The sequence below is a fragment of the Macrobrachium rosenbergii genome, chromosome 30 (assembly GCF_040412425.1).
Source record: "Macrobrachium rosenbergii isolate ZJJX-2024 chromosome 30, ASM4041242v1, whole genome shotgun sequence".
NCBI lineage: Eukaryota > Metazoa > Arthropoda > Malacostraca > Decapoda > Palaemonidae > Macrobrachium > Macrobrachium rosenbergii.
The window spans coordinates 3,205,911-3,277,999 of NC_089770.1; the positions used below are offsets into that span (position 1 = coordinate 3,205,911).

The 72,089-nt window shown below is 37.2% G+C and overlaps 3 protein-coding genes across 15 annotated transcripts in view; 1 reads left to right on the forward strand and 2 right to left on the reverse strand.

Annotated features, from left to right (window-relative positions):
• The first annotated feature begins 1,739 nt into the window (after window positions 1–1,739).
• On the forward strand, window positions 1,740–27,686 carry LOC136854932 (condensin-2 complex subunit G2-like). Of its 4 annotated transcripts, none has more exons than XM_067131468.1 (25): window positions 1,740–1,897; window positions 3,438–3,525; window positions 4,407–4,721; window positions 5,143–5,257; window positions 5,565–5,725; window positions 6,541–6,825; window positions 7,229–7,411; window positions 8,167–8,340; window positions 8,591–8,722; window positions 9,124–9,275; window positions 10,170–10,293; window positions 10,752–10,932; window positions 11,074–11,211; window positions 15,202–15,261; window positions 19,023–19,228; window positions 19,854–19,970; window positions 20,484–20,612; window positions 21,652–21,825; window positions 22,310–22,533; window positions 22,933–23,129; window positions 23,479–23,660; window positions 24,064–24,195; window positions 25,145–25,288; window positions 25,567–25,754; window positions 26,626–27,686. In XM_067131468.1, the coding sequence occupies exons 2-25, from the start codon at window positions 3,451–3,453 to the stop codon at window positions 26,687–26,689; spliced, it is 3,852 nt and encodes a 1,283-aa protein (XP_066987569.1). In that variant the 5' UTR covers window positions 1,740–1,897; window positions 3,438–3,450; the 3' UTR covers window positions 26,690–27,686. The 4 variants fall into 4 exon arrangements, with proteins under 4 accessions (XP_066987569.1, XP_066987571.1, XP_066987568.1 ...); XM_067131467.1 differs by lacking the exon at window positions 1,740–1,897 and adding an exon at window positions 3,202–3,337; XM_067131470.1 differs by lacking the exon at window positions 15,202–15,261.
• A 10,034-nt stretch (window positions 27,687–37,720) lies between these two features.
• On the reverse strand, window positions 37,721–60,570 carry cert (ceramide transfer protein). 2 transcript variants are annotated; one of them, XM_067131471.1, is made up of 13 exons: window positions 60,196–60,542; window positions 56,883–57,032; window positions 54,305–54,421; window positions 52,807–52,860; window positions 51,260–51,356; window positions 50,395–50,523; window positions 49,796–49,995; window positions 42,699–42,902; window positions 42,211–42,369; window positions 41,523–41,748; window positions 39,965–40,173; window positions 39,536–39,668; window positions 37,721–38,885 (listed from the first exon to the last, which is right to left on the reverse strand). In XM_067131471.1, exons 1-13 carry the CDS (start codon window positions 60,304–60,306, stop codon window positions 38,716–38,718), a joined length of 1,959 nt encoding a protein of 652 aa, XP_066987572.1. In that variant the 5' UTR covers window positions 60,307–60,542; the 3' UTR covers window positions 37,721–38,715. The 2 variants fall into 2 exon arrangements, with proteins under 2 accessions (XP_066987572.1, XP_066987573.1); XM_067131472.1 differs by lacking the exon at window positions 52,807–52,860 and having other exon boundaries at window positions 38,530–38,885; window positions 60,196–60,570.
• Window positions 60,571–61,880: 1,310 nt separating this feature from the next.
• LOC136854935 (uncharacterized) overlaps window positions 61,881–72,089 on the reverse strand; it is a 29,936-nt gene continuing 19,727 nt past the window's right edge. For 8 of the 9 annotated variants that reach the window (XM_067131477.1, XM_067131480.1, XM_067131474.1 and 5 more), the window contains exons 4-11: window positions 70,922–71,116; window positions 70,422–70,772; window positions 70,035–70,199; window positions 68,836–69,024; window positions 68,257–68,388; window positions 67,184–67,246; window positions 66,302–66,458; window positions 61,881–62,752 (exon numbers count right to left, since the gene is read on the reverse strand). In XM_067131477.1, coding sequence (XP_066987578.1) covers window positions 62,593–62,752; window positions 66,302–66,458; window positions 67,184–67,246; window positions 68,257–68,388; window positions 68,836–69,024; window positions 70,035–70,199; window positions 70,422–70,772; window positions 70,922–71,116 — 1,412 coding nt within the window. In that variant the 3' untranslated portion in view covers window positions 61,881–62,592. Of the gene's footprint in view, window positions 62,753–66,261; window positions 66,459–67,183; window positions 67,247–68,256; window positions 68,389–68,835; window positions 69,025–70,034; window positions 70,200–70,421; window positions 70,773–70,921; window positions 71,117–72,089 lie in introns of all 9 variants that reach the window. The other variant, XM_067131482.1, reaches the window with a different exon arrangement.

The following is a 72,089-nucleotide window of genomic DNA, read 5'->3' on the forward strand; positions in this document are numbered from 1 at the left end:
AATATTGAGGAAGAAGTTGTATACCCTGGAGAGCTGCTGAAGAAAAACTGACGGAGTTTAGTCAAGTTTTTCATCATGACACCAGTATCAATGATTTTCGGGACTACGTGGAAAATGTCTTGCAAAATTCTAGCACCTGCAAAGGCCGAGGTTCCTCAAAGTATACAGAAAGCTAAAAATATTATCAGTGCTATTGCTGTCGGTTCTGCTGAGGCAGAAAGGGGGTTTTCAGAATTGAATATTATATATTCAGATAAAAGGAGTCGTCTTACAGTTGAAAATGTAGCTCATCTTATGATAATTATTCTGATTGGCCTTCCGTTTAGATCATGGAATGCCACTGCTTCGGTCAAGACGTGGCTTAGATAAGACACCACTGTTCTGATGACAATAGGGTAAAGAAAAAAAAAAGATAAAGACAATGGTGACAATCAAGTCGCTGTTTAGAAATACTTAAAGTAAAATATCACAGAATTTATGTTAAAAGATTCCAGTAAAGATTTGGTATATTATTTGTTTCTCTTATAAAGATTTGGTTTATTATTATTTTTCTTTTATAGAATAGCAGTATTTATGCCAATACAGTAAACTCTATAGTAAAGTGTTTTCATTTTCATCTTCCGAAGAATACACATAATCATAAAATCTATAAACAGCAATATACATATGATGTATAAGAATAATGATGATTGAAAAAAAGCACAACATTCAAATATGTGTCTACTGGTACATAAATATATCGTTATATGATATTAAGTTCATTACCTATATGGTCTAGTAATATAGACACTCTTCAGTATCACTATAATGATGCTTAACAATTATATAAACATTTTATTTGGGAAATCGTTGTAATTGATGATTTTATTTGCTAGAATCCAAGATTAACGTTTGAACCTGAGTGGAACATATTTGATGCTTTTGGTGATAGAACCGGCTGACAAAATATTTGAATCCACCAATGAATGAATCCCCATGCATCAAAACCAAATTAATCCCTACAAAATGTATGTTTTACTAGTATACGTGCATACATACAAACAATTATACATTACTTGCGGAAGCGCAGCGTATACGAGTAGCGTATTGTTTGAGTTTTGGCGGTGGGAGTGAGACGCAAAAAAGAAGTGTTATATAACACATAATGACCACGCATGAGAGTCGTGAGTCCTATTCAGGCTTTCATTCCTATTTCTACCCTTTTACTAATAGCTCTACATATAAATGCGATGCTTTAAACATATTCCCCAGGTTTGGCAATGCAAATTTCAATTTCTCCTGCCAGCTTTGTTTAGCACAGTCCAGTTGGTCCTTCGTCGTGACGTCATAATCCAAACGCATTCCTTGAAACGCATTAACTTCAGTTTAAAAGTCCGGTCGTTTTCGTTAGTTCTTAACGAGACGTCAGACTTATATAAAGACTTTGAATCTTTTTAATGATACGGCTGTTTATAGACAAAGCTTTATTATATCATTACGGCCGTCTATTGTTTACTTTTAAAATATGGAGTAAACAAGTTGATACCCAGCCGATTTCAAGCCAGCATACAGTCTACAGTGCAAATGAATCCGTCGGAAGTTCCTGCCTGATAGACGATTTAAGCTTAAATTTCAATAATGAGACCTGTTTATACTTATATTATTTATTATAATGCGAATTTTAGTCATAATTAAAAGAAAATACGAGTAAAAGAGGGGTTTAAGATGATTATCATCAGGGTTATGCGCCTTTGGTGTTCGCTAAAAACGTTGCGCCAACTTGAAGTTGGATTTCAAAAAGTTCCGCAGGAACAAAGTTTTGTTGTTGTTTGTGTCCGAAGTTTTGACAGGCGAGGGAGGCGTTCTGTGACTGCCACAGCGGCGTCTGAATAAACCCGAGACTTCGCAGATGTGGTTTGTAAGTCTTGAGGTCGTTGTCGATCGGAGGTACCGTTAAATAGTAGACTTTTTCTCTGTAGACGGTTCGACTCCGATGGAGGTTAGACTCGACTCGCCGAATTTAGACTTCGACTTTCATGGCTGACAGGTCGTTTATATTACTCTAGACTTTCCTTAGGTCCTTTCTGTGTAATTACAAAGGCTTTTTTATATATATTAGGCTGAATATATGACGTTCTACACTAGCCTTACGGTATACGCTCGACATACCCAAGGCTTACGCTGTGCCCGATACCCTAGGCGAGTCGACTCAGCTTAGGGTAAGAATACGTTGACAAAAAGGAGGCCTACTGCAGGCTAAAACGTTTATAATATCGGAAAGTAAGTTCTAAACTGTCCAATTAATCTAAAGGATACATCATGACCCAGGGTAGGCCTGTGGCGTCGACTAGCCCTAAGCCGCAGCAAAGAAGGGGCGGCGTTAATTGGGACCCTAGAGGTTACTGCTACTCTCCCAACTCCTTAAGCATATTGTAAAACTGAGGATTACTGTCGTTCCCTGGTGGTTCGATAACTACCAGTTTAAGTGCGAAGTGGACATTGCGTTCAATACCAGCCCCTCGGGGATGAACGTAAAAGCATGGATAAAAGACCGTAATTGTCAAAAAAAATTAAAAAAGACTTTAAATATTGTTAACACAATCAAAAGGCATAAACATAAACAAAAACACAAGCAGAAGGCAGTAAATATGATGGTCGCTGACTGGCGGGAACCAGGCTGCGGTAGTAGTCTTCAGTTTCACCAAGCAGACTCAACTTAAACTCCTGAACTAATTCAGACCTTTTTCAGACTTTAGCGAAGACAGAATGAGCATAGGCGTACACAAAAGCACCATACAGACCTTGCTGAGGCTAAGGCTTGGGGCCTTCCTTTGGCAAAGCCTTTAGGCACTAGAAAGTCTTGTATGTAGCCTAAAAGGAGAGTATAGGGCTCAAATTTTATATAAAACGGAAATCAGTAAGATATGAGTGTACTTTGTTTTGCTTCATTGATTTAGTTTGTTTTCCATCTTCCAAACCTATTTACACAGAAAAAGTTAGGCTATATGAGCAGAGGTAGTTGATTTTTGCACATTTTGACTAATGTCCTGCATTTTTTTTGGGAGGGTGGGGTGGGTGGCTTTCTGATGGTCCTTCCAGCTTCTTCATGGCAACATTGTAAATCATCAGACTCATTAAAGTTCCATTCAAAATGTAAAGATGAATGATATAGCTGAGACCTCTACGATAAATAAATGAAATGGGATACGTGGTTGTCATTGAGCTGCTGCCATGAGTGATGAATTTACTATGTCGATAAAATGCTCTGACACAGGCCTATGCAGAGCTTATCATTGTCAAATGGAAGAATTAACGGCAGTGGTAGATGAAGTTTCGAAAGAGCGATGACAGGAGACAGGTAACGGTCCATGCATTTAGGTTTTTATTGTTTGTGATTTTATTGAAATCAGATCATTTACAATATTAATCCATTTTTTTGTGTGCGCGTGTGTGTACAGGAATGCCCCAAGGATGGCAAAACAACTACTACTCACAGCAATCGATGAGGGCAATCACTCTGCCTTCTTGGATCTTCTTAGTCAGCATGTGAGTGTTTTTCATTTTTTTTATTATGTATTACAGTTGTTTACAGTTTGTGACCCCAAAGATATGTCATATAAAGCAGTTCTACCTGTTGAAGTTTTGTTTCCTTTTAATTTAGTGTTTTAAAATTATTGGGATTGTAGTTTGTTTTTATCTTAAAATTTAAAAGAAGTATTGTGTTTGCCTGTATTGTTTTGTTTTTGGTGTATGTATTCAGTAACACCAGAATGGTTATGCCCTCAGGCTGTCGGAGGTCTGGGAAATCTATCCTATACAAGCTGAATGCCCTCTATAGATACTGCACTATACAATGTTGCTTCATGGGAATGTTTGAATTCTTATGGGAATTTTAAAAGTCCTTGTCATTACTGTCATTAGAGTGTATTTTAGTGCATTATACTTGGCTCCATTGTATAGAATTGGTTTTATATTTAACTTGAAATTTCTTGGGTATCTTTTATGCTATTTTCTAGTTTTATGATTGAGTTTTAAAGTGCTTGTAGGTTGTACTCACAGAGCAAGTATTAGAATTCTCACTGTTTGTTTGCTTGTACATTTTCAAAATAAATATTAATTTGTGTTAAGAAACAAAATGGCATAATATACCTTGAACAGATGTACAGTGATGTACCTTTAATTTCCAATGGGGTATATGGAGATTAGGCATTAAGATATTGGATATACCGTAGATTAATGCATGTATGATTTTAAATTTCTGACGAAGTATGTTTTAGATAGATTTGCTAATGGGAGAAGTGCAGGATAAAGCAAAATTTAAACAGTTTACCCTTTTACGCCACAGTTTTTCAAAGCCTCAGAAAGTAAGACTTACCACAGTATTATCTAAACATCCTGACATTTGTCTTATTTTTTTTCCCCTCCAGAATGATAAACGCAGTATGGTTGATTTAGGAGAAGTCTTGACTGAGCTGAGTCAAAGCCAGTTAGACAAAGTTTGGACTGAACTTCATTCGTGGGCCACCGACCAGTTGAATAAACTCGTAGGTGGTGGTGAAAATGAAGAAGTAAATAATTTCGCAAAAGAACCTTCAGAAAGCCGTCAGTCAAAGGAACCTACACAGGTTCAGGAAGAACTAAACCAGATGGAGGTTGTGGAGAGTGAAGGCATTAAAGATCAAACTGGTAACACGGAGCAGCCGTCTGGGCATAGTGGAGAGCAAGGTGTTCAGCCCAATGAGGTAATTATAGTATATCCTCATTTAAAGAACTTTGTTCTACCTTCAACTATTGACGTTACGTGTCATAGAGGTTCCCTCTTCATTCACTGTGTGTGGACATTAAAGAAGTAAAATTTCCATATTCCATTAATAATAACCTCTTGTTTTGGGATTAACTACCTTTTTCCTCTTGTTCCCTGTGATTAATTGATTCTGCATTTGCCTGAATTTAACTTGAGAGGCTCTTGCTTATTGATGACTCAGTCCCTGGCTAACCCTGCTTCATGGTGGATAATAATGTGTAAGTTAAGTAAAGTGTTTGTATTTATACAGGATGAGATTTTCAAATTATTTCTTGTGTTTATTATTATTAGGTAATGAGTAGATGAGAATGTTGCTAATCGAGTATTGTTCTCTTAATACAATTTTATCCTATTCTTAGGGAGAGCTCTACAATGAGAGTATCTTGTTGGGAGTTGTACAGTTTGCAACTTTACATATCAGCACTATCAAAGGATTTGGCACTTTTATACCAGAGAAACTTTTAGAACTTGCTGGTAAGTAGAAACATTTGTTTGTATTTTGAAATATTTTGTAATGTCATCCATTTTGTAATCTGTTCTCTCTCTCTCTTTCTATGTATATATGCAATGAAGATTTTCCTGTGGCAGAATATTTACAACATACAGTAATAGTCTTCACAAACAGAATAATTTGGTCTATACCGCTTTCCTTCACAGGATTTTTCCACTTTGGAATATCTTTGAAAAAGCATATAATGGTGCTTTTGTCGCCTGTTTAGCCATTATATGATGATGGCATTGCACGATTGAGCTTGGATATTTATTTTGTCTGTTTTTCCAGTTCTGTTACACGGAATGGTGAGCGTTTTAGAGGGACGGCTACAGGAGGAAATTGTGACACTGTGTGAAACGTGGTGGCATCGAGAACTCGATGAAAGGGACTGCCTCATCTCCAATGTACTTCCCATTTTGATCCAGATGGCCATAGGAAAATCAGGAAGGGTTAGTGCTGTCATTCATTACGGAATCTGTTGTTCTTTCTGTTGAATAAGTATGAAATACCTTAATCTGAATTTTGGAGATGGTCGGGTTATAAGCTTACAGTGGCCGCGAACACGTTTTCCGTTGTCGCAGAAGATTATCGTAGAATGACTCGTGGGTCCCAGTGCTTGGCCTTTGGCCTAAACTCTGTATTCTATTCTAAAGTAGGAATGAAAACTAGAAAATAGTTTCTGTAGGAAATTGGAATTTCATTTTGTATTTCATTATCATTTTTACTCATTATCAGGTGAGCAGACAAACAGTAGTTAGTGAGTTGAATGAAAGTAAATAAAAAAGGTAATATTTTCTCTCTCTCTCTCTCTCTCTCTCTCTGTTGATGTGCATTGTATAAAGATATACCATTGTCACATGGATGTTTGATGTCCTGCTTATTGCTGTGATTAACTTTGTAAAACATTTAAACTATTTTTAATGTTTTTATGAATAATGAGTATTATTCTAGATGCAGTAGGGATTTTCATTTGGTGCACAATGAATCAGCAGGTTTTGGGGTTGGGATGGGATTCCCCATCTTGTACGCTTTGAATTCCATTAGTGTTGCCGCTATTTCATTTCAGTAACAGTATCATTCAGTCTAGTAATGTCTTACTCACCTGAGATGCAGTGAAAGAAAGCATAAGAGAAAAAAATCATGTTTGGAACAATTTTAATGTTTTTAAAAAAAATTTTTACTTTCACTGGGTGATAAATAATTTTGCGAACTATTACACAGAGAAAGAATGTCGTAGTAAATGAATTTCCAAATTATTACACAGAGGAAAAATGTCATAGCCGTCTGCAGTGTTCGAGGAGCTCTTGACGTAGTGGAGTTCGACGAGTCCCTGGTGGACCTGCTTGCTGCTTGTGTTGCCAGCCCCCGTTTCATCAGCGTCGAGGAAGGGTGCCGGTGGCTCTGCGAGCTCTTCACGAGGCAGATGCTCGTAATGCGCCTGCACCGCAGCATCAAAGCGGTGCTTCCCGAGTGCACCAGAGATCAGAGCGCAAAGTACGGGGAAATTTACTTCCGGGCTTGGAAGAAGAGCACTGGAGATGTGCAGCAGGTGAGATTATGGAGCTAGAGTGCAAAATTAGTTTTGTAGCTGGAGTGTATATTTTGTTTTCTCTGCATGTTATGTTCTTTGTCGGTGAGTGATACTCCAACGTAATGGATTTATGTACTTATCAGCTACATTAAGATTATTTCCTGCTTTGCTACCATTTCAGATGTGATCCACTTCTAAATAAATCATTTAAACTGATGTAAGTGTAAAGTACACGTTAGTTTAGCTTAAGAACTGTATGAAATTGCCATTAGCTGTAAGGTATTTTAGATAATATTCAGGCGTAGGTTTCAATATAGGATCTTTATTTGATGGACCCCAGAAGCATCCATGAAGTTGAGGTGTTACTGTACTGTATTTTTAGATGTCACGTCCCCTTTAATGCAAGAAAGTTTATTTTCAGATGATTGAAGAGTCTTGCATCCAGGACCTCATGTACGCAGGAGTTCACGTGGATCCCTTAGCCGGGAAGCTGTCTACTAATCTTCATCACCTTCTCCATCAGATTCATCGTAACAAGCAGCACCATTTGGTCCAGAGGATGATTCTTAAACTGTATAACCCTTTCCTCTGGCGGTCCCTGAAGGTAAACAAAATGCTTTTGTTTTTTTATCTTAGAACCCAAATATATAGCTATTTTGACATGTGATAATTTCCTATTTGGCTCATGTATATGGCTGTATTTTATTCAGTTCTTTATAGTTTCCACATTTTTATTTCCAAAAACTTTTCTTTTGCTGACTTACACCAGCAGACTTGCTTAATTTCAGCTATTCTGTTGCCAGCATTAATTAATTATGTAGTTAGTCAATGAGACTATTTCATTTTGATTTTTATCAGATAAGTGATTCTGGAATATTTAAAAAAATGTAAATTATTAATTTCAGGCTTTATTTAGAGCACATAGTTTATTCACCAAGAAACAATTTATATTCCTTGTGAATTTTATTTATCGCCATGATATATGACAGGCATTTCATTGTGCTATACAGTTGTCAATAATCTATTGACGTCTCTTGAAAAGTAAACAGTTGAATATTCCTTTTCATGTTTTATATGTAGCGTCAAATCATCTTCAGTGAATCATTCATTTCTGATATTGAACATTCTTGTAGTTTCCTTTTAATTAGTTTTTAGTCTGCACATTTTAAGACCATTGATATCTATTCTCAGTGCCATATTTTCCATGAATTTATTCAAAGAATTAGCACAGCTATGCTCATTTTAAATTGATAAGTCCAAGCATTGCAGATTTGTCATGGTTTGCCATTAGGGAATTTGATGTATGTTCCTACCTAGTTAAAATTAGGACATTTGATGAACCGATTCATCGTTTTGCAGGTTGCAAACGGATATGTCAGAATGAATGCCACTGGGTTACTCTGCGACGCATTCCCACTCTCTGACAGCACTTGCACTTTAGAGGAGAGACAAGAACTCTCAGAAAGACAGTACCAGACAATTATCTCCTTGCTGACCGATCCTTGCCACCTGGTGCGCATTACAGCCATCAAAGTAAGTGGTTTTGTGGTTTTATCTCTATTTTTTTAACGGCTGGTTCGTGGTGGTGCTTTTGTGTGTTGGAAGTACGCTTGCTTCTTGGGATACAAAAGGCTTTCGTGTCTCATATTTCAATAGAAACTAAGTACGGTAGTCATTTTATCATTACCTGATACATTATAATAGTTCGTGTTTTGGAAGGATGATTTGGGAAAGTGTAAAAAATCGAAACTTCCACAAATCGTAACTCATCTCTATGTCGCAGGGCACCTGTGAGATCCTCAAGAATTACTGGCTTGTGATTCCATCCCAGGTCATTAAGACAATCTTCCAAAAGTTTCTCACTGAACTGCTGCGTGATAGTTCCTCCGCAGAAGTCAGAATTCAGGTGGTCAAGGTAGGTATCAGTTTTGTAGCCTTTGTATTACAGCATTTTTGAGTTTACAAGTAATCCTTGTAGTCTGAAGAGGTAAGCAAGATGCCAAAAAAATCAGTAAATAAATAAGAGGAGGTTGGTGAGTTTTTAAACTTAGCTCATGGTATATATCGATTTTATAGTTAAGAGGAATTGCTTACTGTCCGAGTAAACTGAGGTGATGCAAGTTCCTACAGTACAATGTTTTCAATGTACTTTCAAAATTTTATTTGAAATGTACTTTTAAAACATCACACTTTTACGGAACCGGATTTGAATGAGTAATACCAGCAACTCTGGTGAAGAGAAATTCAAGACAACTTAAATATTCCTGCCTGTTGCATTGCTGTAGTGTCGGCAATTATATCCTTTATATTTTACAGGGACTGACTCTTATACTGGACAACAATGATGCCGTCCCATTTATGAAGGAAGTTCTTCCCCGTATCTCAGATTCATTTGATGATATCAGCGTCAGTGTTCGAGTAGCGTTTGTTCACCTTCTGTTGAAAGTGAAATTATTGAAGATCATCAAGTAGGTATTTGTAGTCACAATCATTTCTCTAGTTTTTGTTGTTGAACTACTATCAGTCCAAATCATATTGGGGTATTCATGTTTTATAAGTCAAAATTATTTCTTTATATGTATCTGTAAATGCTGTACCTCCTTTAGTTGAAATGTGAGCACATTCATGAATAACAAAGTGGAATGTTTTTTCCCCATGTATGTAAATGTATGCAGAAGTATAATATTTTGTATTTTGAGATTTTCTTTTTAGAAATGTAACCGTGAAAAATTGACATATTGTAATACATGGATTTAACTCATTAGAACTGGAAAGTGGGTCAAATAAATATAAGTACTTTCCAGAGCTTATTGAGTTGTTCCATTGAATGAAAAGGGCTGAATGAAAAATAAATCTAATTAACTTTATGAACAACCAGTGCAAAAGAAACTAGATAAGAAATCAACTTTTTTATGTGTTTGTCTATAACGCATGGGAAACAAATGTAAAGATTTGCAATTAACTCAGCCCTGAAAACTAGGTGCACCTCATGAAGACTTAAAGTCTGTACTACAGCATTCAAATTGTCTCCAATAAATCTTCACAGACTGAAAATGGTGACCCATCCATACTCTTTCTCCCTGGATGGTGCATAAAATCCAAACATACAGATTATGTACCCATGTTCGTTATGGAAACATGGGATTTAATTTAGTAATGGCTTCATCATGCATTAGCCTTTATTGTTTTGTCGATTATGGGTTTATAAACATTTAACATTTATTAGGTTGATTTATCAGGTACAGTATTGACATTCCTCGTAAGTAGCACCACGATGTATTTGCAAAAATGAATTTTAGTAATTCTCCATGCAAATTTTTTTTATTTTTCTTTTGTTTTCAAAGAACTTTAATTTTCAACAGGTACTGGACAATCGTACCAATAAACCACCTTCTTCATGGTTTAGAGGATGATGTTCCAGCTGTCTGTAAACTTCTGACACAGCTTCTCCTCAATTCTTTCCATCCAACACAAATGGCAGACCATGTAAGTGTCTCTTTTGTCATATTTTTTTATTGTTTATTTAGAAATAAATGTCAATTATCATAATGTAAAAATGGAAACACATTGTTGCAGATTATTTGAGTAATCGACCCCTTACTGTATAGTGTCTTCATGAATAGTATAATAGGTTTGTTGTGAAAGAGTACAAATTTAAGTCATTTTTGTTCTTTCATCAAAAACAAACCTTCCTCCCAGTGATATCAGTTGAACATTTTATAGCTTCAGGTCCCCAAGGCTTAGGAACAATATTTGATGTGGATGTAAGGGAATTATGTCTGGAATTAGAATAAGTTTGGTTTTATAAAACAAAATTATTTTGGGTTTTGTACATTTTACATATACAGATGCCTTTGAGTTTTCATAGGTTTATCAGACAAAATGATAAAACATTTTGGAAATGGGCCCCTTTCATTTATTTTTATGTTTCCATTTTTGTTCAGGAGCTTCTTCAAAGATGCCTGGTACTTTTAAAAGAAAACCGAGCGGCAGCGAGAAGATTCTACCAATATGCTTCTCGCACATTGGACCTCCAAAGCACTGTGGACTTCATACTGTTGATTTGTCTTTGCGTCAGAAACTACATACATTCTCAGGAGTTGCAACATGCCAGATTAAATGAAGGTATGTTGAGGCACAGTGTATATCTTCAGCTGTGACTGGAAGTTGTTCAAAGTAAATTCTTATTCTCTCAATTGTATGAAGTTTTTATGGATAGATTACATATTTTCCTCTTTTCATATAGATTGTCCACACTGTATTTAGATCGCGAGGAGTGTGGAAATTCGAATGCAGATCAACCGGCCTCAAGCAGACAGTCTGGACGAAAAGGAAGTAGTTCTGGCAGAAATGCCAAGGGTAAAAAAGGATCAAGAGTACAAAATGAAAACAAGGAAAATAAAAGTAAGTTTTTATTCTGGTATTTCCGTTATCATTATGCTATTATTTTTATCAAAACTCAGAGGCAGAGCTGATGCTACTGAGTCCAACTCTTCATGCAAACTTTATAGATGTGGTTTTAGGCAATGGTTAACTTGTATGAAGTGGCTTGGTAGGAATACACTTGTTCATCATTTGGTACCTTGTAACCCTGCTTTGGATTGTATATGACAAATAATTTAGGAGGTGCTAAATGCATGAGTTAAATGTGGGAAGCCCTATTAATCAAGGCAAAATTTCTTAGACAAAAATGCAGGGACAGAAAAAAGAATGATATAACATTTTTCAGCAAAGCAATTTATTAATTTATTAATCTGTTAAAATAAAAACAAGGATACACATTTATAAAAATAGTAAGATATGTGCATTGTACCTTACCTAGACACACCAGGCCATGCATAAGTAGATTTAGTTATTCATGCCCAAATGTAATATTTGCATTTAACAGTAACCACATTTATTCTCATTAACTGTGATATTAGTGGAAAGATTCTCACAGTTCATTCCCTGGTGAGTCTGTACGACATACAGTCCTTTATAGTTTTCTGTTAAAGAAAACTATTGAGACGGCAGTTTGTCTTTTCTGTCCCACTTTTTCTGTCCGCCCTCAGATCTTAAAAACTACTGAGGCTAGAGGGTTGCAAAATGGTATGTTGATCATCCACCCCCCAATCATCAAACATACCAAATTGCAGTCCTCTAGCCTCAGTAGTTTTTATTTTATTGAAGGTTAAAGTTACCATGATCGTGCATCTGGCACCACAATAACACAGGCCACCATGGCTGGCTGAGAGTTTCATGGGCCATGGCTAACAGTTTCATACAGCATCATGCACTGTACAGAGAAGCTCAGTTGCGCCGAAGAAACTTCAGCGCATTTTTTACTTATTTTATGTATCTGATGATGCTTGGTGTGCTGATTTGTTGAGAGTTTACACATTCACCAAAGGAAAGAAGTTTCTCATTATTCTCTTGGTTGACTGACCCCTCCACTAGCAGGAGCCTTAATTTCAGATTTTGTCCAATGCTTGATTTGGTTGTATGTTTGTTGTGGTTGTTATTTTTGTCATAGCTCTTCATCTTCTTTTCTGTGTAAGGTCACATTGTGGTCTCATTGATTTGATGTATAGATATTTATTAGGACATTGTCATTTTTATATTACTTTAGGACCCATAGTTAGCAGCAACAGGAGGAACCCCTCTTTTAAGTGTTTGAGTTTGAAAATCCTATGTGAGGCAACCTCAGAATGTATAGAATGCAGTATAATCTTTAGGGAATGGAAGAAAATCTGACAAACTATTGCATGATGGAGTATGCAGAAGCAACGCCATTGAACCAAAGTATAGGCATGTTCTTGGTAAAACTATCTTTCCTTTTTGGGATCTGGATGAAAATACAGTCACAGTTTCTTCAAAATGCATGTTAACATAGTGGGACTGGCAGCATTATTTCATATTTCCTTATCAACAGGTTTTATGAGGATAATTACAAATTTTTAGTAGAGTTATAATTCTTTTCTTCAACTTTTGCAGTGTTGTACTCCTTTTCTTTGATTGAAAACATTAACTGCAAACGTACATATCAGATCGGTGTTTTAGAAATCATTTAGTGCTATTGAAATAATAATAAATAGTTTTAAACTTTTTACTCTTATATATCTGATATGCGTTGGACAGGCCAGTGACATTTAAACTCACTTTTACAATCACTCTGAATATGATCATATATCTGATATGCATTGGACAGGCCAGTGACATTTAAACTCACTTGACAGTACTACAATCACTGGCTGGGTGAATATGATCCTGAAAACCTCAGGAACCAATTACATCCCTTCTTAAAAACAACCATTTTCAGTGTATGAAACGGCTTTTCTCGTCACGTGAAAATAATTCAGTTACAAACCCATTATTTAAAGTGCCCATTACTTGCTCACTGTTGTGTGGGTCTGCAGGTATTGCAAAGTCATTACTGTAATGTGGATAAAATTGAAATTCACTATAGATAACTATTGCTTTGCTTTTTCTAACTAGCAAGTCAGGCTGTAGATTTGCTTTCCTCTTACTTGGTAACTGTACCTGGTTTTGTATTCAATTCTCAGTTAATTTGGTGCACAATTAATCACAGGGAAACAGTAGTTTTCCCATACACACTGATTTTCAATGACGTTAGTCTGATTTTTTGGGAGGGGGAATGTGGTAGAATTTGAGATTTGATGCCTATGTTCCACACTGATGAAAACCCTCTCCAGATGACATTTTAAAAGTCAGGAATGCCTGAGCTATTGCTCACAACCAACATCCTAAAACCAAGTCCTTCAGGCGAGCCCTCGGAATGTTTATTGGTGGTTGTATTAAACTAATTTAAAGTAATGATAAAGTTTAACAAGACCAGTGAGTCATTTTTAGAATCATGAGCTCATACCAAAGGTAAAGAAGCAATTAATTTGGAATAGATAGACCAAATAAAGGGTAGAAAGCAATGCAGCTGGGAGTTTAATACAGTGTTTCAAAGATCGTTGAATTGGTTGCATAAGGTCCATCACTGTAAGGGATGTCTTATGTTTAAAAGAAAAAATAAGAAAGTAAAGAAAAAGGGGAATGTTATGGATTACAAAGAGAAGCGGTATTTTGCTAAAATCATTTCTTTGAAAATTTTTTCCTAATAGTTCAGTATATGATTATCATAGTAAATTATTATTTAACTTGCAAGAGTAGAGTAGGTAAGAAAATATATGAAAATGAGTAGGACACCATGCAGTTCATGTTTTTAATATGGAGTGCACTGCTTTTTGTTTAGTACAAGACATCATGTGGTATAAGCTTATTGTATGTCAGAAGATAACCTCTGCAATATATTCTGTGTTTACTGTGTCAATTGAGCTTTTTAGCAGTTTATAAAACAGCCTGTCGGAAAAGTAGGTCTCCCAGATTTTCTATGAGAATAATTATGCCATTCTTAGGAGAAAAAGTTTGTAAGCCACAATTGAGGATATTACTGCAGTGAGCAATATTTTTTTAAGTACCATTTAATTTTTTGTTGTATAATGCATGTTAATAGGAGCTGAATAACTACATATAAAAGTTGTATCCCATTTCTGTGTAACATTTTCTCCATTTTTATATCTATGGGAATAAATTCTTCCTTTTCATTTATATGCAATAATTTTCATGTGAGTTCATGCTGCTTATTGTTTATGAACATTTTACCAACATGTTGGGATTGTGAGTATGGAGTTTGTACTTACTGTTCAACAATAGCGTGTCTTGGAGTGATAGCTAAAGTTCTGTTATATTTATTATCCAGAAGTTTTGGCCTATCTTCTGATCATGAGTATTGCTAGAATTTTATTTTTAGTGCGGTATGGTTTTACCTCAAAAAGCTTATCGCAGCTTTCATGAAGTGTATAGCACATTTTTGTTAGTGCCTAGGTTTCTATTCCCATTCAGAATCATGGCACAAGATACTCTTAAAAATTATCATGATTTATATCACTCTTGAAGGCAAGTCAAGCAGGTACTGTGGTTACTGATCAATTTCTGGTTTCCATCCCATGAGATGCAGTAACTTACTTGGCGTTATGTGACCCCTCTGGAATGAAAAGGACATTACTTGGTACGAGAGCACTATTATACTCTTTATCATGCACATGGCGCTTGTATTAATGATTGTCAAGGGAAGCTGTGAATTTGGTATAACTTTGTGTGTGGGGCTTAAGCTGCTAAGCTTCTGTAGTGGTGGATTTTCAGTCAGCTCGTCCAGTCTTGCTCCCATCCTCAACGTTCCCCAGCACATTAAGTTCTGCTTTCGCTTCACTGGTTCATTACGGTTGTCGAGCTCATCATGCCATATTGCTTTCTAGTGAAGTGCATGGGAAATGGCTTAGGTATACCCTGATATAATATTCATCTCCAAAGCAGTAGCTTGAGCGTACTAACACGAGTATGTTGCAGCTCCGGGACGGAGGACCTTGCTTGCCACTTCCCAACAAGATAGTAGTGTATACCGAAAAGGTTAGTATGACTCGGTGTCTTGTTAATATGAATTTCTGTAAAATATGAATTTCTGTAAAACTTTTTTTTTTTTCCAGAATATTTTTGAGCAACACTAAAAATTGTAGATCAAAATGATGAAGTTGATTGAAGTTCTGAAATCAAGTAAATGAGGTATAGCTTGTCTTGTAGTTATGTAAGGATGGAAAAAATTTATGATTGACCCCCACCTTAGGGTAGCCTGACGTGGCCAGTTTGTAATTTGGCCTGCAAAAATGCCCAAAATACAACCACCTGACTATTTTATAGTGTTGTAGTGCTGTACTACATTTTATGTCAATAGCTTGCCTCATTCAGTAACACAGTACAGTTTGTAAATGCATTCACATTTGTTGTTTCAAGATTACAGATGTTACCAGATATTTTATTTAGGTACATACTATTTTATGTTGGTTAACATTATTTTTGTAGACTCTCACATACGCACGTATTTGTAAAGTGAATTGACTTGAATATTCGATCCTAATTGAGATTTTGTGTGTGTGTGTGTGTATTGGTGGCAATGTAAGAAAATAGTGTTTGCTATTTGTAAGTAAAAAAAACGACAGACCTATGCTTGAGTTATCCTGATGAACGTACTTGTTGCATTGTAAAATAGTGAAGATATCAGGCAGAATTAACAAGGTTCTACTTAATGTAGATCTATATCGTAAATGTAATAATAGTGTGTTATTTGTATGGGGAGTTCAGAAAACAATAAATATTTCTATAGGTTCGTTGCTTGAAGATTATAGATACATAAAAATTAATTTAATTTTAACTTTATTTTAGCTGCTTTTTATGTTACTATGTTTTGCATAAACTTGGGCAACTCGAAGAAGGTATGATGTTATCTAAATTTTTAATGATGAGATTGCTGTATAAGTGTATTTGAAAAGTCAGTTTGTGTTTCATCATTATCGTACAGTGGGATTGCTTGGGCATCAGAACTTTTGCTTAGTCCAAAAGGAAGGATTTACAAGTTGTAAAGAATATCTGCAAATGCTTTTGTGTTAGTTAGTTACGGGTACAGTAGAATTATAAGTTCAAGTGAATTAATTGGGCTCGTTTTTTGCCTGTTATTCTCATCATCTTCAAATATGTTGCATGTAATACTTTGCAATGAAAACTCTGTTCTATGTAGCATGCTGTTGATTGCTTTGACCTGTCATACGAGTTATTTTTATCCTTCAAGAACCCTGTTATTTAAAATAATATTTCTCTTGAATGCCTTGCAAAAATGGTTCATGTTACTGTATATTTTTAAACATTATCGTTTAAGAGAATTTCGTCCGTAAATTATGCTGCAGTTTTCATATATGAGCAGTTATATGAATGTATAAGATTCATTTTGAACTTGTGTGACCCAACAAATTTATCTTCAATGGGAACTGGCAACTGAACTTTTGTGAGGTATTTCAAGTTCATGTGCTCTCACACTAATGTTTTAATTTGGCAGATGGCAGTCAATTACCTGAGTCCTACTTAAAAGTTCTCTTTAGACAGACCTCTTTTCTCTAAATGTAGTTCATTTGGGGAGTTGTGGGGTAGGGTTGGTTATGCCACAACTGTTTGTAATATGGTTTACGTTGTAGATGGGAAAATATATTTATGAAAACCTACTGTAAAACAAACTGCTTTTTCACTTAGATGATATGTATCCATGAGATGACTTCTTTGCATCTGCTAGCTGTACAAGTTAATATTTTTCATATGGTTACAGGTAGTCCCCGGTCATCGGCTGGGTTCCGTTCTGAGGGTGCGATGATAACCGAAAATTGGTGATTTTTGGGGCTTATCAGCGCCGATTTTCGGTTATCGCCGCCAGTACTCAATTATCAGTGCTGATAAGCGGAACTCAGCGATTTTCAGTGCCGAAAATTGCTGATTTTCGTTGCTAAACAAGTGCCGTAAAACCGGATCGCCGTTGACCGGGGACTGCCTGTATTTGGTTATACTGTATTGGGTGTTATGACTTCGCTGCATGGAAAAGTGTATAGTGCTGGTGTTTAGTTGGATAGTGCAGAGCCTTTAACATTACTAAGCTAGGATATTTAAATGTAAGTATAATTAAAATGTGATGGAAAAGAGAAAAGTAACTTGAAATATTTTGTTTTTGGATTTAAAATATGCTTGAAATAATTCATTATCATTCAGTGCTGGGCTTTGTTGAAGGCTCTGATTACCCCAAATAAATTGCAAGTCTTGTTTGCTTATGTCTGCACAGTCATGAATAGAAAGATATTTCATCCAAAATGCAAACTCACTGTAGTTCCTTGCAAGGCAGGATTTGTTATTTTCACTGGTACAAAGTTGCCTTGTACATTTGTTTTGGAATGTTTAAATAGATTTACTTATGTCTGATTTTTAACTTTTAAAATGTAACAGGGTGAACATTAAATACTGTTGTATGTTAGGTACCTTGGTTTTTGGGTATGTGTATTACTTGTATGCCAGTTGATTCCATGTTTCTATTATAGTTTATTCAATAACCATTGTACAGTATTGGGTTAGATGAATTGCAGAAAGTGTGTACAAAAAGTTCCTCTTTTGCTTGTTGATCAGTCATGTTTATTTTCTACAAGTCATAAGGGCTTATTGATGGAAGAAAAATTATAGCTTGGGATGCAAGTGTTGTCTTAAGGCAGAGGAGCTTTTAGTAAAGAGTTTTAAACCCTGTGGTTGGGAAAATGCTCGTAATTGGTAGATGAGCATCCTTTCCAATTAGGTGTGTTTCATTAAACCTCTCAAGGATAAGTGGTAAATAAGGTGCCTGTACCTGTCAAACAGATGAGTAGGTTGTTGAATATAATAGTGGGGAGAGGAGTGGCTAGTTACCTGGATGTAGCAAAGGGTTAATGGATACTTTTAGTTGGAGAGGAGGAGTCATTGTAGCTGTAGAAATAATGAAGTGGTTGAAAAAGGGCTAAAGTTTATAAAGTGTGCACAATTTGAGAATGAGGACGACTCTCCAGTATGTCATAGTTTCTCGTCATTCTCATTTGCAGTTAACCACATCAATTCTTCCATTGTTTGTTGTGTTTCTTTGATTATGCACTGAATAATCTTTCAAAATATTTACTCTTAATGTGAGACTTCAGTCTTGCCTACAGTAAAAAAAAATTTTCAGTGCTTTTTGTCATTAACCTTTCTTTATTATTGAAAATAACTTTTTCTTTTCTTTATTCTTGAAAAGAACTTTTTCTTCTAGGTATGCATGCAAAATTTTTCTCTTGCATTTTTTCCTCATTTTTAAAAATTAATTTACCATTTATTGCTCATTATTTGTCACCAAGACATGTTAGTATGGACATGGAAAATGATACATTTTGATGATTATTTGGAAAAGTCACTAAATAGTATGCTGTCATTAAAACTTGTGTATTTACTCCTCTTAAACTTGTGAAAAAATTGCATCCCTTAAAAGTAAATTATAATATGAAAGACACAAATTGGTTACTGCTTGTATTTTGTATGCACAGATAGGTTCAAATCTAGTTGGTTGTCAAAGTGGTTAGTGACTTCATTTGGCTTCCAGATGAATCAGTAATTGCTGTATTTATCACCAAGTGTCATAGTTGTAAAATCACTTTAATGTAATGATGATTAGTGAAATAAAAGTAATACTGTATATGATCTGAATGAAAGAATAGAATTTCACCAATGAAAATTTATGTTGCCGTAGGTAATGCATCAAAATTAGCATGAGGGAAGAAAATTCTAATGCAAATTATCCCCCATAGATTCTGGTGCAAAAGATGCTAACGACAACGAGGAGGATTCGTCGCCTCTGGACAATCCCACAGTCATAGGAGGTCTCTTTGACACCATTGTAATCCTGTGGTCGGCTAATGCTCACAGATTGGCTCAGTCCCAGAACTCAAAGTATTTGGAAGCGCTCAGGTTGAAAGTGTCAAAGAATATGCCCATCTTCTTTAAATTTTTCAAGGTGGGTGTAGACAAAAAGCTCCGTTTAGTTTTAGTCTTGAGTGAAATAGATGTAGGGTTGAGCTAACCCTTAGGTGAAGCCTTCATGGAAACAGAGTTGTTTTGTCATTTTAAAAGTTATTGCACTCCAAACAAAAACCTGTGGTTAAGCACAGTGACTAGATTGCCATGATTTAAATATTGTGACCCTGTATTGCTCTGCTGTAGAAAATTCATGAATTTTACAAATGAGGAAGTTGTGATTTTATGCCTTTTTATGTTTATCTTGTATCTTTAGCAACTGTTCCTTTTTTTCAAAGTCAAAGAAAAAAAATTACATAACAGTGAATGTTATGTACATGGTCTCTTGAGCTATTTTGGTTTCTGGAAATAAAATTTTTTTGGGGTACAAAGTTAGTCAGCTTCTAAGAAGCAGTAGTTGGATGCAGATGCATACCCGGATGATAATTTTAATAAAAGTGATTTCACCCTTGGCATTAATAGTTAAATAATATGAATAATATTGTTTTTACCACTTCTCCTTACCAGTACCACTAATAATTTCGATACATTGTTAATGGTTGAAAGTACATCATAAAAATTGTCATTGAATGTTAGAAAAGTAATGAACATGTGTTTTGTTGCAGGAGAATAAGGATGTGTCTCAAACGTTATTGTACCTGGCAAGCTTTTTACCAAAAACCCTTGTTCCCACATTAGTTGGACACTGCCTGTCGCGACTGCGTTCCTTGCAACAGGATCAGGTAAAGTTTTACATAGAACATCTTTCAGTCCTGTTTGTATCTTTTGTTCCCATTGATTGTTTCTGCTGTTTCCTGTGATGATTTTTTGGAAATTATGAAACTAGTATCTTTAAAAATGGTTTTCGATCATTTGTTTTGTTTCAAAACTATTTGCATCATCGTAGATGTGTCTTAGTACGTATGTAGGAGAAAAACTCCATGTTTATATCCATTGGGAAACCTGTCAAGCTGTTTTATTTAAAATAAAAATACTCTGTACATAGGTTTTGTAGTTTAATCAACTCATGGTGAAACATTAATCAGTTCATGATGAGGAAGATTGATGTATTTTTCCAAAATAAAAGTTTCTTTTGTATATGAAACTTGAGATTGATATTTGCAGTACTGCAAGTGACATCATTAGAATTTCAGAGTTAAGTAGTCTGATTTAACATATGAACAAGTCACAATTTACAAGGGAATGGATTTGAGATACAACAAATTGAATTCCTTAATTCTAAATTTATTTTGCAGGATCATGAAGATTCATATGTTACATATATAAATGCCCTCTGTAACTGGAATAGAGTCGATGATGTCTTAGAATTGGCGACGGATTGGCTTATGGAAGGCTTTCACTCTGCAACTGTAACCAGTCCAAAGGTAGATATTATTGACTGTGGTTTTTCAGTTTTACGACTGCTGAAATTTGATTCTTCTTACCTGTATTTTATTTTGAAGTATTTTATTTTGCTAGGTTTGATATCTCATAGCTCTATGAACTTAATCAGATACTTTAGGGAGTTCATGAAATTGACCCCCCCCCTACGTCCTCCAACCTAAATCTTCGGAAAGCTTTTTGTTTTTCCTAAATGGAATTTGGCCTTCTGGTAAAGTATAAAAATCTGACAAGTCAGATTTTCTATAGAATAGCTTCCACTAACATTTTCAAGATATCTACATTATTTCTAGCCTAAACTAGACTACTTACACTCACATTTAATTTGAGATCACTACTGAAATGGTAGCTTAGCAAAAATTGACCATCATAGTAACTGGTAACAGAGATGCTACTTGCTGTACTATATTAAGTGGGATTTAGATATTTGTTTCATAACTTAGCCATAATCTTTAAAGGTAGAGAGAGATCGTCAGTTTTGGTGGCTTTTTAACTCCCAGCTCTCATTGTTAGATTTTGAATTTTTCCCCTTCACAATTCACTGTTCATAAATAACACTTATGTATTGAGTGATAATATCAACAACACTTGTAGATTCCAAACTTACTTTTTTGATGCCAGAAAGCTATGCATTGTTTGTTTAGCTTCCTTTATGTATGGAGAGATTGTAATGTTATCAAGACCTTTATCTTGATAAACTTTCCATACCGGTATTGATTACAATGTAAATCCTCCCTTAAAACGATCAAAGAAAATGGGTGGAAAATATTTAAAAAATCCAAAGCAGTGCAGCTGGAGGCTACAGGGACACTGTAAAGATAATTTACACTCTTCTTAAATTTGCCCCACAAGGCATGCATCAGCCAGTAAACCCCTGCTGGAAATTAGTAGTTGTAATGTATGAATTTTTAGTAATACATATTCTTAATGAAAGATGAAAACTTTCATTATTACTTCATCTGATGCAGAGTAAAATTGTATTATCTTGACCAAGTTAGTATTTAATTTTTTTTTTTTCTTCAGGAACGCCGTTTGAGCCGCAGAGGTGTACATTTTCATCAGACTCATTCTGCCCAGCCATCTCTTGCCTTACGTCTCATTCGGCACATCTTGCAACATCCACTCAACAAACTTGCTGCTTTGAGTAAAAACCGATCCCTTGTGGAGGATTTAACTGAAACACTGAAGGTTTCAAGGGTAATGTATTGTGTGTCATGTTTAATTATAAGTAATTGTATTTATGAAGTGTTTCAACCAGACCACTGAGTTCATATTCTTAACTTATGGGGCTGGTCGGATAAAAATTTCATCATTTATTTTTGGGGTTCCTCAGTAGGTCCACTTGGTGCCTCAGAAAATTGTGGTTATTCAAATAGGAAAGATTAAAATCCCAGCATAAATTTCATTGTATACAAAAATTGGAGGAAAAGGTTATGCTGTAGCTCTGCATCTTGATATAGACTCCTTACATCTGTATTGATCAGGCTAAATTACCTCAGGTAATATAGAATTAACTGCATGAAAGTTACGCACCCCAACATTCTTTCACCTTTTCTGTAAAGTATAGCTGCTTTTGTTTTCAAAGCATATTTCAAAGACAAGCAGTTGAAAAGTGAACCCCTCTTGTATTTTAAATTGTTCATTAAATGTTCACAATTCTAATTACATCATGTCAATTCAGGACCTCTTGGAAGAGCGACTCAACCACAGCGAAGCGTTGTCTGATCTCTGCACCGATAAATTTCTGTGTGGAGCCTGGTCTGAGTACTTGAGTTTGGTGGCCGTGTTGCACAACCCAGCTCCTGAAAAACCAGCTGTAAATGAAGGCGAAGAGGAGGAAGAAGAGGGGAACGCTGGATTTAATAGCATTGACCATCTTCATCACAGTCTAGAGTGGGCAACCAGGTAAGCATGACTCGGCCCTGTGCATTGGTTAAGAAAGGAATATGTGCCGTAGATAACTGCACATTTGTAATGAATATGCAGCAAATATAAAATCTAAATTTGTATTGTGCTGGATCTGCCAACTGAAAAGTGGAGCCTTACGAACTGTAAGTCATTTTCATCACCATAAATTTACTACTATTCTCTACTTTTCCTCCATTGTGCTGTATCATCCCTATACTGTTGAGTTGCCATGATCTGTTTTTAATTGCTATCTGACCCTTTATATTTAAGATACATCACAGTGCTTAGAGATTTGTAGGTGTTTTCAAATACTTAAATGGCAATCTTTTTAGTAATTATAAGTTTTTAAGGTCCTTGTAAAAACTATCATCTGAACGGTAAGTTTTTTCTCTGCAGGGTTTTGCTACCTGTCTTGAGTAGCGAAGAAGTAGGAGAGAAGAGGAAGTTGCGAGCTGGCGACGATGCTCGTAGAATTTCAACAGAAGCCCTTGTCCTCCTTGTCAAGACTTGCAATAACCTAATTATCATCGGTGCTGCCGATTCCGAATTTGTGTTAAATGTTTCTGGTTTTACAGACATTCTCCTGAAATCTGGTAGGTTCCCCTTATTCTAGTATGTACTGGTCAGGCTCAAAAGATAACCATGATGTATGAACTTGTTATAATGTTGTATATACAGTACCATGAGGAATTTAAATTTTCCTGTTTTGAACTACAAATTAAAAACTAAACTGAATTACAGTATCAAGAAATAGCCACAACTAAAAAGAAAAATTGATTTAGTATATTTTATACAAGTCACATGTAAATTAAGGTCAGCATTTTTCTAACAACATTTAGCCTCATGATTCTTAAGGAAATCTGTACCTTTAAATAGATTTGAGATTTGTGAAGGTGGGGACTTTAGCTTTGTACATGATCTTTTGTAATTTTTGTCTTTCAGATGCTTGTGAATGCTTCTGGGAAGTTAGTTTGCTGGTAACATTGGAGGCATATCAATATATGAAAGTATATGGAAAGCCTTACGGCGAAGCAGCAGAAGGAGTCACAATGCCGACCGATCTTCTCAAGTCTTGTATAACGTCTATTGCTGACTACTTAAGTGAAGACAGAGCATTACCCAAGGTAAAAGAATGGATTCCGTTTTAATGTAAAATTCCAGTTTGGGTAAGAAATTTTGGTTTGTAGTGGAACTTTGTGGAATTGATATTCATAAAAAGATGTCCTGATAGATTGGGTGGCATCACCTTAGTTTTTCTCATCATTTCTGAAAATGGTGTTGAATTCTTTCCTCATCTTATGCTAAATCCCAACAAAAGATTTCTGTTATCCTTGATGGAGTTTGAGTGGCATGAAGTTTTTTGCAGTAGCTTAACAGTCCAACTTGCTACTTGATAAGTTTTTCAAGTTTACAAGCAAATTTATGCAGTCAAAGTTATATGAAAAGCACATTGAGTTTGAAAACACAGGCCTTCATGAAGCCACAGAAACCAGAGAAATCTGTTGATGTAGATTTTGACTCTTGCAGGAAGCTGAAAAATTAGGCAAGACTTTGGGGATGGTGTTGGCTACACTCTGCCAGACAAGAGCAATCCAGAATGAAGTTTTCCAACACTTAACTGCTATGATATTGGACTGTCTTTGCACTAAAGTAGAGAAGGTGAGATGTTTTCTGTACAGAGTGAGTCCTCTTTATAAGTTATTTGGTAAAGAATAAAAAAAAAATTTTTTTATTTGGTCTTACAAGTGTTTTTTAAAATTAAATAGTATGAGGATTAGTGATCTTTAAGTCGGTTGGACATAGGGATGTGAATTTGAGTATTACTGATGTGACTTTCATCCCTATTAACACATTCTATAAGTAAGAGGTGGGGTTTATGGGTTGTGATGTTGGGATTGACATATTAATCATTCATTTTTGAATTTATAATGTTATATTATTAGTTTAATCAGACAGTTAGTCCTCAAATACCTGACTCGTAGTGCTGTCTTGAAGGGGTTGTCTTTAATAACAGAATTTAAATTTTGCAGTACTCTATAAATTTGATAACTGGATAAATTGAAATTGATGATTTTGACAAAATTTTGCTGTATGGCCTTATTATTTATTTTTAAAACTTCATTCGCCCTAGGGTGAAGTTGTTGGAACATTCAAATTAGTGTTGACCTGCATTCTCTGTATGCATGGATTAGGTCATGTGGATTATTCATTTAGGACCCATGGGTCAATCAAAATACATTATTGTAAGTATTTACACATGGAAATAATTTTATTATTAAATTCACTTGAGTCACGTGCAGCTCTTCTGCTTCTTCTTGGGGTATTTGAGAGTTCTACATTGTTTACTATGTAAAACTTATTGTACTTTTTAATATATGTCAGATCACATAGCTGTTCAGTTTGTTCATGTGAGGAATTCAATCTGGTCCCCCATATTTTGACTGTAGTCAGAAATAGCCACAACTAAAAAGAAAAATTGACTTAGTATATTTTATACAAGTCACAAGTGAATGAAGGTCAATATTTTTCTAATAACATTTAGCCTCATGATTCTTAAGGAAATCTATACCTTCAAATGGATTTAGGCTCATCGTTCTGCTCTTTTCAGATGCAGGGAGTTGATTCTGCAGTCAAGACCGTTGAAGACATGGGAAGCTGTGTGAGGATATTAGTTGGTGTCTGCCAGTCAAGCTTAAAGCTTTCTGCCTATCTTATGGAGGCTCTTACCAGCTTTATTAAGGATTCAGCTATAGTAAGGAATCGATTTCAGATCTGCTAGTACTTTTAATAACAAAAAGTTGTTACTTGAGATTGGTATGTCTTTGACAAAGCTGAAATTTATTATTTATTTTTTTTTTTTCCATGTATAAAATTTCTAACCAGGTTGTACCAAGAATTTTTCAGTGATCAGTTCTGAAGTTTGTGAATTTCTCTGGTTGATCTTTTATTCATTTTACTTATAAGAATGGTACATTACTTCAAACACAGATTCGTTTTCCCTGGGGCTTAATAGCTTGACTTTCATTTCAGGACATCACAGTGATAGTTGCCATAAGTCAGTTGTTGAAAGTATTGTCTCAAGATAGTGGCAAAGTGTCAAGATATTCTATTAAGCAGAGTGTTGGAGCCATCGATAGCCTTTTGGCCAGCATCCTATTTCCAGTGCCCATTGACACCTGTGGGGAAACTGAAACGCCCCTTCCTTCAACAATATACGAGTGAGTGTTGTTTGTTTCTGAAACTGTGTATGATTAAGGAATATTTCCTGACAACAAAATCTCATGTATTTGATCATAGAGGGAAGCCATGTTAGGTTCTCAGAAAATACTTTTAAACCTAAAATCCTTGTGTTTTTTATAATGGTAGTGACTTGCATAGGATGAATAGTATTCTCCTTTTATAATGGTTGTGACTTGCATAGGATGAATAGTATTATCCTGTCAGTGGTGGTATGCTTAATGCAGTTATGGAATCTTTGCCTCTTTTAGATGTTTATAAAAGAGGAGCAAATTCATCCCAAGCTCTCTGTTGACATCTGAATTCAGGAGTATCTATCCACATCATTTGTGTGTGTGTGTGTGTGTCAGGAAGTCCCCAATATTACTGTCCGTTGTCAGTGCCCAGTGTGTGGCTTTATATAACCTTCAGATTGTTCACAAGTCATCAATGCAGGAGCTGTTTTCTACTATGTCCTCTGTTTTGTCTCCTTTTAAAAAGTATGGTATATGTTTGTATCATCTCGATATTGCTTTGACGACTAAGGGAAAACAAAAGTCCAAAGACACTGGGGAACAGTTGATGTGTGAAGATTACTTTCATGTGCTTGATGTATATGAAAACACTATGATTATATTGGGTAAATGGCCATAATTGCTTAGGAAGTTATAGAACTTAGGTTTTTCCAGTAGTTGCCTTGATAATCAAATGTCAAAAGTAGCTATCCTATTACGTAAAGAATACCCATGTTATCAGTAGCTATCCTATTATGTAATGACTACTCATGTTTTTCTGTCATTTCATACATTAAAATTACTTTATATTTCAGTGTAATCTTCAGAAACCTGACTGATGCTTATATTTGGTTTTCAGGGAATACGCCAAGACTGCGAGAGAAATGGTCGATGACTTGAAGAGCACTCTGGGCATTGTTTAGCGTCTCATCACCAGTAGTCTGGGATTTTTGTATTTTTATATTTTCCACTAGAGGGTACGAATGTAAATACAAATATTTTTTACAGTTAGGAACTGTTAAATGTTTTTACATGGGATATTTCAGTGGGGTTAGCAAGTGCCCTTCGTGTTGAAAAAAAAAAAAAAAAAAAAAAAAAAAGACTCAACTTATGAATGTACAACATTGTCTAAATTGGACTTGTAAATATATATATTTGTACAGTTATTTACTTTATGGAACTATTTTTTTAAGTTTTTATGATAGAGATGAAGGAATTCAGCATATTCCCATCGAAAGTGATCCAGAAGTATCACGTTTATTAATTTCATCCTTTTATTAATTAATTTTAATTTCTTAACTTTCTATTTCAGCTTTTGTCTTATGTATATGTGTAGTAATGTACATTTTATTTTGTTTTATTTCAAGTACTTTCAAATTTCCAAGAGAACACTTAATTTCATTCTAGAGCTAACAAGAGTCATTGTAAATATTAGATTGTTTTGTAGATTCTTTTATGTCTTGTCTGACCAAATTCTTTTTTCCTTTTATGAAAAGGAAAAGTGTGACATAATATAAGTCAGGAAATTTAACATGAAATGTTAGGTTGTCGGCAATTTACCAAGAGATCTCTGCAGATATATACGACATATAAAACTGACCAGGTAATGTAGTTCATTTGGGCTAAAACGTTGTTAACTAGATTATACAGCTGGTTGGAAAGAGCCTAGATTCATATATTTTATAGACATTGTATCATTATTACTGTTTATAAGAAGATTACTGTTTATAAGAAAAAATTTTTTGTTGGTAATGTATACATTTCATAATGGATGTTCACATTTCTTATTCCTGTAAGGAATTATTTCCTATTTGCTCATAAACTGACAACTGCCATTAGTAAAAAAATTTTGCAATTGCCAATAAGAAATGGATAAGTACAGCATATATTTTTTTATGAATACAGATAACACCTATGTTACAGTACTTTCCATTAACCCTTGGATATAATACCTTCACAGCAACTGTCACAAGATGGTTAGAATAGTAATTCGTACTTTTCTTAGGTGTACAAACCAGAGCGTGGAATCTCGTTGAACCTTGATAGCAAGGTAATTTTAACTACTGGCTGACAAAGGAGAGTTGGGAACAAAAGGTCCTGGTTTGTATGCTTTCAAAAAATAGAAATTGCTTTGAGATTTATTTGCCCGTGGAAATAGAAACCATCGTCTGAAAGCACGTGGGAAAAAGATACTGCCTAACCTGAAGGCCTCCACTAACGTTCAGTTATACCTGTGCAGGCAAAACTGAACCCACTTATCTTCAGTTTCCCTGCACAGGCATAACCGAACGTTCAGTTTTGCAGCCTCGTGGGCTTCGTGAATATTACAATAAAAATACCGCATAAAACCACAAAGGAGAAATAAGCGTTGAATATCAATTCTCATCTTGTATTGATTCATCCATAAACAACGTCGTGCCGACATGAGTATCACCCTTTAATAAAAGATCATGTAAGCATAGAATTACAGATAAATGTGCAGCACCAAAAACATTCAAACACATAACACATTAAAATGGAACTACAAAAAAATTGACAAAATATAAAGTCCGGGAAAGTGACTTTGCCAGAATCTGAGGAATGAGCATGTAAAGATAGGCAAACGTACAATACTATTATTAAACCTATATACATACCGTATACTGCGCCATACAGTATACTGAAACACAAAGTATTATCAATAAAATCAAATCAATCAATAATGTGTTTGGAATGGAGCAAACTCAAATCTCTTAAAAACCAGACACTATCTGAAAATGAAAATACAGAGAGACATCCTAGATCATGAGCAATCATACTGAAAATTACATATTTTATTTTCCAAAGTGCTTTTTTGGGGGGGTTTCAAAATAACCATAATCATTATTCATCAGGAACGAAAGTTCTCATTAATGGGAAAACCAATTCCTTTTCAAATGCACAATGTCCTTATTTAAGAGGTCACATTCTCTTCAGTTAGCGGAATAAATAGAAAAAGATGAAAATCATGTTATTACCTACAAGTGCATTTACCACTGCCAACCATCAAGTTTCTCGACACTTAAAACCTAATCTGCAAGCACTTACACTTCCCTCAGTACTGTAAAAGCATTTTATTAAAGGATAATTTAAGTCGCCAAATTCTTCTTGCGATAATATCGGGCTGGTATCATAGCTATTTGGAAGCCTGACATTGCCTGCGCAAACAAAACCAGGACTTTCAATTTAAGACATTTAGGCTGTAAACAATATGACGGAGCTCTTCCTTTAAAAGACCTTTTACCTCCATACATTTAAGAACATGTGGTTGAATATATGAACCTAATACTTCATTTTTATTGAAGCAAACGATAAAGACGCCACTTTACTAACAGCCATAGCATCTGCCCCCTTGAATATCTAGCAAAAATTCCTTTGTACGCTTACTTCCCAAGAACCGTCAGCTCAGCATATGGTATGAGTTGAAATATCTATTTTCTCTACAGATATAAAATTTATTACAGAAGCAAAGCACAAGTAGAATATTTGAAAGAAACTTCAGTACAGGTATATTATACACTATTACACCTGATTTGCGTTTATTTGCTGTATGAACATGAATAACTTATCATGAAGCTTTAATGTCGAAGCTTCATGTTCTGTAGAAGAGAGCTTCAGAAGAGTTTCAAATTTTGATAAACATGTACCTATTAGTGTTAATGCCACAGCAAAATGGAACCAGCTAAAAATCGGTTTAAATTTGTCCACCCCTCAAAACCACAGTTACGCATATCAAAGTAATTGCTCTTTTTCCATACACTGCAATATTTACTGTACTGTCAATGTTAAACGCATGACATCCTATGTCCGAACCTCACTCAGGTGTTGACCCATTTCAACTGAATTCTTTAGCGACAAGAAAAAACAATGGAACAGAACACACAATAAAAAAAAAAAGGTGGGCTACAGTTTTAGTAAGTCGAGGAGCACTACAGAAAGAGTGCACAGGGCTGGACGAGAAATTAAGCAAGCAATGTAAGGACACCGAAAGTGTTGCAGACAAACATGACACAAGGAAACGAGAGAAGAATAAATCCTGAACGTTAAAAAGCCTAATTATTCCAAGACAATGATGCTATTATGTCAGGAAAAGCATTTTTTAATAATCCAGAAAAGTAGCAGGTCATGAAGAGTTCTCAATAAAAATGAAACCAAGCTAAAAAATTACAAACCCAACTTAGCAAACTACCAAGTATCAACTAAAGCCGATTTTAACAGGTCTTAACATCTCTCCAACTAATTCCTTAATGTTGAGTTTTTTATTCACAAAAATTTGGGATTGCGACCCTACTTACACAATGCACCTAACTCTAGTTAAAGCTACAAGGAACTTTTGGAAAATATTAGTTCTGCAGTTTCCCTTGAAACTGTCGAAGCTTATATTACGAGAATGTGACTTATCAAATAGGGGAATTTGGTTAAAATTTGAAATACACGCTTCATTTTCAGCTTTTACAAATACAAAGCATCTCAAATACAGTAATTAAAAAACACAAAAACTAGAATAAAACGTGTCGCATACAAACCAATTCACTACAAAAAGGAGCACTTTGAAAATAGGACACAAGTAGAACCCAAAGGGTTATAAAAATAAGAAACCTTTCCAGTAGGGTGCTAAGAAAATGGAAAATGTGAATCATATCAATAAGTGTCAAGACAATGTAAAACCTCTTCGATAAAGACATAACCATCATTTACCAAGTGACAAAACATAAGATTGTACAGTAATCAAAGAATAATTTCGTAAGTAGAACACTTTTCATATAAAAAAAAACTCTTGCACAGTACAAATACAAGTTCCAATATACAGTATATATCTAACTTGTGTGAAATTAATGACACACAGCAAATGCTAGTATTCAATTTATTGCTTAAAAAAAAGCTTCCATGAAGAATATGGCAGAAACATTTCTAAAAGTAATGAGGCACACCAAATATACACGTACTGCATCAGAACTTCCTAAAACAACTAATAATCTTCAGAGTACTGAAAAAGATATAAAACATTTTCCCCAAAAAACAAACTTAAAAAAGGCGAAGTCATCTCCCCACCCCCAATGAATTTGGGGTAAATAAAAACAGTAGACATTTTGAGCATCAAAAACCTACTCCTTGACCCTATAATCATTAGTGTCTAAATCAGATTTTCACCTTATTTACCTCGCACCAGACATCATTCCTACGTAAGTACACACAGCATTGAATTTCACAAACAAGTCCACACCATATTTATCAAACTGTAATCACACTCAGACACTTTCTTTGTATTTTTCACCCGGTGCCAACATCAATTTCAAATGCCTTTTAATTTCTCCCAAAGTAATTCACCCTTGTCCAATAGTAAAATCATGCAATCGAGTATAAATTAAACAGACTGCTAGCGTAAGTTTATAAATGCAACAATGAAAAGATTAATAAACAGTATATTTTGTGCTAATCAAAAATGATAAAGCAGCTTCATGACAGAATACAATTCTGACCACAGGAAAAGATTATACTTCTGTACAGCCAGAGCATTCTAATCCACGTGGGATGAATGCAGAATCCGAAAGTGAAGTGCAATAAAATCTGTTCATGGTAGACCACTTAATACCCATGCGATAGCTTCACATTTACTCATGGAGCAGATGACTATGGCTTCAAACACCAGAATATTCAATACATCTTTTTTTCCAGCTACGGGCTCTAACGAAACACTGATCATTTTAAAAGAATTAAGGCTGTTTCATACTTAGCAAACTTCTGATTAACTCTTACACTGCTCTTTGTGGATTAAATCCATCTTCTCTTTTCACTATATTTTATTTTATAATGTCTTATAACAAAGTTATTTCTTTCACGTATTATTTAGAATGACTCTCTTAGTCAAAGCTTCACTTCCGAGGAATTCACCATAACTCGTGAAGGCTCATTCCATGTATTATATGAATAATGATGCCACCAACATTTAACTGTTTACTGAAACCAAAAGTGCTATCAAATTTGGAGCTATGAAAATAGAATGACATTTTCAACAAGTTCTAAAAGCAGAGTACCTACAACTACAAGTTCTTAACAGGCTGAAGTACTGTTCAGCCTTCACTGGTTGGTCATCAGCTCAGCCAGTCATTCAATATGAATGAAAAACCACAGAGCAACAGCTCTTCTGCAAAAAAGGGGAGGCAAGATTTCATACATACAAGACTCCTTACATAGAAAATACCTATTAGAACACATTACATTTTGCTCAATAAACTTTTGCTTGTATTATTCAAAACAATATCCTTCTACATTTTGGCAACTGAAAATTTCTGGTCAACGAAACTGTTAAGTCAACTACATACGTGATGAAACTGTCCTGCTTGCAACTTTCATGTTTGTGCTAAAAACCTTGCCTGTAAAAGTTCATCAATGAATAACATGCCTATGCTCTTATGGGCAGGTTTTTTTTTACAACCAACATTACACAATGATTTTATTACCATGTATGGCTTAAGTATTTGGCATACCTAACGCACTCCTATGCTGAACTACATTTTAGAGTTGAATGATGGTTTTACCATCAAAGAATGAGGAAGAAATCTGAAATCTAAAATCCGTAATCTTCACAAGCAGTAAGTTCTTGGCACATGTTAGGCTTCTTAATACAGTATGCGAATTCCTAGTAACTTCACAATCAGCTTCCAATTCTGGACACCTTTAAAAACACATCTGTGCATCATCGCCGACACTTTTGGTCCTAAAACTAACTTCTGAGTCTATTGACTAAGTTATGAGCTTAAGCAGTGCATAATCCTCATGCTTCTGGTGTCCACGCAAACTTGAAAACCTCAAGCTTTCGCTTGTGACAGGTGAACCTCGACCTCGTAGATCATTTAGCTTTTATGGGAAAGATTACAAATCAGTTCAGAAAAATGCTTAAGCATCGCTACTTACAGAATGATGAATTTCTACGAATGCTCAAGCATAGACATAAATAATTTGAAGTGTGTTGTAATATAATGCTGTAAGAGCATAACTACAAAAGCTTACAACTCAAAATAGGACTGTATTTACAATCTTGTATTTTATGATAGTTAAATAACATGATATACCCAGCAGAGTAAACACTGTATAATGAATGCTAATGGCACCTATAAGGCTCTTAATCTTAATAGTCCATAAGCCAGATTTATAAATATGTAATGATTTTCCCAAGAAGGCCTGCCTAAATGCTCCCAGTTAAGTCATAAATCATTAACACTGCAACAGGGCCCTTCTTTAAAGCTATGTTAATATTTCTACCCTAAGACGAGGCCGATGCTGCCACATGCATGACCTGCTAACTCTTGAATTTTAGTATCACAGACAAATCAGAACCTGATGAAAACTAGAAGTGTTTAAGGTTCAATAAAAAAAAAAGAGGGGGAGTCTTGTTCTAAATTACTAAATGTTCTCAAAAACTGCAAACTTTTGTGCCTACATGCCACTAGAAATTTAGGTCAGAGATTTGCTTAATTATGCAGCCTCAAGTGCATATAATAGTACACTTTAACTCGGTTGATGAGGGACAGTATAAACCAGAACAGTTTTGTAAAAACTGTTTGACAGAGTGCCATCACGATGGAAAATAGCGTCTGCAAAACTTGAAATGTGAAGAGAAAAAGGTGTACACAAAGCTGTTGTTCTGCAGACTCAAAGACAGCTGTTAGATGTGTGCAGAAAAGATGGTAAAAAGGATAGTGTAAAAATAAAGCTTTCATTTCTAAGACTAGCGTGACACCACAAAACGAAATCACGTCTGGGAAAAAGTTTCTGATAAGACCAACTTTATCAGATGACAGGAATGGCCAATCAAATTATAAAAGCATGTACAAATGTAAAAGTATTTCTTGACACCTTAACACCTAAATATGCCATTCTTGCACCCTCTCTGGATGCATAGTGTCCATGGAATAAAGAATTATGGGAGGGAGAGAGAAAAAAAACTTGAAAATTAACATATACTGACACATCTGGGGGGAAAGAATGACATATCACGTTCAGGAACTTTCCTTAACAGCTGTTGACGTGATATGAACTTTTAACTTTTAGATGAAATACAGCACTTTCGTCACCTATTTTAATACGGAAAAACCACCAAATCTGTATATTATATTAAATGACCAAGTCTTTTTTACTGGACTATAACTGAAAATAAAAGTACCGTAACACAAACTGGGATATCCTGAGAAGATGCACAACAAGAAATGCAAGGATTCTAGACATATTTAGGTGGAAAGCACCCTAGTGTTTTTCATCAAATTTTCCCAGTAAATACCAATAATTATTGATCAAGAATTTCAGACAGATAACAACAAACTTATGGTCCACTACTTACCAGTGAATAACCAACTGGTCACAAGTACTTTCACAAAGGACAACAAATTTGAATTCCAAACAAAACCGACTTCCTCTCTCCCACAAGGTTTTGTGAACAAAGCATTTATACAATGACTCAGCTTATGCAGACATGGTACGTTTTCTGGACAACACAACAAAGCATGAACCCGGTACATGCAGTGGAAACGCATTGGTCACCAGTAAATCATAAATTGTGCCTGTAATGCATTTGGGAAATTTTGCATATATTCAGCTAGTCACAGTGGCCCCATCTCCATAAAGCCATTAATGTTTAAGGCAAACCTACCTATACTTTTAAAGGGGTTTTCTCATATAAAAATATACTGGATTGCAATATTAGCTAACAAGAGGATATTGTAGAGGACAAGTTCAATAGTATACGACATCTAATTTCATAAACTGCAGACTGTCGATTTAATCAAGTTAGGGAAAATAATGTTGTCACTTGCCATACTGAGTGCTTAACTGATTCGATGATGGCATGCCGAATGCTCAACAGTTCCATATCTCCTAACTGCTATATAACACAAATGAGACTAAGTGTTACATACCACATGAAAAAAAATAAGCAATTATGTGAAGCTACTGATAACAATCAGAAGTAAAAGTCACAGTGATTGTACACAACTCAAAAATCAGGAAAATACTGCAAACACAACTTGCAAACTCAGACAGATAACTGTTAACAGGACATATGATAAAACGCAATTACTTCTCAGTGAAAAAATTCTCGTGTTAAGTAACAAACAAAAGTCAAACTGAGCAGAAGCAGAACTAATAAAATCTAAACGTAAGACCACCACTGTTAAGCTACGGTGTTTTCTCCAGGTAAAAGGAACAACTGTAAAATATGAATGATTCAAGTCTGAAACTTGCCCTTACAGGAAACAAATAAAAAGAGAGAGCACATGCAACTTGATGGAACTACTTTGTGCTCTAACAAATGGGCGATATGAGCCTAGCCTATCATGAAGCATCTTCAGCATGTGACAATTTGCACAAATGAAAAATCAGCCTTTAAATGACAATTTATAACCAGCACAATGGCTAAAGCAACCGTGTCGTCAAGCGGCGTTAATCGCAGAAGGAAGGTCCTTGCAGAGAACAGCACTTTGGTCTGGATGAAAAAAAGAAAAAGTACACTTCCTTTACGACTAGGATAAACAAGAGCAGATCTCCAGAGCCGGATCATCAACTTCAAATATTTTCCAACTTATTTTACAGATTCAACAGGTACAAGGTACAATTACATGGTATGTTAGTCACATTGCATACACTACTGGAACAAAAATAATGGCTTTTGGGGTAAGATGAGAGAACACATCAGAAAGGGGAGCTGAGAGAAACGGAACTGACTTCGGGGAAAAAGGAAATGAATATCTACTGTATTACAAAAACAAAACTGGCAGAGAAAAATAAAGCATATACAAATGAAGGGGGGAGGGGGTATTCTAAGCTCTTAAATCTGCTCAAAGGGGTTGTGTAAATAGATTGCACTGTAACAACAAGCCTCAGTTATGCATAAAAAAGTATTTAACTGTCAATTCAACGAGAATCTGTTGCTAAATATATTCATATAGTGTGTATATAACTTTACCTACAGGCTTATATACAAATATCACAATTATATGCAGTGATGTAAGAGAATTTCCCAAATCCTGATATTAAGTATGCATATGTATATTATCGAGAATCGGGCACACAAGCAAACACACAAGACAAACACGCACAAACGTACCACCACACAGACTTCTTTCAGCTTCAAACAGACATTCACAAGTATCCACTTTCTCACAACTTTACACTATAAAACTAGAACATGAACAATGCACAGGCATTAGTATGTTTGAGGCAGAGGAAGAATTGCATTACAAGTCTTCATAAAATCTTTGCTTCTTCAACTGAAATAGACACTGTGATACAATCATTACCCAATTTCAGGTAACATCACATGAAAACCAGGTCTATCTGACCCACAGTACATTCTCACCAGCATAGCCGAGGCAGAGAATGGCAAGGCAGACTGCAGGTGGTGCGGCACGCTTCGATCGCAAAAGTTTACGAGCCTGACGCTTTTCCCTCATCCCTTGGTATTTTTAAAATGCCTTTTTCTTTGATAGAAGGCATATGCACTTTGATCCTTGTAGAAAAAAAAAATCAATTCAGCCATGCGAGTGTTCAGTGTCCAAAACCAAGTGTGAAGTATCGAAAAACTAGTTAATGGTATACAAACTCAAGTTTGGAATCTAAGTGAAGTCAGCATAAACACCTTTAGTATTATTACTTATCCCTATATTTGGTTACGATAGAAATGTTGTAAGGTTTCAGCATTCATAATCAAGGTCCATGCCCCACAAACAATGCTTATCTCCTAAAAACTGAAATGTCACTTGAAATTCACATTAATCAAAACCACACACTAAATCATATTGATATTCCAAATCAGGCAAGGAAAGGCAGAACTAGAAAAGTATGATCATGAAACAAAGGCAGCAATCACTGCGTTACTTCAATGCTATTCTTTTCCAATGTGTTCAGGTAAGCTTACAATGGATAAGTGCTAACCTTTCACCTCTGACAAAGGGTGGTGAAACGTCCAACAAACGAGTGCAAAGATAAGATCTGAGGAGGGAAATTTCCAAGAGTGAAATATACAAACACCTCTACCCTTCAGAGGAACAGAAGTCACTATCATAAAGGGAAAAGATAGTTGGTAAATTGCCACGGAAAGAACAGATGACATCTTCCACACAGGAGAAAGGTAATGGAAAATATCCACGAAGTGGAGTGTGACAAAGCACAATGTTATGGGACTTCTCAAGAACTCAAAAATGTCACATTTTAGCAATGAATATACAATTCACTTGCAACATTTTTAGTGTCACAGCTTTAGAACATGTTACAATCTTTCAAGACTTTGCAGATGAAAACCTTTAGTGCACAAACTACTGTACCACCACACCACTATAATTCTTAGCAGTCCTTCAAAGAAAAATCATAATTTACTAGTTAAGGAAGGTTTACTTATAAAGCTTTTGTTCCAAGGAAACTAATGTGAAGTTCATTATACCCTCTCTTTGCAAAGTTTCTTCTTCCACTTCATTTAACCCATGAAAACACCAGAAAATACGCCAGACTAATACTTTCACCAAGTCACTACCTCTCTCTCCCTCTCTTTTACGGGTAATAGGACAAATATATATATAATATATATACTGTATGTAAATAATAAGGAATTTTGAGTAAGAGTTAGATGTTCAGTTAACAAAGTATGACATTTAAAACTTAGAAATATCTAATTTAAAACCTTAAACAAAGATGCCTAGCAGAAATAAGGATCTATGATTACTAAATGGAGATGAAACTAAATATATTTGCTGATTATTTTACAATTACTAAACTAACTTTTACTTGCAATATTATACAAACATTTTTTTTTAAGAACCGGTAACAGCAAAATGGAAAATTCCAGAAAGCGTAAACAATATTTCTACAAGCAATTCTGGAATCCAACTACATCAAACTTGGAATGTGAGTAATTGCAGGTGTCCATCAAATTTACCTGAATGTGATCCAGAGAGAGAGAGAGAGAGAGAGAGAGAGAGAGAGAGAGAGAGAGAGAGAGAGAGAGAGAGAGAGAGAGCTGTGGCGTAAGTCCGTTCCATCTGATAATGAAATTTCTAAACTTCAATATAAAAAAAAGGCAAGACCTCGGGTAACCTTCAAAGAGGCAGCGTTGGGCAAATTAATTTTCAATTTGAATAAAATATAAAATCTAAAATCCTGAAATTTCATAGACTGTATTGCCTTATCCAACAGAGTAAATACATGCAACTATAATGATACCTACAGAACTTTCAAGTTATAAATCTTTTAACTGGTAAACTCAAAATAAAACTATCAACTTGACCAAGATTTCAGTCCTACATGTGCCTGCCCATTGCTTTAGAAATTGGAGCATTACAAAAGAAAAATTTACTAATGAAAACAAACAGTTCAAAATTAGTTTCCTCTAATCTTACAGGCAGGTTGGTACGTACAAAAGTACAGGTTGATTTACCTGCCTTTGACATGCAACTTGAGATATCACATTAAGTGTCAAGTAAGGGGTACACGTTACTCTCGCATGGCTTATTGTTGATTTTCCAAGGCATTGTAATGCTTCAGGAGCAAACACTTTCGTGGCCGCAATAAATACATAATGGTATTATTCACTCCAGTGTCTTCAAGAGGTTTAGGAAATGACAGTGACTGAAATTCTTCCATATACCCAGTATTCAAGTAAAAGTAATATAAAAACTAAAAACTCTTTGGTGCATATAATACCTTATCATTTATTCAATTATTAAAATATATGTATATTATATATATTTATATATATATATTCATATAGAAAACCTCTGGTCTTAATACCAATTCTCAACACTCTTGATATGGCAAGCGCAGATGGCAAATTGGCACTGCACGAAACGAGGCTTCATCCAGGCCAAGATAGCCTTCTCTACTTCGATATCAAAATACTTCTGGCAGCTCGTCTCTGGATTCTTAACAGTATACCTTACGGCAAGCATCAACCTCTCCAGTGCTTGTTCTGGTCTTTTATTTTGAGCCCTGAGAAAGCTATAGGCCGATCAGCAGATTTGTCGACGACATACTGCGTGAATCTCTTGAGGAACTTTGGGTACTCGCGCTTGTAAACGGTTCTCAAGACGGAAGCAGGCGCCCATCCGCCGGGATTGACTGGAAAAGGAAGGACAGTGTCAGTCTACTTGAATTGACTGGAATCCTTAAAGGCTGACAGGAGATAACGGTAAAAGATGCAACCTAAGTCGCAATTTCCTCTTTAAAAGAAGATTCGCTGCAGTCAGGAAATATGTAAACAGAGAGTAGATTTCAGAGCTTACCAACATTTTCCTGGGAGACTGCAGTTGCAAGTACTTACCCCTGGTCTTGCAGGAAAGCCTGGTCTCAAATAACAGACCTTGTGAAACTCAATATTCCATCAGAATTTTCATATACAGAACAGTTAGCGTAAGCTTTCACGGAGTTTCTCCAACTCTGCCTAAGTCTGCCACAGGAAACATGAGCAGTTTCACAACTTTCAAGCACAACAGACCAAACTAAAACATTATTAACATGCTTTAAAGAAAACTTAAAATTGTTTACAAAAAAATAAAAGTAATCATTTTTGGATCTGCATGAACTCAATAAAGCTACATTTTTCTAGCAGATCTAAAATTACTTCCTATTTTAAAGTGACTCACACCAAAAGATGTGTCCTGAAGCATACTGTGCCATACAGCATACAAATTAATCTACTATTGTGTAATGACTTGTAACTTACAACAGGCTAAAACTGTCCACCTTATACAAACAACAAATACACTCACCAACAGAGCAGTAAATAATCTTTGTCAAAAGATTGTCTCTGGTGATAGGTTCTCCTTCAGCTGGTGGTGGGTCGATGAACGTCTGACAGACAAAACATATTTCCAGGTCCACACGAACACACTTTCCATCATTCTGAAAGGAGGGAACTTAGAAAGCACATCACAAACGTTTTTTGTGTTTCTTACATAAGAGAGCAAATCCAGTTAGGTTATCCAGTACGCTGCTATCTAATAAAAACATCTGTAATATTGTTTCCCTGTCAACTTTTCCTTATGTGTCATTCGATGTGATACGAGTCTTCTCCACCCTCTTCAGTCAGACTTGACGAGCAGAGGGAAACAAAATGAGAGCATTCACAAACAATTCTTCAAGAATATTAAATCGTTGCAAACTTACACAAACGAATTTCACAGATAAATCTTACTCACAGGAGCGTCAGGATGTTCTGTCGACTTGTTGCAAACGATCCAGGTGTCGTGCGCATTACCATTGGCTGGATCCGTTTTGGAGATCTCCCTAATGTGTGACCAAAACAGTGCATCACGCTGGGCGGTTGGCCAAACTCGCTTGTGCAGTTGCAAGAAGAGTAGGGTGTCTTCTGATATTCTGTCTATAACTGTGACTTGCTCTAATGTAGCTGAAAGAAATCAATTGTCATAAGCGAATTACAAAAACAGCTGCCCCTTTCATCTCTCAACAATAACTGACATAAAATACATCTGAATGACATGGTAACAGCAACAATACATCACTTGCAAACTTCCAATTTATTTAACTTATCCCAACTATGAAACCCAGATATGCTATAATTACCATACACACTTACATATCACATGAATCCTCAAATTTTGTCTTCCAGTAGGTTTCATCATATATCCCGTGTATTGTGTGAGTTCCATTTTTGGTAGGTTAGACTGTGCTAGGCTTACCAAAATTGTACCTAAATACATACAAGACTCACGGTGATCTCAATGTCACCAGTTCCTTGAGATTGAGCCCAGGATCTAAAACAAAGAACCCAGAGCTTATTCAGTTTCGGCACCCACATAAACTGAGTCCTGATAATCTGATTTCAGTGCTTTTTCCCTGATGTTCTATCCAGAACAGGTGGCTAGGAACCTGATCAAATGTGCAGTCGTATATACGGCCCCATAACAAGGCAAGTCATTTTTTTTTCTTTATACAATTATTACATCACCCCACAAAGTGTGACCCCTCTCAAATGAATGGCTTGTGATGTGTACTGATGAAAAATTAAAGATTTATCACTAGTTACATTAAACTTTTATTTATTTATTTAATGAAACCATGCAAACCAATTTAACAAAACCAAGCAAATCACATCGATGAGATGATAAATTTAGCAATAATAATAAAGATCAGTGAGGCATCGTACATTCATCGTAAATACTCCTATTTACAAATGAATGGCCTTGGCAGAAACATGCTCTTTACTGCAATGAAGTAGACATTAAAATCAGAGAAAGGCATTTCAAATGCTGTTCCCAAGGCCAAGTTCGAACAGCTGGAAAATCCAAGACTGAAATCATTGAAGCAAAATCTTCTGGTATTCCTTGAAGGGGTTTAACAAAGCCACTGTATACAATATTCCCCAAAAAGGGACAAATTTCACTGAAATATGACTGATTACCACTGATTATGGTTATATTAACCATTTAAAACTGAGCATGCTCTGATAAAAGAGCATCATGTAAGCACATACTCTGGCAAGCCTAGCCAATGTTAAACAGATAGAATAAAATAAAATATAATTTAGGCCAAGCACTGGGACCTATGTGGTCATCCAGCGCTGAAACGGAAATTGCCAGTGAAAAGGTTTGAAAGTGTAACAGCTGACAGGAGAGGGTGGAAAGTAAAATGGCAGAAAGAGAACATGAACGGAGGTGCAGTAAAAGGAATGCAAGGGGTTGAAGCTAAGGGCCGAAGGGACACTATGTTGAACAGATGCAAGATGAGGCAACTTACTTTCCCATTCAAATCTGACATCTGGAGACCAAAAGTGGTGTGCCATTTCGTGAGCTGTGGCACCTCGTATCTGGTGCACAGCCTTCAGGGGGTCCACCACAAGACCATCCTCTTCCAACTCACGGCGGTACATCTTCATCTCACCCTCTTCCGCAAACAACTGCCAGACGCCGCCGTCGACATCTTGCTGAGCGTACGACAACTGCTCTTTGGTTACTTTGTCAATCTGGTGATACAAAGGAAGAGTGCTGTTATAATACTGAATTGTTTCAGGTCCTCCAAAAACTCATTGTCATCTAAAAGTATACAACCAGCTTACATCTACGCACAGTGATGTCAAATAACTCCTGGAGAGCTCTAAGTATTACCTTTGAATTTTATGAAGAATTCCAACACCGTAAGAATTATCAAAAGTGATCCAAACTATTCATTACAAAATAATAAAAAGTCAAACAAAATGCAAAATACAGCTTGACTTGACTTGCACTACTCCAAATCATGAAATGTCATGCCAACATCACAAGATGGCTGTTCTTTCAAACAGTACCTTGAGTTAGGACACAAACTATCAAATCAGGTGAAATTCACCCTTACTTTTTATATAATGTTTAAGAAAACCCATGAGAGGCAAAACAATTAACTTTACTAAGCATACTCCTACAATACATAAGCTTGAGTGCATAATAACCTCAGGCCACAGCGGATGAGTAGTGGCTGGTTTCTGTGGGGCGGCCAACTGCTTTAGCCTCAGTCGCTCCCTGAACTCTTCTTCCTCGTCCATCTTGTCAAGCGCCGATTCCACAGCATCGAAGAATTCATCTTCGCCCATCACACTGTGCGGGCCTTCCTGAGATGGAAGGAAAATTCTCATTACTTAGTTTAACCAAACCTCTTACATATTTATCGACTCGCTTATAGTTGCTCCCTTAAGGTTATTTTCTTAAGTGAAATGAATATTGGTTCAAAAAAGTTAAGTGAGATGAAGTGTAAAGAGAAAAACCAATACTCCAGTGGGCATAAGGGATGCTGCAAAGAAACTTTTGTATGAAAAATATCAATACCAAATAATAATACAATCCAAAATCAATTATGCCAAACTATGACAAAAGGCTGACAGAGAGAGAGAGAGAGAGAGAGAGAGAGAGAGAGAGAGAGAGAGAGAACTACAGTACTAACCTCATAATCAGGGCCACCCATGACCATAACTCTTCTGGCAGTTGGAGACTCCTGAGCGCTCAGAGAGAGTGCATGCTTCAACTTCTCCTCCAATCTCTTACGCTTCTCTCCTTCCCTCTCTAACCGTCGTTTGAAAGATTCCTCTCTCTGGTTCATTACGTCCACGCAATGACCCAAAGTTGTCAAAATTCCTGCCGTTGTAGCCTGCAACAAATTTAACAGGAAATTCGTATTTTGTTGTGGCAAATCGAAATTTTACACAAGAAGGAAGATTTTTCAAGGATTTTTATACAAGAAGGAAATTTTTTAAAGATTTTTATAATAGAGAGCAACATGCCCTTCCTGTGAACTAAAAAATGATATTTTAATGATAAATAAGGTTTGTTCATACTTACCTGGCAGATATATATATAGCTGTATTTCTCCGAAATCCGACAGAATTTCAAAACTGTGACACCGCAGTGTGGCCAGGGTGGTTAGTACTCATTCCCCGCTGGGAGGCGGAATCGGGAACCATTCCCATTTTCTATTCAGATTTTCTAGTGCCACTGTCTCAAGAGGGAGGCGGAGGGCACTAAGTATATATATCTGCCAGGTAAGTATGAACAAACCTTATTTTATCATTAAAATATCATTTTGTTCATGACACTTACCTGCCAGATATATATAGCTGAATCCCACCGTAGGAGGTGGGAAGAGACAGAATAGGATTTAGAAACAAATAAATGTAGGCGAATGACGCCTTGGTTCCTTACCTGTTAGCATAGCTGACTTCGAGGTTATCTGTCACCCAAGCCTGCTTTCTGCTAATCCAGAGTCTCCAGCAAGGTAGGGACCTATAAAGCTGGAGAGATCCAGATGACCTGTCCAAGGGGCGTGACCACAATAGGACTAGATCATGTTACCATACAGAGAGGGAGAAGGAGCAACGACCAACCACCTGACCGCCTATCTAAGGTAAAAGAACCTAGCATAGGTTAAAATTGGGATGTCCACCTCAATGGCCACCCAACAACCAGAAATAGACAACAACAAGATTAAAAAAATACTACCTAACCCCTAAAGGATAGGATGAGTATTGCCTTCCTCCCCCAACATAGTGTCTGCGGAAACGACGGTCCCAGCGAAGAAGAGCAGTCTTCAAATGTCGTCTTCACATCCCCGCAATGCTGGCTTAACACTGAATTACTTCTCCAGAAGGTAGCACCAAGAATATCATTCAGAGACATATTCTTTTTGGAAAGCCATCAAGTCGCGATAGCTCTAACTTCATGAGTTTTGACAGAAGTCTCATGTCACCTTAGGCAGGACGAATGAGCCTCTCGAATAACACTTCTTAAAAAGAATGCTAAGGCATTCTTGGACAGGGAAGATCCGGTCTCTTCACCAACACCACAGATTGTCCGATGAGCTCTAGTATTCTTGGTCTTGCCATAGAACTTAAGAGCCCTGACAGGACACAAGACTCTTTCTGACTCTTGCCCAAGTATTTCAAGTCAAACCTTGATTTCAAAAGATTTGGGGCCAATGGTTTGAAGGATTCTCGTTCTTGGCTAAGAACAAGGATTTAGGAGCATACAGCATTAGGACCCCTAAAGCCAATATGTTTTACTAATAGCCTGCACTTCACTGATCCTCTTAGCTGTCGCCAGAGCCGTTAGGGAAGACAGCTTTTCTAAATCACGCTTTTTGAGGAAGCGAAGACAGAGGTTCAAAATTACTAGACATAAGAAACTTCAGGACAACATCCAGATTCCAAGAAGGTGTCCTGAGTTGAGGAATTTTGACAGTCTCAAGGATCTTAATAGATCGTGAAGATCAACATTATCGCACAAGTTCAGGCCTCTGTGTCTAAAAACTGCCGAGCAACATACTTCTATAGCCCCCAATAGTCGAGACTGCCAGTTTATTCTTATGCCTAAGATAAAAAAGGAAGTCAGCTATTTGTGGTACCAGAGGTCGTGGACGAGGAAACTCCTTTACCCTGCACCATCTTCAAAACAGACCACTTGTACTGGTAGACCGCATTGAAGAAGGTCTCCTGGCATTGGCGATGGCCTTTGCCACAGATCTCGAAAAGCCTCTTGCTCTGGCCAACTTTGAGATAGTCTGAACCCAGTCAGACTCAGAGCGGAGAGGTTTTGGGTGGAACCTCTTGAAATGCGGCTGCTTGAGAAGGTCCCTCAATGGAAGCGTTCTTGGAAAATCACTAGGAAGGACAGGGTCTCTGGAAACCAATCCGCTGCTGGCCAGAAGGGGCTATTAGAGTCATCCTTGCTCCTTCTGACGTAGTAAACTTCATATCACTTCTCCCAGGATCTTGAGGGGAGGGAAAGCGTAAAAGGTCGAGTCCTTTCCAGTCCCAGAGGAGCGTCTATGGCTAACGCTCCTGGGTCTAGGACAGAGAGCAATAAAGGGAAGTCTTGCCGTCCCTGGGCGTGGCAAAGAGGTCCACTAGAGACGTCCCCAAATTCTCCACAACTCTAAACATACCTCCTTGTGAAGAGTCCACTCGGTCGGTAGCAGCTGATTTTGCCGACTGGAGAAGGTCTGCTCGAATATTCTCCACTCCCGCAATGAACCTGCGTGAGAATAGTGACCCTTCGAGCATGAGTCCAGAGCAGATCTCCCTCACCAAGGATGAACAGGGAACAGATCGAGTACCCCTGTTTTTTTGAGGCACGCTAGAGCTGTGGTATTGTCAGATTGACTTGACAATTCTGCCTGCCACTTGGGCTTGGAAGAATTGAAGAGCCAGAAAGATAGCACCCAATTCCTTGAGATTTATGTGCCAGGACACCTGTTCCCCTCTCCAGGTGCCCTGACACTTCCTCCCCTCCTAGTGTTGCTCCCCATCCTTCCCTGGATGGCGTGGAAAACAACACTAGGTCGGGCCTGAAGGCTAAGAGAAACCCTTCTGCAAGCTTCAAGGGGTCGAACCACCACTTCAGATGATCCTTGACAGAAGGAGATATCACAAAATCTCTTCCAGATTCTCCTTGTCCTCCAGTTCTCCGCCAAGAAAAACTGGAGGTCTGAGATGGAGCCTCCCAGGGAAACAAACTCTCCAGCGATGAAATGGTCCCCAGCAAACTCATCCATTCCCTCACGAGCATGTTTCTTTCCCTAGAAAGGACGAAACTTTGTTTAAGCAAAGCCGTTGCCGTTCGGGATGGAAAGCTCGAAAAGCCACTGAATCCATCTGAATCCCTCAGATAGACGATGGATCATGTCGGGATCAGATGGGACTTTTCTTGGTTCACAAGAAGTCCCAAGGACTTCATCAAATTCAGTGAAAGTCAGGTCCTCAGACACTTCTCCCCAGAAGAGGCTCAGAGTATGAGCCAGTCGTCTAGGGGTAGAATGACACCGAACACCCGCCAGGTGAAGCCACCTGCAACGTTTTCATGATCACCGTGAAGATCATGGGAGTGGACAAACTGAAGTAGAGAGAGCTCTGAACTGGAAGACTCGTCCCCAGCACAAATCTCAGGTACTTCCTTGATTGAGGATGAATGGGAACATGGAAGTCGCATCTTGTAAGTCCAGAGAGACCATCCAGTCCCCTGGTCTTAAGGCCCCTAGAACCGACTGAGGCGTTTCCATCTTGAATCTGTCCTTTGAAATAAAACGATTCAAGACGCTTACATCTAGGACCGGTCTCCACTCTCCCGACTGTTTCGGGACTAAGAAAAGCCTGTTGTAGAACCCTGGAGAATCCAACTTCAGAACTTGTTCCACGGCTCTTTTTCTAACAACTGCTCCAGGAGGTCCAAAAGAATCTGTTGCTTCTCTCGGTGGTAAGACGGCGACAGATCCCTGGGCGACGATGCAAAGGGGGTGGAAACATGAGAAAGGGATCTTGTAACCTTTCTCTAAGACAGTTTAGAGACCATCGTCCCGCCCCTCGTGTTCTCAGGCTTCCTGAAAAATAAAAAGCCTGGCTCCTACAGGTGTCTGGAGGTGAAAGAAGTCACTTTTTCCCTAGGTTTAGAGGGGGCCGCTCCTCTGGTAAAACCTCTTCCTCGCGGAGGCGATCTAGAGGAAAAGTTCCTCCCACGAAAGGAGCTTCTTCTTCCTGGTTGACAAAACTGAAGCAGGCGAAGAAGAAGAAGGAGCTGGAGGACGTCAGAAGAATGAGCCAACAGGTCTTGCGTGGCCTTCTCCTTAAGACTAGCGGAAATGTCCCGAATCAAGGACTGAGAAACAGATGGTTGGACAAGGGAGCGAACAATAATTCTGCCCTTTGCGAAGGGAGACAGACTTAGCAGTGAAGTCACAAAACAAGGCCCTCTTCTTTAAGAGGCCCGTACCAAAGTGAGGCATGTAGCTCTTTCAGATCCATCCCTAACTGCCTTGTCCATACAGTTAAGGACACTAGAGAGCTCCCCAGTAACAGAGTCCAGAGCTTTGAAGCTTAAGATCTAAGGCTCCCAAGCACCAGTCCAAGAAATTAAACACCTCCATGGTGAAAGAGACCTTTGAGATGGTGGTCGGTCTCTGACAAGGTCCAAGAAACCTTAGCAGTAGGCAGATGAGACCTACGGGAGGCGTCGACAAGACTGGTAAAATCCTTGAGAAGAGGAAGAACTCTAGGGCTGAGATCTTCTCCCGTCTCCTACCACATATACGCCTTGCCTGAAAGCTTAGGCGGAGGCACAGCGAGAAGAGGTCTTGCCATGGGACTTCCGTTCCTCCATCCACATGTTGACTTTCTTGAAAGCCCTCTTGGTCGCAAAGAAGAAGTCATCTTCAAAAAACCAGAACTCTCTAGCTTTGGAGGAAGCTAGCTGAGAAGGAGGAAAGGAGGCGAAGGTTTAAACTTGTCGAACAAGTCCTTAAGCAAGCTGGTCAAAGCGGTAGTCCGAAGAAGAGGGAAGCAGGCGAGAGCTCGACTTGCCAGGATCCGAACCGGCAGAAACCTCTCCCGCCACAGCCGTGGAGAAGCAAGCGAGTCACCCAACACTTTAGGGGAGCGAAGGCCTTGAGGTCCAATCGAAGAAGGGATCTTCTTTTCTCAGAAGAAACAGAATGCTCCGGAGCGTCCTGAAGAGCAACGGAAGGCGTCCAGCGGGCGTCTTAGGCGTCCTGAAGAGCGTCGTCGTCTGGCGTCGCCTAAAAACCGGAAGAAGCGTCCCGGCGGCGTCCCTGAACAGAAGCGTCCCTGAAGAAGCGGCGAGCGTCCACGGAAGAAGCTTCGCTGGCGTCCTGTTGACGAGCGTCACGGCGAGAGCAAGAGAGCTAACAGGGCGACAAGGCGACGACACGGGAGAAGGAGACGGCGAGAAGCGGAGCAGGAGAAGGAGACTTTGATCTCTTGACAGGCAAAGTCAAGTCCTTGCGACGGCGAGGAGCAGAGTCCTTCTCAGCAATAAGAAGAGACAACTGTCGCTGCATCTCCAACAAAATCTTCTTAGAAGACGAAGAATCCTGTCTGGGAGAGAACAATCTATGGGAAGACGATGGCGAGGGGCGCCTTCTTCTTCCTCACAGGAGCAAGAAAGGGTTCTCTCCATAGGCGGCTGGGCGCTCCGAAACATCTCATCAGGCGAAATCCTGACTTCTTCTGCGGTGGAAAGGCATCAAAATAGCCAGCCCGGCCGAAGAAGACTGGCGAGCAGCGTCTCTTGAACACAACTCTTGAGAGGGCGAAGTCTCACGAAATTCCACCCGCGCGGCGGGAGGGCGCCTCGGCGGACTAAAAGCAGTCCCTGAGAATGCGCGAGCCACGATCTCTGGCAGCCTGAGGCGACAACAGGAACTGCGAAGGGACGTCAGATCGGTGGGAAGCCCGCCAACCTTCTTGCGAAGCTTTTCGACATGCCTTCTCCCTGAGTCCTGGGAGTCGACAGCGGTCCAGGCCAAAGGCATTATGGGGCCGATCTGGCGCCCCCTCCACAACACTGGGGCACTACACTTCACAGCACTTTGGAGAGATGTCACTTTGTTCTCGGCGCACGCGGATAGAACTCATGATCTCTGCGCCAGAGCCGAACCCTCCACAGACACAATATCAGGCCCGAAGGCAAAACCACAGGGACAGGTGCAACATCAACTACGTTGGGATTATCAGGAGAGGAAATAACCTGACTCTTGCACACACTCCTGGAGTGAAGACCTCCCCTAACCTGTCACGCCCAACTTGCGAACATAACGAATCATAAGACTTCCAGCTCGCATCCGATAAAGGTTCACACCTTACATCGATCATCTATAAGACAAACATGCCCCTACACCTCAAACAAACAGAGTGAGGGTCTGCAAGCCTAACCGGTAGCCTCACCTTACAATCACTCATACAACATACGGAAACTAGCAGAACTAGAACCAGACATAGTTAAAAGAGAGGTCATAAGCAAAATCCACAACAATCCAGAAAAAGCGTGTGCCAATCCACAGTCAAGAATCAAACCAAAAGTCAAGAGAATACTTAGTGGAATAAGCAAGTTAACGAAATCCAGAGCGGAGGTACTGTAACAGATGTTAACAGTACCGGCGACAGAGAAAATCTGAATAGAAAATGGGAATGGTTCCCGATTCCCGCCTCCCAGCGGCAGGGAATGAGTACTAACCACCTGGCCACACTGCGTGTGTACGCGAGTTTTGAAATTCTGTCGGATTTCGGAGAAATACAGCTATATATATATCTGGCAGGTAAGTGTCATGAACAAAACAGTTCTATCTAAAACATATTAGAACAATTTTCAGCTTTACATAAATGGGCTTCTACCTGAAGCTCAGCGGTCAATGAGTTTCACCAAGGAATCAGCATCTCCTGAATGAAATTACAGGCAGTCCCCGGTTATCGGCAGGGTCCGTTTCTGAGGGTGTGATGATAACCGAAAATCGCGGCTAACCGAAAATCGGCGATTTCGGGGGTTATCGGCGCCTCTGTTAGGTATGTATCGGCGCCAATACCCAACTATTGGTGCCGACAAGCAGAAACCGGCGATTTTCGGCGCCAAAAATTGCCGGTTTTCATCGCTAGACAAGCGCCACAAAACCGGATCGCTGTTAACCGAGCCCGCCATTAACCGGGGACTGCCTGTAAAGCGTACCTAGACACTCCCACAACCTGTATCACACTCGAAACCTACCTTAAAAGTAAGAGCCTCTCCTCTAAAATCAACAGCATAGGCACCATGTTTCTCTAAGGTTTCCCGGCTGATATGAGGCGGCAGCAGGTTGGGAGAAAGCCGTCTCCCGCCGGCTATGGGAGAACCTTTGAGATTATAATTACACTCGACCGCTAATTCTGCCTCTACTCCACCTTCAACGTCTGGGCCATGACCATTGCCTGTCCAAATGTCAAGATAATTTTCAATTTACGAAACAAATTCATTTTCATAGGAATATTCATTCATGTTCTTTAAAGAGTCATTTATCTATTACAGTGACTTCAAGTTCCAAGATGACACACCATATATTACAGCATATGATGTCTTCTATTAGACTGAAAATATGCATGCCCAAAGCAAAGTGACCGATACCCCTTTTTTAAGCATGCAAAATGGAGACTCAGTGGAATATCTCACTGACAAATCAATTTCCTAAAAGAACAAAGTAACCCAAAAAACAGATATTTCCCATTCTTCAGCCCTGCAAATACCAATAAGAATGTTCCTATTTTGCTAGAAAAACACAAACAACATTAAGTGCTCTGAGCCAAAGCAAACGATCATCAACTGGTACTTACAGGTTGCCTCGGTAGTCTTCAATTCCTTAACAGATTCAGCGCATGCATCAAAGTACGTCTGGAGCGCTTCCATCTGTCGTATAAGGATATCTCGGTAGGTGTCTATCTCTGCCAGTTTCTCATGTAGGCCTGGGGAAATACAATGGGTGGTAAGTACTGGATGAAAAATAATTTACATAGTGTACAAACATGACTGGGTAAATAATTAGACATACAAGAGTAAATCTACTTCTCTTCCAGACCATCCTAGGACACCTAAATGATACCTTAGAATTTACTATATTACTATAAATATGAAATATGAAATGCGAGAATCCCAGACCACATCAATTATTGCTTTTTCTACAAGAGACTGATATATCTGTGGCATTATTTGAGCCAAAAAAACTGGATATAGCATCTGAATTGAGTTTGCTGTGAAACACAAATAGAAAACTGTAGAAAAAGTAAATCTATCATCATGAGTTTTACTCCCTCTTCAAGCCATTTCAAGGACCTAATAAAACCTTCAACTATTTGTTTTAGAATATTTTTCCATTCAATTATCTATAGCATTTACAAACAGCACTCGAAAGTTTGTAAAATAAATACATGATCAGGGAGGGCTATGTAGATCACTCACTTATTGAGCTCAACCTGTATGTCATCGAGTTTATATCAGTCAATTACATCTTGTCGTCAAATGTATATCAGCCGCTTACATCTTGTCATCCAATTTATATCAGTCGACTACATCTTGCACGGAATACTTATCTGTGCTGGTTATGAGCGGAAAACCGAACTCATGTTTCTAGAGTTGAGGGACTACCTCTTCTAAAATACTGTATCCAAAGAACAAGGAAACACATTCAAGGTTAAAACTTACCTTTAGCTCTCTTTAATGATGACCCAGAAGTGGTGGAGAGAGTTGTGGAAGTCAGGGAAACGGCGCTTCCGTGCCGTCTCAAACCATTGTTCTCCAGCTGTCGAGGATTAAAGTGATGTTTTACACACAAACTTATACTGTAAAAGGTGGTCTGAGAAGACGTGAAACACGTATATGCTTGATTGAAATATATAAAGAGGAAAATTATCAACAGGGCTGAAACAATTAAACTTAATATAAATCACAAAACACAGCTATGAGAGAGAGAGAGAGAGAGAGAGAGAGAGAGAGAGAGAGAGAGAGAGAGAGAGAGAGAGAGAGAGAGAGAGAGAGAGAGAGCAATCAGAAATGGAAATAGTTATGATGCATAAGCCATTTCACATTTCAAAACAAAGCATTAATTACAAGATTTGCTGTCAGGCAGAATTTTAGTTAAGCACATTAACAAATACAGTAATGACTTCTATAACAAGAAATGTATGCTATAAGTTTCAAGATGCTTGTGTTAAAATTAATCCAGCTAACTCAACAACTGATCTGACCTAACCTAACCTGATTTCCAGATCCTGAGATTTGGAACACTCAAGTCACAATGTAACCGAACTTTCTTTAAATTTCCAACTTTCTTACAGCAGAGTATGGAGGGATTTCCCCTCGGAGTGAGCAATAGGCCTTTACACTCACAATGGCCCCTGAACAATAAATACCCAAATGAAATCAACATAGCTGATGCTTCTTCTTGCAGAGTACTGCTAATCAGTCTAGTCTGCTACTCAGAATCTATATGCTACATGATGAAAACAGTTGGGAAAAATTTGATTGGAGAGCTGCCTTTAAAAACTCAAGTGACTGGATCAACTGAAAAACCAAGATTTTCAATACATGTGAAAGGATCAAAATACCCTAATAATTACCTAGCAAAAGAATTAACAAACCCTTGAAATTAGCCATTATAATATGCAATTTCTGCATTAACATTTTTCTACCGAACAGCACACATTAAGCGCAAATTAGTCTTATTTTTGACAGATTAAGAATCCTGTACTGTAAAGTTTGATATCCACAATTTTACTAATATAAAATCTACCAAATGTGTTTGCGAAACTTGAAGGGTAATATCAATATACAAATTAGCGTGCTACCCTCGTTAAAAGCAGTACTTCGTATCAGTATAAATGGGTTCTGTTTTTGATTTATGCCAGTTTTTTTAATAATCATAATAACAATGGCCTTCTATTCTATTCTCATAAAACAAATTTCTTTAGATAAGTAAGTGTAATTGTTTAGACAACATCGTGTCAACTGCCACTGCTTAATGCAAGCATTCCAGAGAGAGAGAGAGAGAGAGAGAGAGAGAGAGAGAGAGAGAGAGAGAGAGAGAGAGAGAGAGAGAGAGAGAGAGAATGAACTAATGCATTTGCTTCAAGTAGTGTATGACATCATCATGCAAAATTTCAGCTCTAAATCAGGGAATTTCATAAAAAAAAGCAATGTACATGACTCGAGCGTCTACAGCGGCAAAGCGACTCCACGCCAACATTGCTTACCTCTCTCACCGAGAGCTGAGATATCCCCATGCATTGCGGTGCGTGTCCATTGCACTAAAACAGACAAGTACAAAAGTATGACGAAGGGAATAAAAACGAAAATGCAATACTGCACGGCAATACAGCTCTCTGAAGCAGATAACAGCAGTATTACATGCTTGGGAAAATCTTATGTCCAGTATATGAAATAACAAGCAAAGTAGCTGACATACCAACTACAGTATGCAGCCATTAACACAAGCAACAAATAGTGTAGGCCTACACATTACAACAAAGGCATTTAGTAACATCAATGAACAAAATAAAATACATTACTTAAGTGGAATATAAAAAAAAAAAAAGCAAAAATTCTAACAGGAACTGAAACCACTGACGACATATGGTACTGTACTTGAGACAATCATTTAAACATCTTTCTGATATCGTTGGATCATTTCATAATTGCAGTATCAAAATACAATTAAAAAAGAAAAACTCAAAAAACTTTAGCTGACATCTTTTTCCCAAATTATCATGCAAGACATGGAAGGGCAAACAGTTTACATACATTTGTACAAGTAACAAAACTTTAATTATATACATGTGCAAATTAACAGCATTTTGCAATTAGGAATCTTCGGCTACAAATCAAAATCTTGGCGAAGGTGAGACATCAATTTATACACTAAGCACCACATAAAATGTTCTGCAGTAATCACAGCAGACATGTAGGTATTGCAAGAATAACCCTAAAGTGCATTTGAATTAAGTGCTGACTCTACCTATCTCCACCTAATTTTGAGCAAGTCCTCTGTCTATTTGATAAAATCATTTAACTCTGAACAGATTCAAGAGGGAATGTTTTATGCTACCTATCACAACCTAATTTTGAGCAAGTCCTTTGTCTACTTGATAAAATCACTTAACTCGGAACAGATTCCAGAGGGAATGTTTTATGCTACCTATCACAACCGAATTTGGAGCAAGTACTTTATCTATCTGATAAAATCACCTAACTCTGAACAGATTCCACATGTCAAAAAGAAATGGTTTTTATGGAATATTGATTTGAAATTTTTCCCATTCTGGAAAAAATGTATTGTACAAAATTATTCTACTAATATTTCAGTATCTTTGGTTTGCCCTCACGTCCTAATTCCACAAATGTTGGAGCTGGTATTCTGATGTCAGCATTACATGACTAGTTCGCCATTTCCTTCAGGGGCTGGGAACTAAAGAGCTATGACGATTAACAACGTACACTCAACGTTTCAAAGCAAGTGGTGGTGAAGGCTACTACTAAAATTATCAATCATGACTCGAATACATTCTCTGCATACAGCAACTGGGCCACGTGGACTATTCGTTAAAACAGCGAGACAAATTTGAAGGACACAATAAATGCTGACCAAAACAGAAAACTGCCATTACTAATTACAAAAATGTTGAGTGCCATTTATGATAGCTGAACATGACATGAATAAAAGAAAAACCCATTACTGTTAAAACCATTTCCTACCTTGTGTTGCTCAATTGCATCAACCCACTGGTGCTTCTCCTCGACAGTTCCGGTGCGAAGGTACCACACGCAATCATTCAGGCAAACGTCAAAACGGCACTCGTCTATCTCGTGGGGCTGAAATGTGACACAGTGTTGGGATTTTGTTGTCCCGTGCTTACAAAACTATATGAAGAAAATTTGCAACGGTTATTAAAATATACCAATACATCATTTATTTATACTGCTAGTGAAATGTAATTTAATTCTTGATACTTATAAAATAAATATTCGTGCAAGGTGGGCATCACAGATTCATTCCCATACTGCATCCAGTTTTTGAGTTATGAAATCAATTTTCTTTAGAGAACATATACAAGGCACCTAAGCAAGAATTCCATTAATATATGCAAATATATATATTGTATTGTACATCCATATTAAAAATACAGTAAATACATATAAATGCATGTATTAATTGAGCACAAATTACACAGACTGCACATATGTATACCATAATGTGCTTGGCACATGGGTTACTGTGGAGTCCTTGCAAGTACTCAAATTCAGCAGAATGGATTCCAGATACTGCTTAACACAATTGCATTCCAGTTACTATCTACTTAATGGAGAGCCCATTCTGGCAAGAAAATAACACTTCATGTATAAGATAACAGGATAAAATAGAATATACAACTTAGGCCCTAGGCCAAGCTCTGAGACCCATGAGGTCTTTCAGCGCTGAAAGGAAAACCGAGGGTAAAAGGTTAAAAAGGAGTAACAGGAGGTAAACCTCACAGTTACACTATGAAACAATTATTAGAAGAGGGTGGAAAGTAAGATGGAAGAAAGAATATGAAAGGAGGTACAGTAAAAGGAACGAAAGGGGTTGTAGCTAGGGGCCGAAGGGACCGTGCAAAGAACCTTCTTAAGTAATGCCGACAGTGCACCGCACGAGAGGTGCACTGACGGCCCTACCCCCTACGGGGTAGCTAAATAATGAACTGCTAAAACTGAAAATTACTCAGTATAGCACACAACTGCAATTCACCCACCTCTATCTTTAGTTAACACAAATGACGAATACCAATAGTCCAGCTGAGAAATAATCCTGAAAAATGGACCTGCTCACCTGCAGTTATGTTCTATACCACAAAGTACCAGAGGTCTTTCTTTGCTAGTGAATTAGCTTTGCATCCAAAGGAAAATACAATACCACAAAACTGCGTTTTTCTCATCACAGCACTGCAGATTTCACTGCTAATACACCAGATCACAAGATACAATGTGTACTGCGGACTCTTGGGTATTTTGTATCTTAACTATTGTGCACTTTCTGACTTTCAGTCACCTGTCACTTCTCAAAAACATTCTGCTCACTCAGAGTCAAACAATACAGTGGCCTTAATCCTGTCCGCCACACTAAGCATTAAAAATGCAAGGTCATATAAGTGAGGCTGAGAGGGAACAGAATAAGCCTTATTCCACCTTGATATGAAGGCCATTATGCAGCGTATACTACTCAGGATGTTTACTGAGGACTGGATATTCAAATCCTACCCTTACAACAGGTTTACATTAGATCCACATTCTGCCAATAGGATTTTACTGAACGTTATGCAATCTTATAGTTCCTTAAACTTTCTCCCATTTCATGTATAAAGAGAAAATGCTCCCTGTTGTAGGAAATACTACAAAGTACAAAACAGATAAAATATATCCCAAGAACATTATCTGTGAGTAGCATAAGAGAATACAAACAATATGGCAACACTTGTATTGGCTTAGTCACTGTCACAAGACCATGTACTGTGTACACTGAACTGTGAATCATATGTGACATGTGTCAATTACATATTAACTGACTTCTAAATTATTCATAATAGGCATAACAAAAGGTATATAAAAGTAGCTTCCACAGAGAATGTTTAAACAAAAAAATGTAAAACTAAATATGAAAGTGAACCATTAATTAAAAACTAATTTGATAAAAAAAGACAAAATCTTGAAATAAGCACAGAGAGAGAGAGAGAGAGAGAGAGAGAGAGAGAGAGAGAGAGAGAGAGAGAGAGAGAGAGAGAGAGAGAGAGAGAGAGAGAGACTCACTAATAAAAGACTGCGCAGGCAAACACTCAGTATTCATTGTACAATAACACAAAGAAAAATGAGAACCAACACACTACTGGAGCCCCCATCTGTAAGAGTATTTACACAACTAATCAGACAAGTTCATTATCAGTACACTGTGCACCCAGTAAGATACCATTACACATACAACCTTTTCCAAATTTCTGTCTAGACACACTCAAATACAGTCGACATATTAGTGATACAAATGCAATTACAATTGATACTAAGACTCTGATGACAAGTTCATTCTGTAGAACATTCAGATTGCAATAAAAGAACTGTCTTTAATACAATATTTTTGAATAATGTAAAGTTTTCTAATTTAATATTTACATGTCATATCTTTGCTTTCCCTTTCCATTACAGTATGGTGTATTGTGCATTTCTGCCTGATTTAGACAAAGATTTTAATTTTTGATCTAGTAAGAAAAAGCTAAATACAGTTCACTGTCAACGTAGATTATCTTACCTTAACATGGGCTTTCTGGACACTAATGGATCCGCGACAGCCATATTCCGTTTCATCGTTATTTCTGTAGTAACTCATTGTACCGTCCTTCAGAACCATAAAACGATTCTGCCAGCCATGGATGTAATTGGTCCATTTTGATACAGTTCCCTAAAAATTGAGGAAAAAAATCATAATTGTGCCAGGGTTAGAAAACGGGTGACAAGCCAAGGAGAAAATGGTATTCTGTGACTGATTAGTGAAACCTAGCAACCGCTTATTTATTAATTTCTCTAAAAGCAAAGAAATTAGCTTAAATGTTGAATGATACCTACATTCCTCCATGTTCCAAGACCATATAATTCATACTTTGCTGTTGCCTTATACATCTTGAGATATTTTCCAAGACATAATAAAATAATCAGCCAAAACTATGAGTATTATGGTCTCTCAATCGCTAATTTCATACAGCCAAAACTATGAGTATTATGGTCTCTCAATCGCTAATTTCATACAAATGTCCTAGTCTCAAAAACATTCCCATCAACATGTACATCTGACATAACCTTTTATACCAAGAAATATTCAACTCAGAGGGAAACTTTTGAAGGGAACTTTCCCTTCCTAATGGCAAACAACAACACCAAAGCAGATCAACCCTTCCTGACTTGACTACCATATTAAAACGAAACAACGATCAACCAACCTTTGATTGAAATTCTGTGCGAGTATACGTTTTCTACATATTTCTCAGTCACATAATTTAGATGATGTTTTTTTCTAAACTGTAAGGCTGTTGCCACCAAGTTTGAACCAAAAAGCCACCAAAGGGAACCCAAGTGTCTTTTTTTGTGTGATCTGTAAGATTACAGCATTTCACAAGTAATGATATACCATATATCTTCCTGCTTCAAGACAATCTACCTTACTTGTCCTCATCCACTTTTAAACACGGAATTTCAAAAAGAAATGCCTTGAGACTGCTACTAATTATGCCATGCTGTGAAGGTAGACATGACTCTCATTAGTTTAGTGTGACCCGGTATCAATCCAACACTTGCATCATTTAGGATAAATACTTGAGGTAAATTCTGGGTAATATGAATATCAATCATCATCGTCATCATCATCATTGCAAGAAGGTCTTAGACACTACAGTATTCTTACTTATCACCTTACTGTTAAAAACCAATGATTAGGTTTTCGAGCCCTGGTTAGCAAGCAGAAATTCTGTCTCCACTATAAATGTAACACATGAATGAGGATTATTTTCTTATTCTAAAAAAATTAAATTGCTAAGGCACATGTAAAATCTGCCAATGAATATTGACCGACTTATACAATTATTTTACCCTGACCTAAAGTAATTCAAAGCATTTTACTTATACTGCACTATCTGAGAAGCTTTGTTTTACAAAGGGATGAAAAGACCACTTCCCAAATGCTTGCAAAGGTAAGAAGTGAGGTAGCCCTGACCTTCAGCACTCATAGGCTTTCGGCCCATAGAATTTTGATGTTGTTTCAACGTCTCAATTCTCCCCTTCTGACTACAAACTTAAAAAACCACATAAGATATATTTAACAAATCCTGGACGATAAATAATGACACCTTACCTTATTACATTAACAGACATAATCTATACCCCTGGACCTGCTTCTGACTGTTGTTATTTGGAATTATAATACTTGAAACTTTACAGTACTGGAAAAGTTTATCAACAATTTACCGTAAAATCAATCAACTATTGTGAAGAATGTACAAAGTAGGACTTGGAGTTTTCAATCCCTGTTCATTTCACACAGCTCACATTTAATTCAATCTCAAATTACTGTTTACAAACTGATTTTTCTCTCTCTCAGTTGCTTAAAGAGGCTCCAGAAATCACTGTTACCAGGAAATATCAAGAAAGTAACCCACGAGTATCTAGCCCACTTTTGTCTGTTTCAGTATTCCATGATTTATTATTACAAGATAAGTATACCACATTTTGCGTTCCAAGTGTTCCAAAATTTATTCCATGAAATATCTAATAAAAGCAACAGTTATGAATACCTATATGTACGAATAATATTACATACTTAGCAGTACATTGGCTTCTTATTTATCTTACAAACAAGGAATTAGTTTGAAAATACTGACATTTTATATTTCTAAGAACATTTTGTAAAATAGGTAAAAAAAAAAAAAAAGACTACTGTATTACGCTAGTTCAGTAGGTTATACTGTTAACTTAGGCCTATTTAGAGCGAAAAGCAAAGTTGGTGGAAGGCGCATATTCCATCATACTGAGCATCACACATCAAAGATTACAGTACACAACGCTGGGTGTCATTGAAGATTTATTGCATCCAACTAGCCTAAGATCAATGGCAACTGCTGTAAGGTGTTTTGTCTCTGTAAACCCAAATTCATACAATTAATGTCAATTTGAATGCCATAATTATATACTATATATCAATTTCCTTCATACCTTGAATTAATTCTACCTGCACATCTCAACAAATGATGTAGCCTAACAATCCAACTAGCCTAGCCTAACCTAACTAGCCAAGGCCTATTAGGCTAGACTGTAGCGACAACTTCAAAGCCGTAACAGGGTAGTACGAATCAATTTTCATCGCCCCTTCAATCGGTTCTCGCAAATCCTCACGAGGAACGTAGCCTAGGCTAACTGCTTAGCCTGTCTAACCTAACCTAACTGGCCAAGGCCTAATATACTGTAGAATTAATCTGAGTGCCACAAAAATATGCCGTTGAATGAACCAAGGCCTAATAACGCCACGATAATAAATAACAACCTCCTTCGTCGTTTGAATCAGTTCTCTCCGGAAATCCTAACGAGGGCTGTGGCCTAACAGTCTAACGAGCCTGACCTAACTGGTTAAAGCCAAATTTAAGTCAATGCAAAGGCAATAATAATTAATAATAATAGTCCTCCTTGTTCCTTAAATCAGTTCGACCTGGAAATCCTAACGAGGGCTGTGGCCTAACAGTCTAACGAGCCTGACCTAAATGGTTAAAGCCTAATATATATAAATACATAAATATACATATATGTAAATATTTATATATATTAATAAAAAGATATATATATATATATATTTTATATATATATATATATATATATATATTATATAATATTTTAAATCAATAAAAAGAAATCTCTTTCGTCCCTTAAATCTGTTCCACCTGGACATCCTGACGGGGAGGGGAGGGGGCTGCAGGCTGACGTAAACAAGAAGCCAGACTGGCGTAGCCCTGCCCTAGCCTGACAAAAACAACAACATAAACAACAACAAAAAACAACAACAACAAAATTCGGCGGCGCCCCACCTGTAGTTCCATGGGCTGCCTCGGGTACTGCTGCTGGTGGTGGTGGTGGAGGGGGGCATCCTCGTCGCTGTCTTCGTCGCTGAGCGCCACGCCGCCGTAGTCCTCCGACATCCTTGGGGGGGGGGATTCTTCGAAGGATTTCTTTCCTCTCTTTTTTTTTTCTGGGTGGTGGGGCGTCCCTCAGTCTCCTCCGCCTGTCATGGGCGTGTATCGCAGGGGGCGTTCGTCGAAGCGGCCGAGGGACGTGACGTCTGAAGAAGAAGATGAAGAAGAAGAAGAAGAATCCTTCAGACCGAGACTGGCCGCGTAGTATACGTCCTCCTTCGCCGAGAGACAGACTCACAGTCACACCTGTCCCTGCTACGAATGGTAATTAACCCAAACAATCAGTCGTGAAGGATGGCGGACAAAAGAGCATCGGGGCCGGCTGCGAACGGGATCGAATGAGTTCGGAACCAAATCCGATCCTCCATGGGTGCATTCCAATCCCCCCCGGCGCCTCCTCTCATGCATTCTATGGCTCCCAATATGTGGAATGTATTGGGGCGTAAATACACGATTGAGTCAGTTGCCTTTTTCCTAATAAATGGCAACTTGGGGAATCACGTCAGGGCGATCTGGGTGGTTGCGAAAGGACCCGGTCGGTGTTTTCGGGGGGGGATAAAATGATGGAGGGAGGCCAAACCCGTGGGTATATTTCATTAATCACCGAGAAAGTGGTAAACCCGCGTTCCAGCGTATAATGACACTTAATCAATTACCGCAGTTTTTTTTTTTTTACAAGTAGGTCGAGTATTAACGGCAGATTTCCCATAAGTGTCGAATTGTTGCGTATATTTAAAAGTAATAAAAAAAATTACTGTTTTCCTTACTCAACATTTCAAGGGAAAGCAAATGATAATCGTCTCGGTCGTGAGTGTTGAAGGACATTTTGTGGCAGGTAGATTTCTCCAGTTTTCGAGGTTAGTGTAATACGTGATAAACTATAAGATCTTCTCTTCTTCGTTTACCCGGTAATAGGGGGCTGTTTCACCATGTAACAAAAGAGAAGTCAGTGAATGAAACTTACTTGGAAACCAGAACTGTACGAATCATCGCAAAATTTTGAAATCGGCCAATGAACATGAGTAGTTGAATGTTATACGATGCAATTATATAAAATGAAAACAAGTAAATCGTACATTCTTAGACACAAAAACACTGTGGATCTGTGCAAAAGATATTGGCCAGAATATTCTTATGATAAACGTCAAATTGTCTTCCAACAGACGCCCATGCAGTGACGTCACGTAATGACGCAATCCGTTTATCTGGTTGGTCTGAGAGATTGAGATGGCCATTGTCTTAGTGTATACGGGTTTCAAGAATATGGAACTGGTGTAGATACGAGCACACCAATCAATTACACAATGTGTGTTATTCACTAAATAAGGTGTTTTAATCTAATATGAACGTATGTTAAAATCGTCATTTGTTACAAAAAATTTAGGGCAGATTTTTCTAAAGTTTTAAAGCACATCGACCCTTTCTTACATAATAATAATAATAATAATAATAATAATAATAATAATAATAATAATGTTTTAAGTGTACTACAGTATTGTAGTATCTATAACAACAGTTCTTGAAGCCGCAGTATGTCAAGTAAATCTTTTAGAAAATGGGGATTAAAACAAACCACAGTATTTTACTTTATATACAGTATTTTATTTTTTTATACAAAGTATAAATTCTTGATTATTTCTCATAACATACATGTGAAATACACAAATAGTACTTGTGCATAACACACAAATGATGACACAAGAGCATACAAGAATATAAAAAACTAGGTAATTTTTACCCAATATAAAAAAAATGTACAAAATATTACGTTACGTTTTGTGAGGAAAGTTTCTTGCCAAGTGTGGGCATTGCCATTACTAGCTTCTGGTGGCGACCTCTGTGCACAGGGTTACAAGCATGCGATACAATATTTTTTGATTGATCGTCAGGTTTACGAACGGCTGCAGAGAACCGTCTTTTACACACCTCAAAAGAAAGGCGTGATCTCAATATTCATCGCGAAAATGGGTACACCTGGTACATTTCATTAGTTCCAAAGCTAATGGGTGAGCAATTGTGATTGAACTTGAAGTGTAAAAGTACCTTTATTAGGGCTATTATGTTCCCAACTAATCAAGTCAGGGCTGTTCCAAACTTGATCAAGGAGAGAGGTGTACTATCTACAAGTCTTCAGGTGCCCTGAAGATAGCCTGTGAACTGGGAAGGACCCACATGCACCCATCTAACGATCCTCCTTCTTTGGTATTTTCAGTGGGATATGGACCATACATTAGAAAACGTGTTACCACTAGGAAGGCCGCTGCTGCAAACTGTGTTTTGGCACAGTTTACCTTAGTGAAGCTGGGGAGTCTTCTGATCTCCTGGAACATATTCATTCCCACTTTCAATTTGATCGGTTTTAATTTCTATTTCCTCATATTTATCCTCGTCATCACCGTTTCCAATAAGTTCTCTCTGCTGACTCTGTATGTAAGTATTTGCAGCTTGAGTTCTAAAGAAAGAAAACAAGAAAGGAACATTAACGAAACTTGCCTGCAAGGTACTTTACGCCACCCTGTTCAAGGCTGCCCAAAGTAGCACAATCAGACATATTTTAGGGTACTGGACAACATAAATTGCTGTAATTTGGATACTAAATGTCACACTTTTAATGACGACCAGTCGAAATGTAAATACTGAAGCACTGAGATATACTCAAGGTCAAAATATCGCAAGTTATGACATCACAAATCTTCACTGATAATGATACTACTTTGGACTGGAACTGTAAAAGAACATTTTCGTTTCACTATCCTAATTGTGACTGAAACAGTTCCCTGAGATATCCTCTGGGTAAGATAGGTCACCTATGGTCAACTGATAATGATACTACTTTGGACTGGAACTGTAAAAGAACATTTTCGTTTCACTATCCTAATTGTGACTGAAACAGTTCCCAGAGATACCCTCAAGGGTAATGCGTGTAAATGGTTGTGCAAATAATGGAAAATGTAAATTATTATACAGTAAAACAAAAAGAAGCAATACACAATATAACCTTTTAATCATGTGATACAGCATTACAAATGGCCACTTAGAACATATTTTATAGGATAATAAGGTCACCATATTCAGAGATAGTTTAATTACAATAAATGAATAAAATGCTAAAATTGAATACATAACATAACATAATAGATTAATAACCTTAAAAGGCTTTCTCTGATGACAGAGGAGTAATCCAGTTAACCTTCAAAATCCACTGTTAAAAGTCTTCAACAAAAGTGTGGTAGGTGGACAGGGTATCGGTGTATCGTTAACAGTTGCCATTTTGTGTTGTTTTACAGTATTTTACTAAAGTTCACGACGTAAGTTGTAATCTCAGTTCAGATCGAATTCAAGTCCTGAAAACTGATAATTCTCAGTTTCCTGCCCTTTGAGTCTTTGCTTACAGATCCCAATGGCTGATACTTGACACCAAACAAACATTTCGACTAACTGGAGATGTGGGTCAAGTTCTTATAGACTTGCATTCTTTACGAGAAAGGTTCCATCACGAGTTTATGATGTTTACAAAGTTTTTTTATGATAAAATATATTTCAAAAGTCATGGTGGGTGCCAAGACTATCCAACGCTTCGTAAATTAAATGCTCATTAAAGATACTGAGTATTAGTATCTTTAATTAAACCTTCAATAAAGATACTGAGTATAGAACCCCAGTCCTCGACTGTATCAGAACTCGACATAATCGGATTTTGAAGTGAAATTTCGAGTAAATTTTGCATCGGAGCTTGAAAAACGAACCGGAATACGACCCGATGAATCATATGATGTTTGTAAACAAGTGTTTCGATCAGCCTCCCCTAGTTGTTGTTGGTGGCGTTGTTCCCACACTTCGTTTAAAGCCCGCTTTATTGAAAGATACTTTAAAGTGATTTTGTATACACTATTCCAGTAGACTCTGCATGAGATTTACCATAAATTAATACTGAACGTAAACAACGTTTATGCATGAACGCGATAGTCCACCAAACAAAGGGCTTCGGTTTGTTTACATCAGCTCATGCCACAAGCTGCCGACATAACTTAGGCAATCTTGCTTAAGTTTGTGATAACCGACATAATTCGGCTTATTTTTAACATTTTATTAATTTACAGTAATAATTATGCTTGTTTTAAAATGTTTTATTATTAGAAACAGTGCCTACCCGTTACAGTACATACTGGGACCTAGTCTAGCCTATGGCACTCGGACAGTGCCTACCCGTTACAGTACATACTGGGACCTAGTCTAGCCTATGGCACTCGGTCAATCATCGGTAATACAGCCACGTTGGACATAGGCCAGTTTTTTTGAAACAGTTCACATTTAAAAATGAAAAAAGTGTGTCTAATACGGTAAGTTATTTAACTCTGAACTTTTTACATTTTAATTTATGTAATGTTTTGTATAAAAAGGCAAGGTTAGGGTAATGACTGGTGGTCAAGAACAGATTAATCCATTTCCATTTATTTCTCATGGGAAAAATTGATTCAGATCTCGACTGAATCACATCTCGACGCTTCTTCTGGAACGAATTAGCATCGAGAACCGGCGTTCTACTGTGTTAGTACAGTATCTTTAATGGTTTAATTTACGAAGTGTGGAAAACAGTCTTGACACCCACCATCACTTTTGAGATATATTTTTTAATTAAAGACTCCTGTAAACACCACAAACTCGTGACTGGACATTTCTTGTAAAAATGCAAGTCTATAAGAACTTGAAGTACATCTCCAGTTAGTTTAAATGCTTGTTCGGTGTCTAGCATCAGCTATCAGGATACTGTAACCAAACACTTAAAAGGCAGGAAACTCAGAATTATTACTTTGCAATAATGTTTTCAGGACTTGAGGATTTTATGGTTAGATGTGGCAACAGAATCGTGTCAAATCGTTATGTGGCTAGTATTCCATTTGAGTAAATTAAACGCTCGATTGGTTTGGCATTCACATATCTTCTGCCTAAACACTTGTCAGTGTTTTGACATTTCAAAAAATTAAATACTGTACTGTAATAAGAACACCCAAAGTTGTACTTCCCATCTTCTTGGATCAACAAGCCAAGTGCCAAGAGGCAGTCCAGTTTGTAGAAGAAGACATTCTAATGTTTACTGCATCTCAAACAGACAGGAAAGAATTCCTGTTTATTGTTTGAACTTGAACTACATCTCCAGTTAGTCGAAATGTTTGTTCAGTGTCAAGTATCAGCTATCAGGACACCATAACCAAACACTCAAAAGACAGAAAACTCAGAATTATTGGTTTGCAATAATGTTTTCTGGACCTGAATTCGATCTGAACTGAGATTACAACTTACATCGTGAACTTTAATAAAAGACTGTAAAACAACACAAAATGGCAACTGTTACCGATACCCTGTCCACCTACCACACTTTGTTCGACAACTTTCGTCATGGAAACTTTCTCAGAAACATCTGGAGCACAAAATTCAACCAGCTTTGCTCGACTAACTTAGACACGACGTCTTTCTCTGAGGCTTCTGAATTGATTCTTGTAACTACTGCATTCTTAGTCTGTCAAGTGCTTAAGAACAGTCTATTGTACTCCAGCAATTATCTATGCAGTGATCTTGACTAAAAGCTAATAATGACAGAACTTAGATTTACCATGATTCACCAAGCAGGTGAAGGTGGTGTCTGTTCTCCTACAAGCTGAAGTGCTACTCTCCATGACTCATTTTCTGGCGACTCAATAGTTAGGAATTGACAACCTTTGCTTTAAGCAATGACAGTTAATTCAGGAATCATTCCTGTCTGTTTGACGGTCTCTCGGTACTAGGCTTTTTGATCAAAGATGGGAAGTACAACTTTGGGTGTTCTTATTTCATTTTTTGAAATGTCAAAAAACTGACCAGTGTTTATGCAGAAGGGATGTGAATGCCAAACCTATCAAGCATTTAATTTACTTACATGGAATACTATCCACATAATGATTTGACATGTTTCTGTTACCTCACCTGAACAAAAAATCCTCATTTAATGGTCTTGTGAGCCTACCCCACAGCACTGGTATCCACTGGCTGGTATACCAAATCCCTGACATCACCTCGTTGGGGTCTCAAGCAAAAGAGTTCTTTAATGCGTGTTCTGCAGAGGATGCAAATCAATACCACGATGAATACCGCAGCTACGACAACTGCGATGATCTCGACACCTGTGAGAAACAAGAACCAATGAAAAATTACAAAGATAACTGAGACACAAATTTAAGTTTGAAATGAGTGAATGAAAACATGCATACATGATAACAGATTGCAGATATCTTTATGGGCTGCTCCAGGAGCAAGAGTCCAACTGGCATAGGGCCCACTTCATCTCCTATCATTCTACATACAAAACTGAAAGAGCAATAAAAAAATTCTATCAGTGCTGTGTAGAATATTTATAAGAGAAAAAATATTTGAAGAACATAGAAATTAACTGGCAAATTAAGAAAACTCACAACTAACTAGAAAACAGACACAGTACCAGTAATTCTTGGTCTTGTATAGAATAAATGCTTTCAAATGCTGCTTTAACACACATACACGACGCACAGTAGATCCACACTAAAAACCACATCTACACAAATAGCAAATACTCGGTATACAGTATTACTTTTCGTAAGCTGAAAGCTCACTGAATTAGATATTTAATTTTCTTCAGAATTTTTCAGAGCATTAATCTTTTTATAACATCCTTCCCCTTTTACAAAGCATCAACAAAATTTCTCAAACATAAATGACTGCAGTCCATGAAAACTTTCCAAAAGATGTAAAACAGAACTACAAAATCTTGTTTCTAAATCAACAGAAATTTTTAAAATGACAAGCAATTCGAGATATACATACTCACTCACAAATAAAATCATACTCATCACAAAAGATTGTTGGAACTTACTTTTCAAACGAGACTCAGTCATCACCGTTTGTGATTCTGTTGTGTTAGACGTGGGAGGGGATCCTGGAATAGAGATTTGCCTTCGTTAAACTCAAAGATGTCAACAAGACAAGGGGATTAAAATCTAAAAATAATACTGACAAAGGTATGTTTGTACAGCCATGAAAGGGTGCCTGTAAGTTGGCATCTGCTACGCTGAAGCATTATATATCAAGAAATCTGGAACAGAATTTAGTTCGGGTAGTTGAGTGTTCAGATTATTCTATGGGTTTCATTTCATATACCACACCTGTCTGGTGCGACAAGATCCTAATCGTCTAGTTACAATGTTTCATCAAAGATGAGCAACCCAAAACAATAGTTTCTATACATACTGCTTTCAAACACCAATCTAATACTGAAATCAGCAAGTTTCTATGCAACCGAGATAACATAAATCAAGAGGCTAGATATTTAAGAATTAAGATCCAAATCACTTTACTGAGACGTGACCTGGTACGCAAAGTTGCAGTAAAAGGAATAAAAAACAAAACACTTGTCTGACGTCAAGGTTTCTGTTTGCTGTGCTTGTTGGTCACAATGCATCTTTGACTTCCTATAAGGAAAAAGAAAACCCTGAACTAAGTTCAATGAGACCTAAGTCAATAATTTCAATATCTTCAGCAAAAGTATTCTCTCCAGATGACTTTTATATCAAGAATTTCCAAGTGTTATACACACAAAGGTTCTAAAGTTCGACTGGTGTTGCAAACAAATAAATGGCTGGAGTGCTCACTACATGCTCATTTACTCATAAATTTCTGAACAACCGGAACCATGGCAACCAAGGAAAGCTGAACAATTTCCAAATAATATATCTTCAATGAATTGAAAAGTAATACACTCACTGTCTCCAGCTTACTTAACCCCACAAAAAGAGCATAGGATTATAGGATTTCCATCCTAAGTTTTTATCTAATCATCCACTAATTTTTCTTGCCAACATGAACCTTCTACTTCACTTTTATTCCTATCCTACCTATAAATCCTAAATGGACATGAATTTATTCTTAAACACTTCAATTTGGACTTACCTTGACAATACTTCAACGCATAACTGCCAGTGACAATGGACCCATTTTGAGTTTTGGCAGAAAAACTGTAATTTCCTATTACTGTATCATTCACACTAGTAAACCAGATGCCATAGCACGATCCGGAAACACCTGAAATAAAAAACTTCATATTATGAATATTTCCGATGCATTAACCAGCATAGTCCCAACCTGAAAAATTCTGTATCATTAAATTTCCACAACTTGAGAATGCCAAGATTATAGGTCACTTGTCCATCAAATATAAATATCCACAAAGTATTTGCATTACAGTCTAATTTCAGAAATTTACTATGACTAAAGCTATACAAGTCCTGTAAATATCATTTTTTTAACAGACCATTTTTAACAGTTCAGACTTATCTCTTAGCCTTAATCCTGAGATTTAGAAAGACAGTGAAGGTTTTGCATAATGAGTCTGTAAAGGAATCCAACTGAAAAACTGTAGACAACTGTTGTGAAACTAGAACCCATCCATAAACGAAAAACGTGTATGTCTTGTGTTTATGAAGACTGTGCGAAGCTAAGGCACTTAACCATCCCACTGTTCCCCCTCACCTGAGCAGGTATGGGACGAGTTACAGGAATAACGTGGGGAACCATCCACAGTGACATTGTATTCTTCGTATAGCTGAGTTTTGTCTGGGGCAATGGATAAACAATATTCATCTGTGTTGGCAGACTGGTTATCAATGCAAGTCACTTCTACGCCATTTTTCGTGAGGATCGGATCTACGTTGTTTCTTTCTGAAAGAGATTGATACAAAAGGTTAGTTCCTCGTCTCGTACACAATTAATTTTGGCAATTTTGGGGTGGTGCCACAATCTACGTGACCGACAGTTTGAGTTCACAATATTTTTTGACAGTTAAATTTCTAAATAAACATATCCTACAGTAATTTAACTTTGAAAATTTCTTTGACAGTTACCATCCCAATACAGCTGGTTTCTTTGAGGTAATTGTAACTTGATGATAGAAAACGAAAACATCCACGTTAAGCATATCAAATTATCAACACTTTTTTTCTTTCTGTGTAAGAGAATGCATACTCCATTAGCAATTTTCTTAAAATACACGATTATATAACTTACATACACTGCATAATAAGAATTATAATGTATATCAATAGCCTTTTTAGGGCATTATAATTGTTTTGGATTTTCAAAATAAGTGCAAAAACATTTAATTTTTATTTGATCATAAAATTTCCAAAATAATTTCCTAATGTTATCAAATACACACAAGAAGTCAACTTTATACCTATTATTGTTTTTTCTCCTGATGAATTCTTTAAATTAAATCTCAAGATACTGTGAAATATTATCAAAACTTTGCTTCTCAGAGGCAACTGAATGAAATTCAATGAAATATTTGGACTACCTGAGGTGAATATTTATGATAATAGTTAAAGAAAACACTTCTGGGCTGCAAATTTTCTTTATAAAATACATAACAAATTTAACAATTAATTTTAATCACATTGCATGAACTTGGAAGTTGATTTCTGGGTGTCCTACCTACATATATTAAGCACTGATGGAATAATATCTAGTAATATCAAAAGCTAAAAACTTAATTCATGTCATAATGTAACTGTAACTGACATGGTTTTCATTGAGTCTACAATACAGAATGTATAAGCTACCACAGCAGAAACATAATTCAAAATGATCTTCAGTTAATAATCGCCTAATTCTCAATTAGGCAAGAAAATTTGACAGCCTTTGCACACAAGAATTTGGCATGAGATAGTTACCGCTGCAGAAGCTCAATTCATAACTAGCTTCTATGAGGAAAGTGTCATCTTCAACTACGCATGAGTATTTGCCCGCTGCTTGGGGAACGACATTGGCAAAGGGGATTCCGAAGCAGTCGCCGGCAACATACTTTGGCCGGACATTGTCTTGAAGGATTCCATGACCTGGAAGGTAAAAGAAAAACAAATAGTAGAATTCTGTGTTGAGCCTTTGGGGATAAAGTTACCGAGTTTTTTTTTTCCAAGTCTTGCAAACAAGTATGTTTAAGGAGAGGATGAACTCTTGAATATTTCAAATTGATCTTCCATGGTTAGCCCTGAACTTCTCCTATCCAATGTTACTGTGATTAAATGAAAAAATGAGCTCATTTAACCAACGCTCCTTACCTGTGCATACCCCTTCTGCAGAGCAATTGTAAACTAAAGTATTGTTTAGATAACATCTGAAAGTTTCATTTTTAATGGGTTGACCATCCATCCGCACAGAGAGACAGTAGCCATCATGAACAGATTTACTTATGCAGTCTGCTGCTGTCTCTCTCAAGTCGAGGCCTAATGTTAAGGACTTTTCTCCGTTGCAAAATGTCAAGTTGAAAGATGCCTTCAAACGTTTTGTAGGACCTTCAACTATGGCTACATATTCCCCAATAAGATCTTTGTTGATATTGGCAAAGGGTAAGCCTTCACAACCTGCTGAGGCCACTTTGATGCGAGTATTTCCTTTGAGCACACCATGGTCTGAAATAAGGATCGAGTTAAAGCTCTGTTTACAAACAAATTACATTTTGTTTCAAAACATTTCCCGTCGTCAAGACTGAAGAGACAATGTTAGACAATCTTCATTATTATTCAATTACATTTGATAAACTTAAGTTAGTTGTTAATACCTGTGCACACGCCTGAGGGTGAGCAGTTGTAAACAAGCCTATTATTTAGGTAGAACTTGAATTTTTGTCCTCTGGAGAACATCCCTGCTGGCCTGGGAGCTAGGCAATAATCAAAGTGCTTGTCAATGCCTGTGCAAGAAACCCATTTTTCCTTAGATTCCTTAAATTGGAGTCCTATTTTGAAGGTATCCACATCTGAAAAAAAATATTTCTGTGTACCAGGAAAGATTCTTTGAGAAAAGCAATCCTGCAAAGGGGACAAAGATAATACATAATAAAGGGCCCAACTGTCAAAAAAAAAGTCTGAATGAGGAAAAAACGGCCCAGTTTTTAAAAAGATCTGGATGAAGTTTAAGAAAAGGCCAACACTGGCCATGTTTTTACATATGTGAATGAGGTAAAAAAAAAAATGGCCCAGTGTTTATTAAAAAGGTCTGAGATAAAAAAATGGGGTTAGGTTTTTTAAAAAAGTCCAAATGAGGTATATAAAAGGGGGCCCAGTTTTTAAAAAGGTCTGAAAGAGGTTACAACAAAAGTGGCCAGTTTTCAAAAAAAAAAAAAAAGTCTGGACAAGATCATAAAGAAGGCTCATTTAAAAAAAAAAAGGTCTGAACGAGGTAAAAAAAAAAAAATAGACCCAGTTTTCAAAAAGATTTAAATGGTAATCAGCTTCTACCTCTTGTTCAAGACCACCAAAGTGAAATCACTATTACTGTAAGTTGGAGAAATTTACAGAAGAGAAAAGGTATTCCTGATAAGGCCTGTCATTCTAAAAAATCCTTATCTGCTATTTCATCTGACATGTCTCTCTAATACCTAAATCATCAATTTTGATACTAATTTTGCAAGGTACAGTTATAACTGTTACTCAACATCTCTAAACGCCTCCATTCAGTTGTTCTCATATACTACAAATTTTTCATTCTTAAATCTCAGACTACTATTGCACGATTAGACATTCCAGAAACATTCAGCATTTGAAGCTGAACTTTCAAAGTACACAGAGTACTAATGGAAACTTGGTTAAGAAGGACTTCGACATGAAAAGGTATGGCTTCTGTAAACCAAGTGGCTGAGGCATCTTTATTATTTGAATAAACAAGACTTTATTTTTGGCAAACTAAGTCAGTCAGGATATCCCCAGATATGTTTTCAGGTGTAGGCGCAA

Bases quoted from the DNA above. Each gene is read 5' to 3' on its own strand.
- cert (XM_067131471.1), bottom strand. From the start codon at position 60,306: ATGTCGGAGGACTACGGCGGCGTGGCGCTCAGCGACGAAGACAGCGAC. The intron at 54,422-56,882 runs GTAAGATAATCT...GTCACATTTCAG, and splicing joins TCCAGAAAGCCCATGTTAAG to CCCCACGAGATAGACGAGTG. The intron at 41,749-42,210 runs GTTATTATGCAC...TTGTATCACCAG, and splicing joins CTCATCCGCTGTGGCCTGAG to ATTGACAAAGTAACCAAAGA.
- LOC136854932 (XM_067131467.1), top strand. The intron at 10,933-11,073 runs GTATGTTGAGGC...CACTGTATTTAG, and splicing joins ACATGCCAGATTAAATGAAG to ATCGCGAGGAGTGTGGAAAT. The intron at 19,971-20,483 runs GTAAAGTTTTAC...TTTATTTTGCAG, and splicing joins GTTCCTTGCAACAGGATCAG to GATCATGAAGATTCATATGT.